Here is a 60,948-nt window from a genome sequence, read left to right as displayed (position 1 = left end):
ATCTATCAATCTATCATTTATCACATATTTATCATCTATTCCATATCTATTTATCTATCTATCTATTATCTATTCCCTATCTACTATCTAGTATTCTGCTACAGATGGATCTGGATAAGTTGGAAACTTGGGCTGAAAGGTGGCAGATGAGGTTTAACAATGATAAATGTAAGGTTATACACATGGGAAGAAGGAATCAATGTCACCATTACACACTGAATGGGAAACCACTGGGTAAATCTGACAGGGAGAAGGACTTGGGGATCCTAGTTAATGATAAACTTACCTGGAGCAGCCAGTGCCAGGCAGCAGCTGCCAAGGCAAACAGGATCATGGGGTGCATTAAAAGAGGTCTGGATACACATGATGAGAGCATTATACTGCCTCTGTACAAATCCCTAGTTAGACCGCACATGGAGTACTGTGTCCAGTTTTGGGCACCGGTGCTCAGGAAGGATATAATGGAACTAGAGAGAGTACAAAGGAGGGCAACAAAATTAATAAAGGGGATGGGAGAACTACAATACCCAGATAGATTAGCGAAATTAGGATTATTTAGTCTAGAAAAAAGACGACTGAGGGGCGATCTAATAACCATGTATAAGTATATAAGGGGACAATACAAATATCTCGCTGAGGATCTGTTTATACCAAGGAAGGTGAAGGGCACAAGGGGGCATTCTTTGCGTCTGGAGGAGAGAAGGTTTTTCCACCAACATAGAAGAGGATTCTTTACTGTTAGGGCAGTGAGAATCTGGAATTGCTTGCCTGAGGAGGTGGTGATGGCGAACTCAGTCGAGGGATTCAAGAGAGGCCTGGATGTCTTCCTGGAGCAGAACAATATTGTATCATACAATTAGGTTCTGTAGAAGGACGTAGATCTGGGGATTTATTATGATGGAATATAGGCTGAACTGGATGGACAAATGTCTTTTTTCGGCCTTACTAACTATGTTACTATGTTACTACCTATCAAAAAACCTTATATGTCTTAAAATCATGGAGGCATCAAGTCAGACATTTTCATAAAGCATTTTCTTTTATTTAACAAATAAATTAATTTACACATGAAACCCTGTGGAAAAAGTGGAGGATGAGAGCTGCACAGGAAGCATAACACTTGCTTCAGACATGCACTGTATAAGATTCTGCCACGTTAATGACCGTTATCTTCTTAGATGGACCGTAATGCTGAAGGAACACAATCCACACCGACCGTTATACTGGCTGAGGCTCATCTGCTCTCCATTCAGGTTTTTTTCTGTTGATAGGACAAGTTATAAATACTATTTATTATACATTGATCACAACATTTACCATGAGATTTTTTGCAGAGGGGATTCTCTAGAAAGACTCTCTTCAGGTCCCCACATTAATTGTTGTACACACATCACTACCGTGCCATCTTTCCTTAGGCTACTGTCACACATCAGGTTTTCGCTGTCAGGCTCAATCCGGCTAAATTTCAAAGAAACAGATCCGGCGAATGTTGCCGCTGAATCCGTTTTTTTCCCATAGACTTGTATTAGTGCTGGATTGCGTCGGATGAAAATGTGCTTCGTCCAGTTTTCACCGGATCCGGCAAATCTGCCATTTCCGGTTTCTGGAAAAAACGTCCATAGCAATGTTTTTTGTCTCCGGTGAAAAAGCCAGAAGCGCTGGATCCGGAAAATAACGGATTCCGGCTCCGGATTCCGTTTTTTTAAACTGAGCATGCACAAAAATTTTTTTTATCCAATTATCTGGATATGCTAGTCGGATCCATCGAAAAAACGGATCCGTCGCATCGCCGGATCCATTTTTTCCAACATTCGCCGGATTGTGCCTAATGCAAAAAACCTGATGTGTGAAAGCAGCCTTAATCTTTTTTGTTCTCAGACCCTCTTACCAACTATTTGAAAATTGGGCAGGGCTTGGTGAGAAAGCACACGGCCTGCGAGCCTGACAAATTTACTATACTTTATACCAGAAGTGGTCATAAATTATAGCCCAAATGTAGGCTCCCTATTGGCTGCTGTATATTTGAAAATTTTGGGCCGATGTTAAGACAAGGATGCACCTAAACTCATTAACAGGTGCATACTAGTGATGAGCGAACTGGTGATCAGCGGTTGTGCTCTGTAGTCGTGACTTCACCGCTACTACAGGATATCAACAAAGATGTGAATTGTGGCAGAGAAGTGGAGAAGCAGCACTGAACCTGTGGAAGGTGAGCATATCCAAGTTTATTTTTTGCAAGTATTTGTAAGAGACAGTGAAAAGACCGCAGCTGCATTGGGATGTGGGTTTTTTGCCCGTAAAGTGTGAACACAGCCCCTTAGAGAATATCATAATAGGCCAATCCCTGCTTTAAATAAAGACACCATTGCAATCAGCTGATCAGGCAAGTCCAGCAGTATGAGTCTCTTTAGAACGTGGACCCCTGATCTAATTCCCCTGATTAATTCTTAGGCCTCATTCAGACTTCAGTTATTTTTCATCAGTATTTGTATGCCAAAATCAGGAGTGGAACTTACAGAAAAAAACTAATTGAATGATTAACACCTGTTCTGGGTTTTGGAGATGCTCCTGGTTTGGGCATACAAATACTGATGAAAAATCACTGACGTCTGAATGAGCCCTTAGTCACATGTTATACTTATTAATCTAATATATAAAGCTGAATGTGTGTGTGTATGTGTGTATGTCCGGGATTGGCATCTGCACCGTCGCAGTGTATGTCCGGGATTAGCATCTGCACCGTCGCAGCTACAGCCACAAAATTTTGCACAGTCACACGTCTGGACCCCAAGAGCGTCATAGGCTATGTTGTGAGGTGAAATTTTAACCCCGCGCGTTCCAATTCACCAAACAATTTTGCCCCTATCTACATAATGGGGAAAAAGTGAAAGGAAAAGTGTTGGAGGCAAATTGACAGCTGCCAGATGTGAACAAAGGGGACTTAAAGAGTGAGCGCGATGGTGCCAAAGAGTATATACAGTACAGTTGCTAAGGTGGGACCCTGACATGGGATACTCACCACACACGGGGATATGAACACACACACAAAATGCGCCGCACACTACCACGTGCTTGAACACATATACCACCCTCAGCACACATTTCACCACACATACACCAACCTCGCCACATAAAACTCGAAACACAAAAGTCGACGCTCAAAACTCGCCACACGCAAACCTAGGCTGAAGCAAAACTCGCCACACGTGCAAAACTCACCTCATGGAAAACTCGCCACACGCAAAACTTGCACACGCGGAAAAATTGCCACATGCACAAAAGTTGCAACACATGCAAAAGTTGCCTCACACAAAACTTGCACATACTCAAAACGCACCACACATAAAACTCGCCACGCGCAAAACTAGCCATGAGCAAAACTTGCTGCACACAACTTGCTACACTAACCTGTGAAATGCAACGCAACACACAAAAAGTTGCTACACGCATGTTGCCACACAAAACTCATCTCACAAAAGTCGCTACATGCATGTCGCCACATGCAACTCAACACACACAACTTGACACATGAAACTGTTGTGAATTCAGCTTTTGGGCTCCCTCCGGTGGTTTTAGAGGATAATGCAGTTGTGTCTGGACTGCAGGAGTGGACAGGTGTATCTACTAATTGCAAACCTGACTGGGGTATATAGCTTTGCTGGATCCTTTAGTCAGTGCCAGTTGTCCATTGTTCTGGAAGGATTCACTTCCCTGCTGGTCTCTCCTGTTTGCTGTGCTTTTCTACAAAGATAAGTCCTGCTTGGTTTTTGCTGTCCACCTGCAGTGGACTTTATAGTTCTGTGCATTTTCATGTTTTTGTTTTGTCCAGCTTAGTCTGTGAAGGATTTTTTGCAGCCTAGATATTTCTCTGGAGATGCAGATATACCCCCCATGTCTTTAGTCAGATGTGGTGATCCGTATTTTCTGCGGTGGATATATTCTAGTGTTTTTGTACTGACCGCATGGTACTCTGTTCTATTCTTTCTTTTTAGCTAGTATGGCCTCCTATGCTAAAATCTGATTTCATATCTGCATATGTTATTTCCCTCTCCTCTCACAGTCAATATTTGTGGGGGGCTATCTATCCTTTGGGGATTTTCTCTGAGGCAAGATAGGTTTCCTGTTTCTGTCTTTAGGAGGAGGAGTGGCGACATTGGCTTGAGGGGGCCAAGCACCGTATTGTGGTCCTGACCGATCATAAGAATCTGATTTACCTCGAGTCTGCCAAACGGCTGAATCCTAGACAGGCTCGATGGTCCCTGTTTTTCTCCCGTTTTGATTTTGTGGTCTCGTACATTCCTGGTACTAAGAATGTTAAGGCGGATGCCCTCTCTAGGAGTTTTTTTCCTGATTCCCCTGGGGTTCCTGAGCTGGTCGGCATTTTGAAGGAAGGGGTGATTCTTTCTGCCATCTCCCCTGATTTGCGACGGGTTCTTCAGGAATTTCAGGCTGATAAGCCTGACCGCTGTCCTGTGGGGAAACTGTTTGTTCCTGATAGATGGACTAGTAAAGTGATTTCTGAGGTTCATTGTTCTGTGTTGGCTGGCCATCCTGGGATTTTTGGTACCAGAGATTTGGTTAGTAGGTCCTTTTGGTGGCCTTCTTTGTCACGGGATGTGCGTTCTTTTCTGCAGTCCTGTGGGATTTGTGCGCGGGCTAAGCCTTGCTGTTCCCGCACTAGTGGGTTGCTTTTGCCATTGCCGGTCCCTGAGAGACCTTGGACGCATATTTCTATGGATTTTATTTCCGATCTTCCTGTTTCCCAAAGAATGTCGGTTATCTGGGTTGTCTGTGACCGATTTTCTAAGATGGTTCATTTGGTACCTTTGCCTAAATTGCCTTCTTCTTCTGATTTGGTTTCGTTGTTTTTTCAGCATGTGGTGCGTTTGCATGATATTCCGGAGAATATTGTGTCCGACAGAGGTTCCCAGTTTGTTTCCAGGTTTTGGCGGGCCTTTTGTGCCAAGCTGGGCATTGATTTGTCTTTTTCCTCTGCATTTCATCCTCAGACAAATGGCCAGACTGAGCGAACTAATCAGACCTTGGAGACCTATTTGAGATGCTTTGTGTCTGCTGATCAGGATGATTGGGTGGCTTTTTTGCCATTGGCCGAGTTTGCCCTTAATAATCGGGCTAGTTCGGCTACTTTGGTTTCGCCTTTTTTTTGTAATTTTGGTTTTCATCCTCGTTTTTCTTCTGGGCAGGTTGAGCCTTCTGACCTTCCTGGTGTGGATTCTGTGGTCGACAGGTTGCAGCAGATTTGGGCTTATGTGGTGGACAATTTGGTGCTGTCTCAGGAGGAGGCTCAGCGTTTTGCTAACCGTCGTCGGTGTGTTGGTTCCCGGCTTCGGGTTGGTGATCTGGTTTGGTTATCTTCCCGTCATGTTCCTATGAAGGTTTCTTCCCCTAAGTTTAAGCCTCGATTTATTGGTCCTTATAGGATTTCTGAGATTATTAATCCGGTGTCCTTTCGCCTGGCGCTTCCGGCCTCTTTTGCTATTCATAATGTCTTCCATAGATCTTTGTTGCGGAAATATGTGGAGCCCGTTGTTCCCTCTGTTGATCCTCCGGCCCCTGTATTGGTCGATGGGGAGTTGGAATATGTTGTTGAGAAGATTTAGGAATCCCGTTTTTCGAGGCAGAAGCTTCAGTACCTTGTCAAGTGGAAGGGTTATGGCCAGGAGGATAATTCTTGGGTTTCTGCCTCTGATGTCCATGCCGTTGATTTGGTTCGTGCCTTTTATCGGGCTCATCCTGATCGGCCTGGGGGCTCTGGTGAGGGTTCAGTGACCCCTCCTCAAGGGGGGGGGGTACTGTTGTGAATTCAGCTTTTGGGCTCCCTCCGGTGGTTGTAGAGGATAATGCAGTTGTGCCTGGACTGCAGGAGTGGACAGGTGTATCTACTAATTGCAAAACTGACTGGGGTATATAGCTTTGCTGGATCCTTTAGTCAGTGCCAGTTGTCCATTGTTCTGGAAGTATTCACTTCCCTGCTGGTCTCTCCTGTTTGCTGTGCTTTTCTACAAAGATAAGTCCTGCTTGGTTTTTGCTGTCCACCTGCAGTGGACTTTATAGTTCTGTGCATTTTCATGTTTTTGTTTTGTCCAGTTTAGTCTGTGAAGGATTTTTTGCAGCCTAGATATTTCTCTGGAGATGCAGATATACCCCCCCATGTCTTTAGTCAGATGTGGTGATCCGTATTTTCTGCGGTGGATATTTTCTAGTGTTTTTGTACTGACCGCATAGTACTCTGTTCTATTCTTTCTTTTTAGCTAGTATGGCCTCCTATGCTAAAATCTGATTTCATATCTGCGTATGTTATTTCCCTCTCCTCTCACAGTCAATATTTGTGGGGGGCTATCTATCCTTTGGGGATTTTCTCTGAGGCAAGATAGGTTTCCTGTTTCTGTCTTTAGGGGTAGTTAGATCTTAGGCTGTGCCGAGGGGTCTAGGGAGTGTTAGGTACCCCCCACGGCTACTTCTAGTTGCGCTGCTAGTTCAGGGTTTGCGGTCAGTACAGGGACCACCTTCTCCAGAGTCCATCTCATGCTGCTCCTAGGCCACCAGATCATAACAAAACTCGCCCTAAAACACACACAAGTCTGGTATTATCCTTCAGAAATAAATATCTGATTAATAAGCAGACAAATTACAAGAGCAACAAATGTACCATATAGGAAATACGGCAGCTGTCAGTCACATGACCTGTCTATTATGTGTATGTGTGAGCTAATATATACTGCCAGGGGGGAGGGCTTCCTGTTGGCTGGAGATTTATCAGGCTGCCAATTTAGCTAACAAATACTGAGGTAAAAATACTGACCAAATAACGTGTGAACACGGTCTAATACAGGAGAAGATGACATACAGATATATACTATATACAGGGGAGATGACACACAGATATATACTATATACAGGAGAGATGACACAGGTATATACTATATACAGGAGGAGATGACACAGGTATATACTATATACAGGAGGAAATGACATACAGGTATATACTATATACAGGAGGAGATGACACACTGGTATATACTATATACAGGGGAGATGACATACAGGTACATACTATATACAGGAGAGATGACACACAGGTATATACTATACACAGGGGAGATGACACACAGGTATATACTATATACAGGGGAGATGACACAGGTATATACTATATACAGGAGGAGATGACACACAGGTATATACTATATACAGGAGGAGATGACACACTGGTATATACTATATACAGGAGAGATGACATACAGATACATACTATATACAGGAGGAGATGACACACACATATATACTATATGCAGGGGAGATGACACAGGTATACACTATATACAGGAGGCGATGAGACAGGTATATACTATATACAGGAGGAGATAAGACAGGTATATACTATATACAGGAGGAGATGAGACAGGTATATACTATATACAGGAGAGATGACACACAGGTATATACTATATACAGGAGATGACATACAGGTATATACTATATACAGGAGGAGATGACACACACATATATACTATATACAGGGGAGATGACACACAGGTATATACTATATACAGGAGGAGATGACATACAGGTACATACTATATACAGGAGGAGATGACACACAGATATATACTATATACAGGAGGAGATGACACAGGTATATACTATATACAGGGGAGATGACACACAGGTACATACTATATACAGGAGGAGATGATATACAGGTACATACTATATACAGGAGGAGATGACACACAGGTATATACTATATACAGGAGCAGATGACACACAGTTATATACTATATACAGGAGGAGATGACTTACAGGTATATACTATACACAGGAGGAGATGACACATGTATATACTATATACAGGAGGAGATGACATACAGGTATATACTATATAAAAGAGGAGATGACATACAGCAGGTATATACTATATATACAGGGGAGATGACATACAGATATATACTATATACAGGCGTTGACATACAGGTATATACTATATATAGGAGATGACATACAGGTATATAGTATATACAGAAGAGATGACATACAGGTATATACTATATACAGGAGGAGATGACATACAGCAGGTATATACTATTTACAGGGGAGATGACATACAGGTATATACTATATACAGGAGGAGTGAGGGAAAATAGTGGAGTGATCGGAAAATGACAGATGTGAGGTCGAAATGACAAGTGTTAGGGGGGAATGAGAGATGTGAGGGGGAAAATGAGAGGCGTGATGGGAAAATAAGAGAAGTGAGGTGCTATAACTAACCACAGATATTTACTATGCCCAGGCAACGCAGCCATCTTAGGCTCCACTCACATCAAGTTTGAGCCTTTCTTAAGAGGTATACATTTAATTTTACCAATTCATACAGAAAAGCTGCACCTTATGTGAAAGGGCTCCTGTTCCATAGTAATATAGATTTTTACCGTATCACTCGGCATAGATTACCATAATCTCCTACTCAATGCCATTGCATACCGATTTAGCGTATAACAAAAAAAGTGAATTGGACTCTATGGAAATGTTCAGGGCACGCATTGAACGTAGTTAATAAACAATGTGTGAACATCTACTGTATTGTCAACCTGCAACAATTTTAATGTTATTTAACACCGCTTGCTGAATCTTTGCTATAATTCATCTGTTGCATTGTACTCAATACTCACTGTTGTATATCCATGGTTGGGGTCACTGTAGATATTATCTGGTGAAAGGTGTTATAGCATAGAGATGGAGCCAGGCCGAGAGCCTTTAATCATGTATCTACCCCCTGGTGTGTTGAGCAGCTGCTAATTTATCACAAACCATCTCCCATTCTCACCTCTGTACTGTGCCCTATACATTTAGAAGCATTCTAAGAGGTGCACGCATGTGGGGTGCATGCACACATCCCAGTAGCTAAGCATCCCAGTAGCTAAGCATCTAGAGGAAGCAGTTAATCCATGGCAGTTAGTCAGGGCAGGAGACAGGTAACCCACACTTTGCTTTCCCTTCTAGCCACGTGCTTTATTTTTATCCTTCTGTGTGCCCTTGCCATCCACATTCTCCACCCTATCCCCCCTCCATCACGACTCATACACATCAGCCCCTCTATACTTCCTTCTCCCATGTACAGCTCCAATGCACTTCTCACCTTCCAGAAAAAAACTCAGTCCATCTTGCCCAAACTCATCACGGAAAAAAACTTCTTACAATTCCAATAACTACTTGCTCTTTATCTTTCTATTTCTACTCATTTCAGGGAATATCTCCCCCAACCCTGGTCCACCATCCTCCAACCTCCACCCCTACCCTACCTCACATCGAAACCTTGCTAACCTTATTAATATTAGTTGTACTCCTTCATCTCCCTCTTTTAATTGTGCCCTCTGGGATCCACGGTCTGTATGCAATAAGCTTCCTTTCCTGCCCAATTACTTTCTGAACAACTCTCTTAATCTGTTGGCCCTCACTGAAACCTGGATTCAGTATTCTGACACTGTCTCCCCTGCTGCCATTTCCCATGGTGGCCTACAATTCTCCCATTCACCCTAGACCCACAAACAGACTTGGTGGTGGAGTAAGCATACTCCTGTCCCCACAATGCACTTTCCAGATCATCCCCCCAGTTCCATCACTCTCATTCCCTTCTTTCGAGGTTCACACCATCAGGGTGTTCCGTCTCCCCTCTCTCAGAGTTGCGGTCATATACTGTTCCCCAGGCTCACCCACCCACTTCCTTGACCATTTCTCTGCCTGGCTGCCTCTCGGCCTCTCACAGCTCTCAACCTCTGAGACACACAAAGACAGTAACACCCTTGACCTGGTCTTTGTCTGGCTCTGTTCAATCTCCTACCTAGATAACTCACCCTTTCCCTTTCTGACCGCAATATCCTCTCCGTCATGTTCACAAATCCTCACCCACCCAAGCAAACTCCTACCTACCGCACTTGCAGAAGTTTACAAGCCATTAACACTCATTCACTCATAGACTCCCTACACTCATCACTGTCCCCAGTCCCCTCTTTTTCCTGTCCTCATCTGGCTGTACACCACTACAATGGCATTCTCAGAAGCACCCTTGACCAAGTAGTGCCCCTCACCCTCAGAACCTCCAAACACAAAATTAAACAGCCCTGGCTCACATTGCAAACTCGATTTCTCCAGCGATGCTCTAGGAGTGCTGAACACCTATGGAGGAAAACTCACACACCAGAAGACTTCAGATATTACAAATTTATGTTAAGGACCTATAACTTTTTGACACCTTTCACTCCTTCCTCAGTCCAAAAGCACAGGCCCCTATCACAGACATGTGTGCTGATGGTCTGGCCTTCCACGTTATAGAGAAAACTAGATTGTGGCCCGATTCTAACGCATCGGGTATTCTAGAATATGCATGTCCCCGTAGTATATGGACAATGATGATTCCAGAATTCGCGGCCTGGCGGCCTCGACCAATCAGACGCGGGATGTCTACGTCCTTTATGACATCATCGTCACTGTGCCCGTCGCTGATTGGTCGAGGCCTGGCGGCTTCGACCAATCAGAGACGCGGGATTTCTACGTCGATACCGTGCCCGTCGCTGATTGGTCGAGGCCTGGCGGCCTCGACCAATCAGAGACGCGGGATTTCCAGGACAGACAGACAGACAGACAGACGGAAAAACCCTTAGGCAATTATATATATAGATAATATCCATCAGGAAATCCACTCCCAGCCACCAAGTGCTGTGACTCCCATCCCTCCCTGCATTTCCCTTGGCTCACTCTCCACATTTGATCCCATCGCAGAAGAAGTCTCCAGACTCCACTCTTCTTCTCATCCGACTACATGCACTACCAACCCCATTCCCTCACAGCTCCTCCAGTCTCCCTCTCCAGTCGTCACTACCCACCTAACTACAATCTTTAATCTTTTCCTCTCTTCTGGAATTTTCCCCTCCTCCTTCAAATACGCTATCATTACTCAATTATTAAAAACAACTCTCTCTCGTCCCATCCTGCACAAATAACTACAGACGAATCTCCCCTTCATCTCTAAACTCTTGGAGCGCCTGGTCTACTCCTGCCTTACCTGTTACCTCTCCACTCACTCCCTCCCAGATCCTTCACAGTCCAGCTTCTATCCCCCTACATTCGACAGAAACTGCACTCATCAAAGTGACCAATGACCTTCTGACAACAAAATGTAACGGTGACCACTCTCTGCTCATTCTTCTCAACCTCTCTGCAGCTTTCAACACTGTTGACCACCATCTCCTACTCTCTATGCTCCAGTCAATAGGCATTAAGGACATTGCTCTTTCCTGGTTCTCTTCCTATCTTTCTGACCGCTCCTGTATCGTTCGCTCGCTCCACTTCATCTCCTCTTCCTCTCACTGTTGGTGTCCCTCAGGTATCAGTCCTTGGCCGCCTTCTCTTCTCTCTCTACATGGCCCCAATTGGACAGACCATCAGCAGATTTTGCTTTCACTACCATCGTTATGCTGAGCATACACAACTATACACGTCATCCCCTGACCTTATCCCTACTGTACTACAGAACGCCAGTGACTGTCTGTCCGCTGTCTCCAACATCATGTCCGCTCTATATCTGAAACTCAACCTCTTCAATACTGAACTACTTCTGCTCCCGCCGTCTACTAACCTCCCTAAATCTGACATCTCCCTCTCAGTAGGTGGCACCACAATAACGCCCCGGAAGCAGACGCGCTGTCTGGGTGTTATGTTTGATACAAATCTTTCCTTCACCTCCCATATACAATCTCTTGCCGCTTACACCTAAAGAACATCTCTAGAATCCGCCCTTTTTTCACCATGGAAACAAAAATAACCATTGTCGCCTTGATCTACACCCACCTGGACTATTGTAATGCTCTATTAATTGGCCTCCTGCCTCACTCGACTTTCCCCTCTCCAGTCCATCCTTAATGCAGCAGCCAGTGTCATCCATCTGGCTAATCGGTACTCAGACGCGTCCTCTCTTCGCCAGTCGTTGAACTGGCTGCCCATTAATTATAGGATCCAATTCAAACTGCTTGTTATCACCCACAAAGCTCTCCATAGTGCAACACCCCCTCCCATATCTCCTCCCTCATTTTTGTTTATCGGCCTACCCGATTGTTGCGGTTTGCAAACGACATTCGACTAACCTCTACTCTAATCCGTACCTCCCACTCTTGGCTCCAAGCCTTCTCCCGCGTTGCACCAATCCTCTGGAATGCTCTACCCCAAGAAATTAGGACTATCCACAACTTTCACAGTTTTAGGCACTCCCTCAAAACACATTTGTTCACAGCGGCCTATCACGTTCCCTAATCAAAGTCATTTTATGCATAAGTGTGTGTGTAGCCCATTCAGTATCTGAGAATAACCCTCCATCAAACCCAACAGCACCACAAATACTGGCTGGTGACCAGCTCATGCAGCCTTTATCTATCCCCGACTCCCTCAAGATGGCTGGACCATCATCTACTATATAATTGTCTAAGGGTCACTTCCGTCTGTCCTTCTGTCTGGCTCGGATATTCATTGGTTGCGGCCTCTGTCTGTCAGGGAAATGCAAGTCGCTAATTGGTCTCGCCAGCTGCCTGTCATGGCTGCCGCGACAATCAGCGACGGCCACAGTCCGATTTGTCCCTCCCTACTCCCCTGCAGTCAGTGGTCGGCGCCCGCTCCATACTCCCCGCAGTCAGCGCCCGCTCCATACTCCCCTCCAGTCACCGTTCACACAGGGTTAATGCCAGCGGTAACAGGCTGTGGTAACTCACTCTGTTACCGCCGCTATTAACCCTGTGTGTTAGAGGTCGAGTTCCCGCTTCTGCACAGGGGGAATCTCGAGCCATCTCCACTGCGGTCTCCCATTCTGTTCCAGCCGCAGTGGAGTCTGCTCAGCAAAGACGTCGGTCCCAGCGTCTTGCTCAATCTCACTCTGTTCTAAGAGTTACTGCTGCGTCTCCAGCTCCTGCCATTAAAGCCAGTACTGGTCAGCAGCAAGCGGACTTCTCTGGGACTAAGTCCTTGTCTGCACATACTGAGCATGCCCAGGGCAAGATCTCCCGTTGGAGATCGAGGGTCAGGTGCTCAGGCTCTGCGCCACTTTCCATTGGTCCTCTTGGCAGGTCTTGGAAGGGCAAAAGTTCTGTAGCCACTTCCTGTGCTGCAACTATATAAACTGCGCATGACCGCACGGCCATGCGCTAGTATTGTCTCATAATGATATATGTGTGTGTGTTGATGGATGTATGTCGATGGATGAAAGCTCCTAAATATCCCTCCCTAGAGTTGTTGTCTGCTCGCGGATGTTGGCAGCTATCTAGCGCCCGACTAACCATCTGCACGATACACACATTACAGCGTCCTCTTGCTGTGTTCGCCTGTACGGCGCCGTGCGCTTGCCTTGCGCTTTCCATACACAAGCCTGTGTGGTTGGTGGCGTCCAACAGTGCGGCATTGCTCGCACTCCTGTGCATTTATATATTTCTAATTAGTTTCCTTACACACCCAGTTGTGGTGTAGTGCCAGCAAGGGTCTAATCGGACTTCAATCCCTGTTGGGGTTAAGTACGCTGACTGCTTGCTCGCACTTTAGGTGCGGTACCGCGGTCCTGTGACGCAACAGGATTGCTTCCTTCACGCTGGGTGAGGTTGAACCCACGTGTGTTTACTTTAGTGTACCGCCAGATAGTCTGCAATTTACTAGCAGCGGGTTTTCACCTGCACGGTGGACCTCGGACTGCGAACGCATCTAAATCATCTTTCTGGGTGCGTTCCGCCAGTCCTAACATAATACTAGCGCCAAGGTCTGGCTAGTAAATGGCGGACGATCAGCGTTTACAGCGGTACATCCAGCAGCTGGAGGGAAGGTTGGCGGCTCTAGAGCGTTCAACTTCAGCTGTGGATGTTACTGCTGTTGCTGTTCAGGCTGCAAGTGTGGCTGCAGCTACCTTGTCCACTGCCGCCCCTGTACCGACGCTATCTCGCCTCCCGCTACCAGAGAAATTTTCTGGTGACAGTAAGTCCTGTAGGGGTTTTGTGAGTCAGTGCTCAATACATCTCGAGCTTCTGGCCTCTCGTTTCCCTACAGAGCGGGCTAAGGTGGGCTTTATCATTTCCTTATTGTCGGACAGGGCGTTGCAGTGGGCTACGCCGCTGTGGGAGCGTGACGATCTTGTGGTGCAGAGTGCTCCGTTATTCCTGAGCACTCTGAAACAGGTCTTTTTAGGACCTCGTGTCACCCATGATATGGCGCTCCAACTGTTGGCATTGACTCAGGGCTCGTCCTTGGTTAGCCTTTTTGCCGTCCACTTTCGCACTCTAGCATCTGAGCTGGAGTGGACGGATAAAGCCCTTATCCCTATATTTTGGAGGGGGCTGGCTGACCACGTTAAGGACGCCCTGGCCACTAGGGAGATTCCCGCCACACTGGAGGAATTGATAACTGTATCTACTCGTATTGACCTCCGTTTTCACGAGCGGAGGTTAGAGCGAGCCCAGTGTAGGCAGAGGTTTCGGCTGGCTCCCACCTTCGCCAAACCTTTAGAATTTCCAGTCCAGGCTCCTGAGTCCCATGAACCTAAGGTGGTGTCACGAGCGGGATCTAAGTCCCGGACCGCCCGTGCACTCCAGGTTTGCCATGTATGCCAACAGTCAGGACATCTTGCCACCAGATGTCATCAGCGGTCGAGGAAACGTCAGCGTCTAGTGGTAGTAGGTGGAGGTGCACTAGACACTGCGACGTTTGCCTCCAAATTGTCTTTCAAGGGGACAATTACTTTTGGCTCATCCACCCACTCTGTAGAGATCTGCGTGGATTCTGGGGCAGAGGGCAATTTTATGTCTTCTGCCTTCGCCCAACTTCACGCAATACCCCTGGTTATGCTATCTCAACCAGTAACGGTACGAGTGGTGAATGGGTCGACACTCCCCGCACAGATAACACATCAGACCATCCCTTTTACTCTGTCCATGTCACCATCCCATCAGGAGATTATATCTCTGCTCGTCATTCCTGAGGGGATTGATGAGGTCCTGTTGGGGATACCTTGGTTACGGTACCACTCTCCTCACATCGAGTGGTCCTCTGGCAGAATTCTGGGATGGGGTGAATCATGTGAGGGTAGGTGTCACCGAGAGTGCGTTCAGGTTGCTACTACAGAGGTACCCGCAGATCTATCCTCTCTCCCCAAGCAATATTGGTCTTATGCAGACGTGTTCTCCAAAAAGGCGACGGAGACCCTTCCGCCCCATCGCCCCTATGACTGTCCTATCGATCTCTTGCCTGGTGCGGAGCCTCCCCGGGGTCGAGTTTATCCATTATCTCTCCCGGAGACGGAGGCCATGTCTCAGTACATTCAAGAGAATCTGGCAAGAGGGTTCATCAGGAAGTCAGTGTCACCTGCTGGGGCAGGGTTCTTCTTCGTGCAGAAGAAGAAGGGGGAACTACGTCCATGCATAGACTACAGGGGTCTTAACGCTATCACCGTTAAGAACAAGTATCCTTTGCCCTTGATATCCGAGCTCTTCGATAGGCTTCGGGGAGCTAGAGTGTTTACTAAATTAGATCTGCGGGGTGCTTATAACCTGATTCGCATCCGTGAGGGGGACGAATGGAAAACGGCATTTAACACCAGAGATGGGCACTATGAGTATCTGGTGATGCCCTTCGGGCTCTGTAATGCTCCAGCCGTTTTCCAAGACTTTGTCAACGACATCTTCCGGGATATGCTTTCCACCTCAGTTGTAGTCTATCTGGATGATATTCTCATCTTTTCTCCAGATATGGACTCCCACCGGAGGGATGTTGGCAGAGTCTTCGACCTCCTACGGGCAAACTCTCTCTATGCGAAATTGGAGAAGTGTATGTTTGAGCAGGAGTCCTTACCTTTCCTGGGCTATATCATCTCCGCCCAGGGATTGGCTATGGATCCTGCCAAACTACAGGCTGTGATGGACTGGCAAGAGCCCCATTCTCTTAAAGCGGTGCAGCGCTTTATGGGGTTCATTAACTATTACCGCCAGTTCATTCCCCACTTCTCAACTCTGGTAGCTCCCTTGGTAGCCCTCACCAAGAAGGGAGCGAATCCCAAATTGTGGTCGGAAGAGGTCTCCAAGGCCTTCACTTCTATTAAGTCCCACTTTGCTAGCGCTCCCATCTTACGTCGCCCCGATGTTGATAAGCCATTCCTAATGGAGGTGGATGCCTCATCCGTTGGTGCTGGAGCAGTCCTCTATCAAAAGGATGCTCAAGGTCGGAAGCATCCATGCTTCTTTTTCTCAAAGACCTTTACATCAGCGGAGAGAAATTACTCCATCGGGGATAGGGAGTTGCTAGCGATGAAGTTGGCCTTTTCGGAGTGGAGACATCTTCTGGAGGGTGCACGGTTTCCTTTCCAGGTCTTCACGGACCACAAAAATTTGGTGTATTTACACACAGCCCAGCGGCTGAATTCTCGTCAGGCCAGATGGTCCTTATTTTTCTCCCGGTTCCATTTTACTCTTCACTATCTCGCCGGGGAGAAGAATATTCGTGCCGACGCTCTCTCTCGCTCCCTTATGTCAACTGAGGAGGAGGAAGAGGAGCCTCGGCTTATTGTCCCTGCTGAGAGCCTGAGAACCGTAGCGCCGGTTTCACTGGAGTCTGTGCCTCCGGGCAAGACTTTTGTGCCCATTAATTTGCGACCGGAGGTTCTCTCTTGGGCTCATTCGTCCAGGGTGGGTGGACACTTTGGGACAAAAAGGACATCTGAGCTACTGGCGAGGACGTACTGGTGGCCGCATATGGTCCGGGATGTCAGGGATTATATTCTGGCGTGTGTCTCCTGCGCCAAAAATAAATCTCCGCGTCAAAGGCCAGCTGGGTTGCTCTATCCCTTGCCGGTGGCAGATAGGCCCTGGGAGATGGTCGGGATGGACTTTGTCGTGGGTTTACCCAAATCTCGCGGCTGTACCATCATTTGGGTCATCACCGATCATTTCTCAAAAATGGTGCATTTGGTGCCGCTACCACGGTTACCTTCTGCACGGGCCTTGGCAGCGTTGTTCATAAAACACATTTTCCGCCTACATGGTATGCCTGACAAAATTGTCAGTGACCGAGGTCCCCAGTTTGCGTCTCGGTTCTGGAGAGAGCTTTGTCGTTTACTCAGTATTGAGTTGAATCTCTCTTCCGCTTATCATTCCGAGACGAATGGGTTGGTAGAGAGGGCCAATCAGACCTTGGTCACATACCTGCGACATTTTGTTTCAGCCAGGCAGGATGACTGGGCATCCTTGCTATCATGGGCAGAGTTTGCGCTGAACAACGCCGTAGCCGACTCCACTGGACAAACCCCATTCCTCCTCAACTATGGTCAGCATCCACGGGTGCCTGTGCCTATGCCCGTGTCCTCCGCAGACTCCAGGGTGGCAGACTGGGCTGTGGAGGCACGGGATATTTGGGACCGCACTCAGGATGCCATTCGGGCCTCTAAGGAGAGAATGAGGTCCTCCGCCGATGCTCATCGGCGCCCCGCTCCGACCTTTGCTCCTGGCGACTTGGTGTGGCTCTCCGCCCGTAACATCAGGCTGCGAGTTGAGTCCACTAAATTTGCTCCTCGCTACTTGGGTCCCTTCAAGGTCCTCGAACAGGTTAATCCTGTGGTCTACCGTCTGGCTCTTCCTCCACGCCTTGGTATCACCGACACCTTTCATGTGTCCCTCCTTAAGCCCGTATACATGTCCCGGTTTTCTGAGTCATCTGCCGAGACATCGGGTTCGTCTACGGACGATTTCGAGGTGAACGCTATCTTGGGGTGCAAGGTGGTACGTGGCAAAAAATATTTTTTGGTGGACTGGAAGGGTTACGGCCCTGAGGACAGGTCCTGGGAGCCTGCTGAGCACATTCGGGCTCCGCAGCTTATTGCTGCCTTCGAACGTAGCGAGGCCCAAGGAGGGGGGGGCCTTAGGAGGGGGGGTAATGTTAGAGGTCAAGTTCCCGCTTCTGCACAGGGGGAATCTCGAGCCATCTCCACTGCGGTCTCCCATTGTGTTCCAGCCGCAGTGGAGTCTGCTCAGCAAAGACGTCGGTCCCAGCGTCTTGCTCAATCTCACTCTGTTCTAAGAGTTACTGCTGCGTCTCCAGCTCCTGCCATTAAAGCCAGTACTGGTCAGCAGCAAGCGGACTTCTCTGGGACTAAGTCCTTGTCTGCACATACTGAGCATGCCCAGGGCAAGATCTCCCGTTGAGATCGAGGGTCAGGTGCTCAGGCTCTGCGGCACTTTCCATTGGTCCTCTTGGCAGGTCTTGGAAGGGCAAAAGTTCTGTAGCCACTTCCTGTGCTGCAACTACAGTGGGGCAAAAAAGTATTTAGTCAGTCAGCAATAGTGCAAGTTCCACCACTTAAAAAGATGAGAGGCGTCTGTAATTTACATCATAGGTAGACCTCAACTATAGGAGACAAACTGAGAAAAAAAAATTCAGAAAATCACTGTCTGTTTTTTTAACATTTTATTTGCATATTATGGTGGAAAATAAGTATTTGGTCAGAAACAAAATTTCATCTCAATACTTTGTAATATATCCTTTGTTGGCAATGACAGAGGTCAAACGTTTTCTGTAAGTCTTCACAAGGTTGCCACACACTGTTGTTGGTATGTTGGCCCATTCCTCCATGCAGATCTCCTCTAGAGCAGTGATGTTTTTGGCTTTTCGCTTGGCAACACGGACTTTCAACTCCCTCCAAAGGTTTTCTATAGGGTTGAGATCTGGAGACTGGCTAGGCCACTCCAGGACCTTGAAATGCTTCTTACGAAGCCACTCCTTCGTTGCCCTGGCGGTGTGCTTTGGATCATTGTCATGTTGAAAGACCCAGCCACGTTTCATCTTCAATGCCCTTGCTGATGGAAGGAGGTTTGCACTCAAAATCTCACGATACATGGCCCCATTCATTCTTTCATGTACCCGGATCAGTCGTCCTGGCCCCTTTGCAGAGAAACAGCCCCAAAGCATGATGTTTCCACCACCATGCTTTACAGTAGGTATGGTGTTTGATGGATGCAACTCAGTATTCTTTTTCCTCCAAACACGACAAGCTGTGTTTCTACCAAACAGTTCCAGTTTGGTTTCATCAGACCATAGGACATTCTCCCAAAACTCCTATGGATCATCCAAATGCTCTCTAGCAAACTTCAGACGGGCCCGGACATGTACTGGCTTAAGCAGTGGGAGACGTCTGGCACTGCAGGATCTGAGTCCATGGTGGCGTAGTGTGTTACTTATGGTAGGCCTTGTTACATTGGTCCCAGCTCTCTGCAGTTCATTCACTAGGTCCCCCCGCGTGGTTCTGGGATTTTTGCTCACCGTTCTTGTGATCATTCTGACCCCACGGGGTGGGATTTTGCGTGGAGCCCCAGATCGAGGGAGATTGTCAGTGGTCTTGTATGTCTTCCATTTTCTAATTATTGCTCCCACTGTTGATTTCTTCACTCCAAGCTGGTTGGCTATTGCAGATTCAGTCTTCCCAGCCTGGTTCAGGGCTACAATTTTGTTTCTGGTGTCCTTTGACAGCTCTTTGGTCTTCACCATAGTGGGGTTTGGAGTCAGACTGTTTGAGGGTGTGCACAGGTGTCTTTTTATACTGATAACAAGTTTAAACAGGTGCCATTACTACAGGTAATGAGTGGAGGAAAGAGGAGACTCTTAAAGAAGAAGTTACAGGTCTGTGAGAGCCAGAAATCTTGATTGTTTGTTTCTGACCAAATACTTATTTTCCACCATAAAATGCAAAAAAAATGATAAAAAAACAGACAATGTGATTTTCTGGATTTTTTTTTCTCAGTTTGTCTCTCATAGTTGAGGTCTACCTATGATGTAAATTACAGACGCCTCTCATCTTTTTAAGTGGTGGAACTTGCACTATTGCTGACTGACTAAATACTTTTTTGCCCCACTGTATATAAACTGCGCATGACCGCACGGCCATGCGCTAGTATTGTCTCATAATGATATATGTGTGTGTGTTGATGGATGTATGTCGATGGATGAAAGCTCCTAAATATCCCTCCCTAGAGTTGTTGTCTGCTCGCGGATGTTGGTAGCTATCTAGCGCCCGACTAACCATCTGCACGATACACACATTACAGCGTCCTCTTGCTGTGTTCGCCTGTACGGCGCCGTGCGCTTGCCTTGCGCTTTCCATACACAAGCCTGTGTGGTTGGTGGCGTCCGACAGTGCGGCATTGCTCGCACTCCTGTGCATTTATATATTTCTAATTAGTTTCCTTACACACCCAGTTGTGGTGTAGTGCCAGCAAGGGTCTAATCGGACTTCAATCCCTGTTGGGGTTAAGTACGCTGACTGCTTGCTCGCACTTTAGGTGCGGTACCGCGGTCCTGTGACGCAACAGGATTGCTTCCTTCACGCTGGGTGAGGTTGAACCCACGTGTGTTTACTTTAGTATACCGCCAGATAGTCTGCAATTTACTAGCAGCGGGTTTTCACCTGCACGGTGGACCTCGGACTGCGAACGCATCTAAATCATCTTTCTGGGTGCGTTCCGCCAGTCCTAACACTGTGTGACCAAGTTTTTACTATTGATGCTGCCTATGCAGCATCAATAGTAAAAAGATCTAATGTTAAAAATAATAAAATAAAAAAAAAACCTGCTATTCTCACCTTCCATAGTCCGACAATGCGCTTGCGCCTGCCGCTAGCTTCCGTTCCCAGAGATGCATTGCGAAATTGCCCAGAAGACTTAGCGGTCTCGCGAGACCGCTAAGTGATCTGGGTAATTTCGCAATGCATCCTGGGAATGCAAGATTGCGGCAGCTGCGTGCGCATCGCCAGAGGTTTGCTGGATCTACGCTGGATCCCGCCGGCGGGTGAGTATATAACTATTTTTTATTTTAATTATTTTTTTTTTAACAGGGATATGGTGCCTACACTGCTAAATACTATGTGGGCTGTGTTAGATACCGCGTGGCTGCTATATACTACCTGGCCGGTGTTATATACTATGTGGGCTGTGTTCTATACTGCGTGCGCTGCATCGTTATATACTACATGGCTGCTATATGCAACGTGAGCAGTGTTATATACTACGTGGCCACTGTTAGATACTATGTGGGCTGTGCTATATATTACATGGCCAGTGTTACATACTACGTGGGCTGTGTTATATACTGCGTGGCTGCTATATACTGCGTGGGCTGTGTTATATACTACGTGGGTTGTGTTATTTACTGCATGGCCTATATTAACGCATCGGGTATTCTACAATATGTATGTATGTATATAGCAGCCACATGGTATATACCACATGCCACGTAGTACTCCTATATACTACGTGGCCTGTGCTATATACTATGTGGCTGCTATATACATACATACATATTCTAGAATACCCAATGCGTTAGAATCAGGCTACCATCTAGTTGTAAATAAGCACCTGTATTTTGTATCTCCCCCACCTCATTGTAGATTGTAAGCTCTCACGAGCAGGGTCGTTTTATTTTGCTTTAATTATTGTATTATTGTTAACGTTGTGACTTATGACTGTTGTGTATGAACTGTTAAACTGTAAAGCGCTGCGGAATATGTTGGCGCTATATAAATAAAGATTATTATTATTATTATTGAACATAGCCTTTGTTGGACATGATCAGAGCAGGGTTTTATCCTGTAGATTTACACTAGAATGTTCCCTGAAAATGTGCGGATAGCAATCAGAGATCCTGAAAACAAACAATACAGTTATTCAACTTTAATCACTTATATGATTATAGATAATGCGATGGTAAGTACTTACAGGCTCGTCAGCACTGATGCAAGTGTATCCCTCAGGGTCCTCTGACCTATCTCGCTATCAGTTGAGTATAGTGCTCCTACGTCATCCGGTCTATAGATTGGGAAGAATATTAGAAATCCTTGCCATTGAACAGATATTCTGAATTTCTAGCCTATTATACCTACCCTAGTCGCTTTCCCATCATGTTCTGTAGGTATCTCCTGGCTGAAATCTGTCCCAGGAATTTTCTGTAGGTGTTAGTGAATATAGCATCTACGTGTCTCTCCATTCTATGGGTGGAACACCAAAGTACATATATAAAGTGCATGAGATGTAGCACATACATTCACATTGTCCGTGGCTCAATTAATTCACCTTTTCTCTGAAAGACCTCGAACAAATCCTTGCGCCTCATTCAGGGACCAGTCTTGCATGGGGCTTCTCTTCAGTACTGGGAGATTTACATTTCTGCTGGATTTAGATGTCTGCTCATAACTGCAGAGCGAATATAAAAGGGTTATTGTTGTGTAGAGTAAGGTCATTAGTAAAAGATTATCAACTTTCATTAATGGGAGGACCTTTACTACTGAAACCACATATTTTTTCCCATGTACAATATTATCAACCTTCCAGGAAAATTTACTTACATACGGCATGAAATATAATAGCTTCTATTATAAGTTATTCTTTATTTGATTTGCATTTAATTATTAACATTTAATTTTCAAGAATATTATATTGTTTGTTACATTTTATTTACATTCTATCCTTTTATCTCATTTATAGTTAATGCTTTTCTACCATCACACAGGGGTTAATAGAGAAGGGGCAGCTCTCTGGACTCATTCAGATGTCCGTGATTTTTCCCGTATGCAAAAAATGGTCATCAGTGTCTGGTCTGTGTGTCAGGTTTTACCATGAGCGATGTTCACGTATGGATAAATAAAATAATTCCAACACTCCTCCTATTCATTACAGTGTTACTCTCATTTAGACATCTAAATCAGGCTTTAGGCAGCTGGAATACACCATTACTTCCATCATAAGCATTTTGCAATGGAAGAACCTGTTCGCTTCATTGTCCTGTTTTCGTAGTGTTCTTCAAAAACTGCTTTGTTTCTGAACTCTGTTCATTACCGATACATTTCCAGATATGCGCAGAGTCAGGTGTTCTTCATAGTGGAGATAAAAGAAGAGCGAACGGGCTCCTGGTCCTAGTGTATATACATCAAAGTACTACAGATACCAAGCTACACCAGAGAGATACCTTTACCTACTGCCCGGGTTGAGCCACATATATATTTCCTATTTCTGCTCTATGGAAATGCTTCTGAGTTCAGTGATATGATGAGTAAGTAGCCAGAACTTAACATAATAATATTTGATTGGTTTGCCCTTTCTGGAGTTCAGCACATATGATGAAAGGAGAGGAGTAGACAATGGTCAGAAAAGAATAAAGGGACCAGGTGAGGACACTTTGACCTGTGTCATGAGGATGCACTTATCTCAAAGTGCCATCAAAGACAGATCCTGGAGAATTGAACAATTGCAATAAAATAATCCTGGTTCACCTTTGCCCCATATGTTCTGATATCATCGTAAGGGCTCATTCCCACTTGTGATGAAATCGAATGAATGTTTTCTATCATTGTGTTTTCATCTGTGTTTTTTTTCCAGGTCAGATTGGATCACAATCGGACTGGAAAAAAGTCGCAGCATGCTGTGATTGTAATTGGAAATCAGATCACATCCCACAATAGAAGCACGATCTCCTTGGAAAAGCCGGTAATTCATTAGAATGGGTGTGCCCCTTTCTTCATTTGAATCCCTATATATGGCTCCCACTAATCCTGCGCATGCAGTCTCCGGTATCTATAAGCTTCTATTAGATAGTGATCCGGGTACGCTCCACCCTTATCGTAAGGCGTGGGAAAGTAGGCTCCATCAATCCTTTACAAGAGAATAATGGTATAAATGTTTCCATCTCTCTCATAAACCTAATCTAGCCACTAAAGCTTAGGAAACTAGTTATAAAATAGTATCTAGATGGTATCGTGTTCCCTCGGTCTTACATAAATGGTTCTCGTGAGTATCCAACTTGTGTTGGTGATGCCGGGCTCATGTGAGTTCGATGTCGCACGTATGGTGGGCGTGCCCAGCCTTAGCGGCCTTTTGGGAAGGTGTTCTTATAGAGATTAAAGAAATGACAGGGGTGTTGATTCCTAGAAGCCCAGAAGCAATTCTATTATTTATGTTTCCCATGCCTAAGAATGCTTTCAAGAAATCGTTATGGAGGCACCTTCTTCAGGCCGCTGAGGTGGTAGACCCGCCTTCGCTAGAGGAATGGTTTGGGGAGGTGGAGAGAGTTCACCGGATGGAATCCCTGATAGCCCATACGCATGAGGCAACTAACAAAGTGGCTGCGAAATTGTTTCACTGGGAGTCCTTCTTATCCTCATCGATGTGCCAAAATATGCTACGATAATTTCTATTTTATCCGTCTATGATATTTGATATGCCGGTATCATAATACATACTCCATCTGCCTTAGTGATTTATCCTCGTGGTCTCTATAAACATTTCTTCTCTTTTCTCTTCTCCTTCTTGTTATTTAGTTTAAACAGGTTGCCAATCGTCTTTTACAATCTACTGCTATTATGGTATGGAGTTGTTTGTTTTATGTAACTAAATAATTCTCTATATCAGTAGCTGCTTTGCCATATGGTGTGTTCCTTTGAACCTGTTAATATTTTTTTGCCATATCCATAAAAAATGGAAAAATATGTTGATAACGTTTTCAGCTTTCACTTAAAGTCTCTAATTATTTTATTAAAACATTTAGGATCATAGGTCCCGATTAATCAAGATTGACGATCTTCACACTGGTCTTGATGAAGTGAAAAAGCGCCTTTTAATGAATTAGGAGCATCTGACCTTGCCACAAATCTTATTATTTTAGCTGCAGGAGTAAGATTTGTGATATAACGAATGCCACTATGCCACAAGATGGCCAAAATAATGGGATGACAGATGAGACAATCAAAAAATTGCTAATAATATAAATCTCTCACTACCCGATGAATATCAAGGCATTACATGATGTTAATAATAAGAATATCTCTAATATTCCCTATCTGATTACGTGACCTGATCCTACTTGGCTGCGGAGGTTGGCACCCTAGAATGGCACCCCCTCTCGTCGGCGGCTCTTCCTCCCTTTCCTTGTTTTTTCCCTTATGCCACGATAGACAGGTAAGTATGGGAAAAAGATATAAGATAAAGATTATAGATAATTATGTAGCATCCAAAATAGTCCCCAGCTAAATAATAATGTATAACCGATGAATATAGAGATAGCAAAAAATATAGTAATATGCCCTAAATTGTATAGATAAACAATCCTCTATATAGCTGAATAACCAAAACAGCCCAAATTATTTCAATAATTGCTAATAATAAAATAGGGAACTTAACATAAGTTGATAGTGACTCTGTCTCAACACATTTCCCCATCGTTCGGTTCCTCAGGGGGCCAAATATGTGGATAGTTCTATGATCCATGGATAATTCATAATGGTCCCAGGATGGTTCTGGCATACACTGTATATGACTAAGGGTGTGTGTTACGAACTGCAGGGATTTTCTTAACCAAAATCTGTTTCAGTCAGTCAGAGATTTGAGGCTGAGACGAAGGTTCACCTTCCAACAAGACAATGACAATACAACATACTGCTAAAGCAACACTTGAGTAGTATAAGTGGAAACGAGTAAATGCTTTGGAGTGGCCTAGTCAAAGCCCAGACTTTAGTCCAATTAAGAATCTGTGGAAAGACTTGAAGATTGCTGTTCAGCAGAAGAAACCATCTAACTTGAAGGAGCTGGAGCAGTTTTGCCTTGAGGAATGGGCAAAAATTCCAGTGGCAAGATGTGAAAAGTTCATAGAGACTCATCTAAAAAGACTTGCAGCCATAATTGCAGAAAAGGGAGGCTCTACAAAGTACTGACTTTAGGGCGGTGAATAGTTATTTTTTCCTATTTGTGGTTTGATCACAATAAAAAGAAAACCAAATGTTCGCAGTTATAGTCATGTTATTTACATGAACTGATGAAAACTCTAAAAAAAAAAAAAAAATATGAAATTCCAGATTGTGAGATAGCAGAATACAAAAAATGCCAAGGTGGTGTGGATACATGTGCAAGCCACTTTATAACACGCAGGAGCCAGAAACACTGCCAGGGTCCACATAAATGTTCCACTCCAAATTCAGATAAATCACGGCAACTTAAAAATTTCTCATCCCCGTAACACGATGATATTTTGCCTCCGTAATGGTCTATGGAGATTAAAGGTGGTGACTGCACTATGAGTAACATAGTAACATAGTTAGTAAGGCCGAAAAAAGACATTTGTCCATCCAGTTCAGCCTATATTCCATTATAATAAATACCCAGATCTACGTCCTTCTACAGAACCTAATAATTGTATGATACAATATTGTTCTGCTCCAGGAAGACATCCAGGCCTCTCTTGAACCCCTCGACTGAGTTCGCCATCACCACCTCCTCAGGCAAGCAATTCCAGATTCTCACTGCCCTAACAGTAAAGAATCCTCTTCTATGTTGGTGGAAAAACCTTCTCTCCTCCAGACGCAAAGAATGCCCTCTTGTGCCCGTCACCTTCCTTGGTATAAACAGATCCTCAGCGAGATATTTGTATTGTCCCCTTATATACTTATACATGGTTATTAGATCGCCCCTCAGTCGTCTTTTTTCTAGACTAAATAATCCTAATTTCGCTAATCTATCTGGGTATTGTAGTTCTCCCATCCCCTTTATTAATTTTGTTGCCCTCCTTTGTACTCTCTCTAGTTCCATTATATCCTTCCTGAGCACCGGTGCCCAAAACTGGACACAGTACTCCATGTGCGGTCTAACTAGGGATTTGTACAGAGGCAGTATAATGCTCTCATCATGTGTATCCAGACCTCTTTTAATGCACCCCATGATCCTGTTTGCCTTGGCAGCTGCTGCCTGGCACTGGCTGCTCCAGGTAAGTTTATCATTAACTAGGATCCCCAAGTCCTTCTCCCTGTCAGATTTACCCAGTGGTTTCCCATTCAGTGTGTAATGGTGATATTGATTCCTTCTTCCCATGTGTATAACCTTACATTTATCATTGTTAAACCTCATCTGCCACCTTTCAGCCCAAGTTTCCAACTTATCCAGATCCATCTGTAGCAGAATACTATCTTCTCTTGTATTAACTGCTTTACATAGTTTTGTATCATCTGCAAATATCGATATTTTACTGTGTAAACCTTCTACCAGATCATTAATGAATATGTTGAAGAGAACAGGTCCCAATACTGACCCCTGCGGTACCCCACTGGTCACAGCGACCCAGTTAGATACTATACCATTTATAACCACCCTCTGCTTTCTCTCACTAAGCCAGTTACTAACCCATTTACACACATTTTCCCCCAGACCAAGCATTCTCATTTTGTGTACCAACCTCTTGTGCGGCACGGTATCAAACGCTTTGGAAAGATCGAGATATACCACGTCCAATGACTCACCGTGGTCCAGCCTATAGCTTACCTCTTCATAAAAACTGATTAGATTGGTTTGACAGGAGCGATTTCTCATAAACCCATGCTGATATGGAGTTAAACAGTTATTCTCATTGAGATAATCCAGAATAACATCCCTCAGAAACCCTTCAAATATTTTACCAACAATAGAGGTTAGACTTACTGGCCTATAATTTCCAGGTTCACTTTTAGAGCCCTTTTTGAATATTGGCACCACATTTGCTATGCGCCAGTCCTGCGGAACAGACCCTGTCGCTATAGAGTCACTAAAAATAAGAAATAATGGTTTATCTATTACATTACTTAGTTCTCTTAGTACTCGTGGGTGTATGCCATCCGGACCCGGAGTGATGACAGAAGTGAAGGTATTAGGAGTGACAAGGGTCAGCTGACACCGACAAAGATAAAAGCAATAGTAGAGCAGGACATCATGGGTTCTCCCCAGCCGTAACACACTCAGGGTCCCTCTCAGTGCCCCTCGGAAGCAGCTGTTTTGCAGGTTGCATTCTTAAGTGACCTATGGAGTACAGATCTGTGGAAACACACACAGGACTTCAGTATTCTGAGGCAGGTAGCGCTGCCCTTCTCCACCTGTGCTTAGGAATTAGCTGTGAAGGAGGGAACTTGGCTGGTCGGCTAGTAGGGATTGTTAGTTAAGTAAAAAATATTCCTGGTACAACAATAATCCTTATGAAGCAGCAGTTTGTGGCATTATTCCTTTTTGAGGAAGGAAGCACTCAGAATGCATTATTATATGACAAAGGGGCACTTAGGGTATTAATATTTGGGGGTCAGTAACAGGACAACTTTACTCGTTATGGGAAGCTTAAGTGCCATAACAGCTCTCAAGAGTCATTACTACTTTAAAAGGGGCACTTGGGGAATTTTATCTTTACTTTATAAGGGAAAATTTGGGCATTGTTACTTTCTAAGGGGACAAAAATAGATGAATTATTACTTTCTTGGATGCACATAGGGGTCATTAATACTTTGTAAGGGGTTCAATGGCAATTATTCTTACTATGTGGGGCACTAAGGCTTTATTCACACAACAGTATTTTTTATCAGTATTACATCAGAATTTGTATGTCAAAACCAGGAGTGTCTCCAAAGCACAGAATAGGTGTCAAATTTTCAATTATAGTTTCTCTGTAAGTTCTACTTCTGACTTTAGCTTACAAACACTGCTGCAAAATAATGATGTGTGAATGAGGCCTAAAACTGTTTGGAGCACTAAGAAGACTACTTTTATTTCATACTTATTTTTTTGTGCACTATTACTGTCTGGGGCACAATATATTTGCCACTATTTCTGACATTATTGTGCTGAACTGCTGTCTACGTAGCATTTTTTTAGGCTAGGTATTCGTAATGATGTATGGTATTTAGGGTACTTCATAAAACAGCTTATGCCGTAATAGGCAGAAGGCACAATATTGGAGTGGCATTAGCAGACTAGCAAGCAAGTTTGCATAAGTTGGAACTGGAGGAAAGGGTGCTGAAAATGTGAGAAGTCAAATGTGTATATATTACAAGCTGTGCAGACAAGTTGTAGCTGGAAGAAGTTGCCATAGTGGTCTGGGCCAGATGGAAACAATGAGAAAGGTGAAAAGTCAACTGAGAGTCAGTGAATTTAACTGTACTGTAACGTTTTACACTGATGAACAAAAGGGTAACAATATTTTGAACTTTTGACTCTCAGGCTCCATATCTCACCATCCACTACTGTTTCAAACGTTAAAAACCATAAGTTTATAGACAATTATCTTGTCTATATCATACATAAATTTGACTTGCAACTATTTAGCATATGATTAATTATGCAGAGTCTTGTCACGTCACAGTATGGTTACTGTTTTGCTCCTAAAAATCTACATTTTTATTTGTATTATTTTGTTAGTATTTTGTAAGTCCACCTTTGGCTTTCAATATTGACCGAATCCTTCTAGGCATGATCTCGATCAGATTCATACATGTGTCAACCGAAATTTGATCCCAAATCTTTTCCATACATTGTTAAAGTTGGTGCATACTGGTCGACTCATTTGGGTATGTTTACAGCTTTTTCTTTAATTCTAACCACAAGTGTTTGATTGTGTTAAGTTTTGGGGTCTGTGGGAGCCACTCCAGCACCTCTACTGCATTGTCACTGAACAATTTCTTTACTAATCTCGATGAATGCTTCGGGTCGTTGTCCTGCTGGAACACTATGTCGTCCATTTCGTACCCATAGTACTTGAGTGTACAAAGTAATCATTCTTGTAGGATACTCACATATAGCTCAGCGTTGAGATCACCATCAATCCTGGTATAGTATCCAATGCTTTTGGCCATGAAACAACCCCATAGCATTAGGCTTCTCACTCCAGACTTAACAGTTCCTACATTTTTGATCTGTTGGCTCCTTTTTCCCTTGTTTCTTCTAGACCCATTTGCACCCATTAGAGCCTGGTCTATTGACTTTTGTCTCATCACTCAAAATCACTGTTTTCCAATCTTCTACTGTCCACTTTTCGTACTTATTTGCAAACCCGAGCAGACGCTTATGACAATATTGAAGTTGAGGCTCCTTCACCTTTTTTCATTCTGCCATTCTAGACTTGTGTAATGTGCATTGCACGGTCCTTGCATGGATATCTGTGATCTCACTATTGCGTAGCATTCGAGCCACCTCCACTGCTGTGTTTGTCACGCCAGAACTGGTAGACCTTATGATGAGCTGATCTGTTGACTCCAATATTTTGCCTGGACGTCCACCTTTTGGCCTCTGAATGGATGGACAGACTTAATTTCATATTCTTCCAACTGTCATGGCACTCACATGATGCAGTTTGACAATTTTCTTAGCAAAGAGACCGCTGTCGATGAGATGGATGATGCCGTTTCTCTTTTCTTGGGAAATCTTCATGGCTGTTCCTCGATTTGAACCAATGACCTTATGCTTAGGAAACAACTTAATAACATACTGAGCTATTAGGGAATGTGGGAACAGGTTGTATTTTATAGTATACTGGAAGAAAAATATTTTTCTACCACCAAGAGCAAAACCGTAACAATCCAGTGACATGACAAGAATCTGAATAACTAATTATATGCAAGTCAGATTTGTGTATGATATAGCCAAGATGATTGTCTATAAAATAACGTAATGGTAGTCTCATGATCAAAGCAGTAGTGGATGGAGAGATGGAGACTGATAATCAAAAGTTCAAAATATTGTTACCCTTCTGCTCGTTAGTGTATGTGGTCTGCAGAACTAGTATCTACCACTATATAGGTGTAAAATTGGTGTTTAGTATAGTGTTTTTTTATTTATTATCAGCATGGTCATTGCTCTATGGGTTTGTGTTTCTTCTTTAGGATTAAATGCTTTTTGTGCACTGTGAAGTGAATTGACAATTTTGCAGGCGTGCCAACAACTGTGTGTAAGCCAGGTATTTAGTAATGAGGAATAAGGCAGTAACTGAACTTTTGTCACAGGTGAGGATAAGACTAGCCATGAATAAACGTAGTCTGTAAATACCTATTATACGCCTTGTCAATCAGAACTAGCAGTTAAGCAGATAATTATGGTTTTCTCCTACAACACCACGGGCAGTGAAACATCTGATCCAGCCTTAAAATTTCATGATCTCAGACACACGCTTGAGAAGATATATCCATTTGGAGAAAGTCACGGCAGTGATATCAGTACCCAATGACTGGTAATTACCTACCTGTAGTTTGGATGCATCAAATAGCAGTGAACGTAAAACCCAAATTGCAGCAACACAAGATACAGGAATCTGTGCATCACCCTGAGAAACAAAAGCACATGTGTGGGAGACTCTCGAAGAGATTGTTGGAATAATTACCAAATAATTGTAAAAGCTCCGATCTAGTGACTAATATTGTGTGAGTGATATAAACAAGCTATGTGTTCGTGGAATTGGAACGATAAAGTGAAATGCTATAGCCTGTTGGCACAAACTTGAGGGAGAAATGGTCTCAAAATTAGCAGCATTGTTAACCCCTGTCTTGCCATTATTCATATCTGAAGACACCGGGGTATTATCTGTAACCATGGATGTCAGGTTCACACTGAAATCTCCATATGCGCACTCTTTCTTTCCCGGATGGTTACAATTCTGTCTGAAACCTGAAATTGTCAGCATTCGGATATATGACTGTTAATATCATCAGGGGGATCTCAGGGTTGGAGATATGTGAGATAAAGTTGTATTCGTGAGAAATGACAGTGTTTCTGGATTTTCTAGTAATAAACTGACATATAAATATGTGTAAGACAATTGGGAGACAATTGCTTTACATGACACTAAAATACAGAGATATGATGAAAAATAGATTTAATGATCCTTTAAGAGTAGCTCATCAGGTATAGCTGATGTGAGAGGGTCAGGAATTTAATGGATGACAACGGAGATAAAAGTAAAGCTTCACTGGACTTAAAATTAAATGCCACCCTTTAGAAGCATTTATGGTGGTGATCCTGAATTAGTACAGATTCATTAATCTGGATCGAAAATGACATGTTTAATGTTCTTCATCATATCCCTACAATGCATTCACATTTGAGCCAAAAGTGATACTTTCTTTCATTCCCCAGAACTCCCATATCTGATAAGGATTATGGAGTCCTAATTTAGTTTTCAAATATAATCTAGATAACCAGACTTTAGGTAAGTGATGTATGCCATGTATCGTTAGGTTGGAGCTTCAAATAATGCCATAGTAAGTGACATCTGAAATGCTACTTACATTCTCAGCAGCAGTGATTTCCTCTTCTTCTTATTTTCTCGGTACTTTGGCTGCTTAGTTATTCACCGCAGCAGATGTGCTTGACTATATCTACTGTAAGTTAAATACACATTCTTATATACCCAGAGACCCCCGGTAGGAGGAGAATGGGGTGCTTAGAAGAAGAATATCAAAGAGAGGGGATGACGTCTATAGGGTTATTATCCACTTGCACAAACCTCGGTCACATGAGACGTTACTGTAAAAGGTGAGGATGCAGTTTATCGTGATCAATACCCAGAGACAGAGACTCATCGTCATTATATCATATGTTACATTTGCGAACAAGGTAAAAATACTTTTCCCTTTACTTTGCACAATTGCATTAAGTATAGCTTTGCCAATGTAAAATCTCTGAGTACAATACACATATGGTGTGAGCCCTTACATTTATCCATAGCAGTGATATGGAGAAATGCAACACATTCATTTCCAATCTATGGACAGTAAGTGCAGTGAACTTCCTCTCAGCTTTAACTACAGTAAAGTGCTATAGAGAAGGCAGTGTCTGTCCTCAGGATAGGTCAATATCTCATCAGAGGGGGTCTGACACCTGGAACTCCCACCAAGTTGTTACCAGCTGCTGTTCTGTTTCAATAGCCATGTATAGTCATGGCCGAAAGCATTGGCACCCTTGAAAATGTTCAAAAAAAATGAAGTATTACTCACAGAAAAATATTACAATTACACGTTACAATTACACATGCAAATTGAGATTCTGATTTGGCTTTTATCCTAAGTCATATTGCAAGACTTGTTAAAAGCAACACCTTGTAGGATCGCTGCTAACACCAGGTGGCGCTATAAAGTTCAAGTCCTTTTTCTCTCTGAAGAGGCAATTTGCATACTTTTTTTATACACGTTTATTTCCTTTGTGGGAACAACACAAAAAAAAAAACAGAGGAAAAAAGGAAAATTTAACATAATTTCACGCAAAACCCCCAAAATTGGCCAACAAAATTGTTGGCGCCTTTTCAACAATGTGGGTGAACAACTTTGTTTCAAGCATGGGATGCTCGTTTAAACTCACCTTTAGCAAGTAACAGGCATGGGCAATATGAAAATCACACCTGAAACCAGATAGAAATGGGAGAAGTTGATTCAATCTTTGCATTGTGTGTCTGTGTGTGCCACACTAAGCATGGAGAACAGAAAGAGGAATAGAGAAGTGACTGAAGACTTGGGAACCAAAATTGTTGAACAATATTAACAATCTCAAGGTTACAAGTCCATCTCCAGAAATCTTGATGTTCCATTGCTCTATGGTGCACAACATAATCAAGAAGTTTACAACGCATACCACTGTAGCTAATCTCTCTGGATGTGGATGGCAGAGAAAAATTGATGAAAGGTTGCAATGCAGGATAGTCTAAATGGTGGATAAGCAGCCCCTATCAGATTCCAAAGAAATTCAAGCCTGTCCTGCAGGCTCAGGGTGTATCAGTGTCAGCGCGAACTATTAGTTGATATGTGAATGAAATGAAATGTTGTGAAAGGAGACCCAGTAGGACCCCACTGCTGACACAGAGACAGAAAAGAACTAGACTGCAGTTTTCCAAAATGTATGTGAGAAAGCCAAAATCCTTCTGGGAAAGCGTCTTGTGAACTGAAAAGACCAATATACAGATTTTTGGTAAAGCACATCATTCTGCTGTTTACCAAAAACGGAATGAAGTCTACAAAGAAAAGAACACAGCACTTACAGCCAAATATGGTGGAAGCTCAAAGATGTTTTTTGGGGTTTTTTTTTTTGCTGCCTCTGGCACTGGTTACCTTGACTGTGTGCAAGGCATCATGAAATCTGAAGACTACCAAAAGACTTTGGGTCGAAATGTAGTGTCAGAAAGCTGGGATAATGACCCCAAGCACACTTCAGGAATCACCCAGAAATGGATGGAAACAAAGCACTAAAGTGGACAGCAATGAGCCCGGATCTAAATTCCATTGAACACCTGTGGAAACATCTTAAAGTTGCTTTCGGGAGAAGGCACTCTTCAAATATGAGAAATCTAGAGTAGTTTGCAAAAGAACAGTGGTCACAAATTTCAGTTGAGAGGTGTAAGAAGCTTGCTGATGGTTATAGGAAGCGATTGAATGCAGTTATTTACTCCAAAGCATGTCCAACCAAATATTGAGTTGATGGTGCAAACACTGTTGTCCAGCCCATTTTTGGGACTTTGTGTGAAATTAGGTCCAATTTACCTTTTTTTCCTCTGCTTTCTTTGTGTTGTTTCAATACACAAAGGAAATAAAACATGTATAACAAAACATGTAATTGCAATAATTTTCTGTAAGAAATTCATCATTTTCTGGAACAATTTCAAGGAAGCCAACACTTTTAGCCATGACTGTATATGGGCATTGAGAACAATAGTTACCTGCAATATTAACCCCTTAGTGACCGACTCAATTCTTACAATTCTGACCACTGTCACTTTATGAGGTTATAGCTCTGGAACACTTCAATGGAATCCACCGATTCTAAGAATGTTTTTTCGTGACATATTGTACTTCATGTTAGTGGTAAAATTTCCTTGATATGACTTGCGCTTATTTATGAGAAAATCTGAAATTTGGCAAACATTTTCAAAATTTTAATTTGTGCCCTTAAAATCAGAGAGTCATGTCCACCATTCTAAAAACTCCACTCATCAAGGTGCGCTAAACCACATTCAAGTTTCTTAACCCTTCAGGTGCTTCACAAGAACTAAAGCAATGTGGAAGGAAAAAATTAACATTTAACTTTTTTCAGAAAAAATGTACTTTAGACCCAAACTTTTTGTTATATTCACAAGGGTATCAGGAGCAAATGGACACAAAATGTGTTATGCAATTTCGCCTGAGTCCGCCGATACCCCGTACATGGGGAAAACCACTGTGGGCGCACGGCAGGGCTCAGAAGGGAGAGAACATGTTTGACGTTTTGAACGCAAAATTGGCTGGAATCAATGGCAGGCACTATGTCACGTTTGGAGACCCCATGAAGTGCCTAAACAGTGGAAACCCCCAATTCTATCTCCAACCCTAACACAGCCCTAATCCCAACACACCCCTAATCCCAATCCTAACCACAACAATAACCCCAACACAACCCTAACCCTAGCCCCACATCTAACCCCAACCCTAACCATAGCCCCAGTGGGGTGACAAAGGGGAGTTTGATTTACTATTTTTTTATTTTGATCACTGTGATAGGGTCTATCAATATGAACCAATAGGAAAAATCTCCTATTGTTGCCGGGTACTGGCCGGTAGATCTCTGTCTAGAACAGCTACTGTTCTAGAAACTCCGGTGGTGCCTAATCCATATACTCTTGTCCCAGATATCTCAGGATGCTGCTTGGTTCACAGTCATCGACCTCGCCAATGCCTTCTTCATCATTCCATTACACCCAGATTGCCAGTTTCTGTTTGCATTCACTTATCAGGGACGACAATTGATTGTTAGCCTCCTCAAGTATCTGGCAGATCTGAACTGTCGGGTTTCGGCCTCGAAACTTCGGTTCTGCCTTGGTCAAGTGATATTTTTGGGTCACTGTCTCCTTCAGGGTGCCAGACACCTCACAGAAGAAAGAAAAATAGCCGTCAGCTCCCTTCCTTTCCCAAAAGATGAGACTGAACTCCAGCGTTTTCTTGGACTATGTACTTATTGTGTCAGTAAATACCGGACGCATCCCGCATAATGCTACCTCTCTACAAGGCCCTGAAAGACTGTTCAAGATATGATGATGATTTTGGCAGACTCCACACCGGATACGCTGTTACTATGGAAGACACTGTAGTGCACGCAGCTGCACTCCCTCCCACCCTGTCAGGACAAGAAGCAGAATTTCAGGCTCTGTCTACTGCATGTGTTCTGGCCAAAGACAGGCGGGCTAATATATACACGGACTCACAGTATGCATTTGGTATTGCTCATGATTTCGGAGCCCTATGGGCCAATCGAGGATTTGTTACTACCGCCGGGACTCAGTGAAGAATGCTGAAGCTGTTAAAACCCTCATGGACTCAATCAAATTATCTACCCAGGTGGCCATTATCAAAGTAAAGGAGCACGGTCCTAGGAACAGTCCACAGACTGTTGGTAATGCCTCTGCAGATATGCAAGCAAAAGCTGCTGCTTTCCTACCCGTTGAACCGCCCATACCAACTATGGTGACCACACGCTCTCAGCATAAACAGTTACAAGAAACACTGACTCTACAGGAACCTGATGATCTACGCCAGACTGAAATTTTCTGCCGTAACCCGCGAGACCGCTTAATGACGATGCAGAGAATGTCTCCAAAGGAAGAAGTGAAGCAGTGGAAAGCTGATGGAGCACGTATGGACAATGGTCTCTGGAAAAAGGACCAACTTGTGTGTTTCCCTAAGCGGATGTACCCTGTTATTGCCGTGTGGGCACATGGGCCCACACATCGAGGAAAAAAAAAACAGGCCCTTGCCCTGGTACAAAAATTCTACTGGACTCCAGGTATTTCTACAGTCCTGACAGCACTCAACCGTGCATGTAATATCTGTCAGACCTGCAATCCCGGTCAACTTCAACGTGTACCCCCGAAGCACCTTGCTAAGCCCGACTATCCTTTCCAAAAGCTGATAGGGTCTATCAATATGAACCAATAGGAAAAATCTCCTATTGTTGCCGGGTACTGGCCGGTAGATCTCTGTCAACGCACTGCGCATGCGCCTGTCATTTTCATCCAAAAAGATGACGCAGAGGGCCGGGGGACAGAGCAGGAGAGTCAGGAGATGGCGAAGGTACCAGGGAAACTTGGGGGATGCCATTTCTCTCTCATCTGGTATGCTAGATCAATGGAGAGAGAAATTAATTGAAAATCAGACTTTTTTTTTGATCGCCATTATTTGGTGAATAATGGCAATCACAAGTCTGGAAATGGTAAAAACAGACCCGAATCATGTTCCGACGCTGGGGGGGCGCTATACACTTATTTCTCAGCGCCATTAAAAAGCGGCTCTGAGGAATAAGTGCCCTTAACTGCCACAGTTAAAAGGCGTAATGGTGGTCATTAAGGCTACTTTCACACTAGCGTTGTTTGCTGTACGTCGCAATGCGTCATTTTGGAGAAAAACGCATCCTGCAAATGTGCCCGCAGGATGCGTTTTTTCCCCATAGACTTGCATTAGTGACGCATTGCGACATATTGCCACACGACGCATCCGTCGTGCGTCGGATGTGTCGTCTTTTTGGCGGCCGCGACGCACAAAAAAGTTCCATGTAACAGTTTTTTGTGCGTCGACTCCGCCCCCTCCTCCCCGGACCTTATAATGGGGCAGCGGATGCGTTGTAAAACTGCATCCGCTGCCCCCGTTCTTTTTGTTCGCAGTTTGCGTCGGGCCGACGCATGGCGATGGCCCCGTACCGACGCTAGTGTGAAAGTAGCCTAAGGGGTTAACAGGCCACAGGGTGTCACTGTTTTCCCTGTAACTCCTCTATGACTTTTGCTGGAACTTGTGTACAGGACAAAGATACATATATAGATATGTGAAACGGACTCTATTCTACAGGTTTGAACTGCATTTTAACAGCAGCAAATGAAGCCCCAGACTGGGGGGCGGTGAAAGCAACTAAGAGGAGGTGCATCACAGGAAGGTGCTGATTGGCAGCCATCTTGAGAGAGAAGAGGGTGGGAGCTGGAAGAGGGAAGACGTGTTGCATCTCCATCCAACACTATCCGTGGAGCCGTGTGTCATAGTGACTGCACCGGATAACAGAGGATATCGTCCCGTTCCAGCCGCAGAGAAGAAGTTTGCAGTGACGATGTTGACAGGAGGAATTGAAGCCGAAATCCCCAGGAGCCGGTATCGGCGATGCAGTCATAGGGCCCTCCAGTAAGCCAGCAGGGTTACCATGCTGCGGTTGAAGACTCGCCATCCCTTGTTCACGAAGCCGTCATCTGGGCAGACGCAATTCTGCAGTGTTACAGTGACCAGACACAGGTCAATAAGTTCTGGGCTCAGGCCAACTACAGTGATCATGGTAGAAACATGTACATGCACACAGTTAGTTTGGGGCTAAACTCAGAAAGGCAGATATAGGCACTTGATAGCACTCCATACGTTCTGGCTGCTGCTTCTAAAATTTGATTGGTCGGTGTGTTGGGGGTGAGACGATCTTTGATTTGATATTAATTACAAATTCTAAAGCTAGGTCATCAATATTCTAGAAGTATTTTAATAAAATACATGGAGCAGAAGCAGACCTCAAATTAGTTGTGCTAAAAAGTTACACATTAAAAGCGGATTAACCCTTTGCTGACATACGATGTACAGTTATGTCATATGCCGACTCCTTGACTTTGAGGCGAGCTCTGGAATTGAACGCCAAAAAGACCGAAAACGAACGGCACTGTCTGTGAAACAGGGTTATCCAAAATTTCGGGCCCAGGTGTTAATAAATAATTATCCTGGCATCAGCCGCACATCAAGTTCACAGGTGCTCTTCTAAAAATACACGAAATTCCATGACCATATGCGAGAAGAAAGAGAAGGCACTCACCGATCCAAAATTCCCAACTTTATTTCGTCTTCATATTAAAATTCCATGGTCGGGGGAGTGAGGAGAGGAGCTCTTGCGAGCAGGAGTAGACGACGGCCGTTTTGCGCTGTGCTTGCGCTTCCACGGGTCAGTATGTGCAAGGACGTGACGAAGGAAGAGATATGCCGGCTCAAGGACGTGACGAAGGAAGAGATATGCCGGCTCAAGGACGTGACGAAGTGTTGAGGGAGGATCTAAAGTGATCCTTCACGGTTGACTCAGTGATTTCCAGATTAATCTACAGGGCGTTGCCGGCAACTGAAAATGACCAGACGGAGACTCGTGCCTCTGTGTGGGGGATCGAGCAGATCTCTGGGCCCTGTTTATTGTCTGACTTTTCATAGTCATAGAAATTATACTTCAACCAATCAGCATAAGAACACGTTCACAGTTCTTAACCTATAAGAATACAGGAAAAACTTAACCCATGAGGATACAGGAAAAATGGGAACTACAGATATGGTCATGTCTTTTTGGCATAGAAAAACATATTAACAGATGCCTCAGATACCCCCACGAGTCTCTTATCTGGCTCACTTGAGTTAGAATACTCAAGGTCTTTATACCAATTATAAACCATAGACTAGCTGAATAACACAATATTATCTTCGCGAGAAACAGGACAGTTATTTCATAGCAGCTGTAACCTTCTACCTAAGTAAATAACAGAATTTATCTTTAACCAAAAACAAAATGGAGTCAAAGCACAAAATGGAGAATCTTTCATAATTTGTTCCTTCACATTCCCCCCTAGATAAATTTTGTTAATTAATGTCCAGCATCAGAGGTACTATCCCAAGCTATAAGCTCGAGGGGTACTGGTCTTCACATGACAGGTGCCATGTTACCAGCCATGGCTGTTGCGGCATACCCGTCCCCCCTGTATACTGGAATTTACGAATAACAATTATTGATAACGGTGGTGGGGATCTTTTGAAGATAGCCATGCGCTTGGCTTCAACATCTTCATCAGGTAACTTTGTGAAATCGGTGTAGAGAAGAGCAGGGGTGGCAACGCTTTTGGTTTCATCATTAGTTGTCTTAGTGCAGAATTTCCTAATAGATACAGAAATATACCAAAGAACAAGTTTTAGTATTACATACATGACAAGGATAAAGGCAGCGATGTGTAACAAACTTTGCAAGATTCCAGCTATCCAGCCGCAAGTCCCTCAAACCAATTGGCTGGATTAAGAAAGGAGAAGGTGTCTGCCCACTAACTGTCCCTATTACGGTCATTGATTGATCTCTAAGTCTTTGAATGTCCTCTAACTTTAACTTTATTGTACTATTGGGTTCTATATAATGACAGCATGCAGGTCCAATAATCTGACACATACCACCCTGTGCTCCTGTTAAGTAATCCAGTACTACAGTATATTGATTAGTGACTATGATAAGTTAGTTTTGGACAGCAACAGTAGTATTAAGTATATCCAATATATCCCAAATTTGATCATCTGGATAATCTGTGGCCCTAAGCAATTTATCCCACATTTGTGTAATCATAGGGTAAATGGAAATAGAACTGACTATTTTATTGGCTATACCCATCTGTATTATTAATCTTTCATGATATTGTACAAATTTATTATTCAAGGGTATTGGAGAATTTAGGCTGTCCCATTCGATTATCAATATTATTATATGGAAATACGAAAAATTAAAACATCATGTCCCCTTATTTGCCACTAGTCTATTTGACCAGCTTGCAGTGCGATACGTGGATCCACGTCGGCCTTCCTTCCAGCTTTACTGACATAGGAGTAATGAGGAGAACTTGGTAGGGACCGTCATACAAGGGTTCTAGTCCGTGTTTTCTGACATAGCTTTTTCACGACCATAAAACCACCAGACTTCAAATTGTGACAAGTGTCGGTTTCTGCTGAATCTGGAAGGGAAGAAGAAACTAAAACATGGGTGCTAGCAACATTTTTACTAAGCTGAATAACATATTGAACAGCACGGACAGTTTCTTCTGATAACTACTGAGACTGAAAATTTGCAACTGAGAACCTAGCACCAAACAATATCTCATATGGGGACAGGCCATGTTTTGCAATAGGGGTAGTACGAATGTGTAAGAGCCCTGGCCATGGAGCCGTAGTCTCCTGCATCATTTTGGTCAATTGTCCCTTCAGTGTGCCGTTCAGCCTCTTAACTTTCCCACTGGATTGTGGATGGTACGGAGTATGGAGGGCTACAGTGGATCCAAGCATTGTCAGAACCTCCTGATACACATGAGAAGAAAAGACTGGGCCTTGGTCACTTTCAACAACTTCTGGAACACCATATCTGCATATAACTTCCATCACCAGTTTCTTTGCTGTGATCTTCTTGCAGTCATGTTGGTAACGGGGAATGCTTCCGGCCAATTGGAGAACATGTCGACAACCACCAGACAATATTCATACCTTCCAGACTTAGGCAACGTGAGGTGGTCCACCTGGAGCTTTTGGAAAGGATAGTCGGGCTTAGCAAGGTGCTTCGGGGGTACACGTTGAAGTTGACCGGGATTGCAGGTCTGACAGATATTACATGCACGGTTGAGTGCTGTCAGGACTGTAGAAATACCTGGAGTCCAGTAGAATTTTTGTACCAGGGCAAGGGCCTGTTTTTTTTTTCCTCGATGTGTGGGCCCATGTGCCCACACGGCAATAACAGGGTACATCCGCTTAGGGAAACACACAAGTTGGTCCTTTTTCCAGAGACCATTGTCCATACGTGCTCCATCAGCTTTCCACTGCTTCACTTCTTCCTTTGGAGACATTCTCTGCATCGTCATTAAGCGGTCTCGCGGGTTCCGGCAGAAAATTTCAGTCTGGCGTAGATCATCAGGTTCCTGTAGAGTCAGTGTTTCTTGTAACTGTTTATGCTGAGAGCGTGTGGTCACCATAGTTGGTATGGGCGGTTCAACGGGTAGGAAAGCAGCAGCTTTTGCTTGCATATCTGCAGAGGCATTACCAACAGTCTGTGGACTGTTCCTAGGACCGTGCTCCTTTACTTTGATAATGGCCACCTGGGTAGATAATTTGATTGAGTCCATGAGGGTTTTAACAGCTTCAGCATTCTTCACTGAGTCCCGGCGGTAGTAACAAATCCTCGATTGGCCCATAGGGCTCCGAAATCATGAGCAATACCAAATGCATACTGTGAGTCCGTGTATATATTAGCCCGCCTGTCTTTGGCCAGAACACATGCAGTAGACAGAGCCTGAAATTCTGCTTCTTGTCCTGACAGGGTGGGAGGGAGTGCAGCTGCGTGCACTACAGTGTCTTCCATAGTAACAGCGTATCCGGTGTGGAGTCTGCCAAAATCATCATCATATCTTGAACAGTCTTTCAGGGCCTTGTAGAGAGGTAGCATTATGCGGGATGCGTCCGGTATTTACTGACACAATAAGTACATAGTCCAAGAAAACGCTGGAGTTCAGTCTCATCTTTTGGGAAAGGAAGGGAGCTGACGGCTATTTTTCTTTCTTCTGTGAGGTGTCTGGCACCCTGAAGGAGACAGTGACCCAAAAATATCACTTGACCAAGGCAGAACCGAAGTTTCGAGGCCGAAACCCGACAGTTCAGATCTGCCAGATACTTGAGGAGGCTAACAATGGCAACAATGGCTTCCTGCTCTGTTCGTGCACACAAGAAAAGATTACCCACATACTGAAGCAACGTGACATAGGGATATTCTAACTGCCAGGGTAAGAGACACTCGCCCATATTTTTTTGCAAACTGATTGGGACTGTTTTGGGCCCCTTGTGACATAACTGTCCACATCAATTGTCGTCCCTGATAAGTGAATGCAAACAGAAACTGGCAATCTGGGTGTAATGGAATGATGAAGAAGGCATTGGCGAGGTCGATGACTGTGAACCAAGCAGCATCCTGAGATATCTGGGACAAGAGTATATGGATTAGGCACCACCGGAGTTTCTAGAACAGTAGCTGCATTAACTGCCCGTAGGTCTGTGTACCGGCAGGGGGTTGGCCGGGTGGGGTCTTTTTCTTAATGGGAAACAAGGGCGAGTTACATGGGGAAACACAGGGTACCAGGGCACCATTATCGAGTAACGTTTGTATTTGCCCCTTGAGGCCCCGCTCCTGATCATGTTTCAAAGGGTACTGATGGACTTTGGGAAAAGGGGCACCAGGTTTGAGAAACACTTTTACTGGTTTTACAGGCATTATTGGGGGTGGATCTGGGCCTATCAGGGCCATCATAACCGTGGGAAGGGCATGTAAGATATACATCTCATTATGTTCATCTGCATAGGGGTTATATAACGTAAATACCATTTGACCATCATCTTGGAATTATATTCTGGAGCGGAACTGTGATAATAAAATCTGTCCCCAGTAAATTTACCGGACATGAGGGAGAGATTACGAACTGAGCAGTGACTTCAGGGAAAGGTCCCACAGGGATGGGTTTTGTAAGAGTATATTTATTGGGTCTGCCATCTACTCTAATTAAAACAAGCTCTTGATCTGAGAATTAACATAGCAAGGGAGATTTCCAGACACAGGGTTAAAATAGATATTGGAGTATGAGACTGGATTTGTGTAAGGGAGGGGGGCTGGAGCTAAAGTCTGGGTCACTGATAAGGAAGGGAGCTGTGTCCTTGAAGCTGCAGGGGGCTAGAGAGCGAGTAAAAAATCACTGCAGCTGCTGATTTAACCCTTGATATCACTGCTGATACAGAGCAGGTTAAGTTCTTCTGGAAACTTTGTACTACTTTTAATGCATCGTCCGGAGTGGAATTCTCGATGTCGGATCTAACTGACATTATTGCCTCTTTCAATTCAGATTTAAGGCCGGACATCAAAGCTACTGCAAAAAGGTGTGAATGGGCTTTATTATACAGTGAAAACCCCAAATCTTTAAGTACTACCATAAGACGCCCATAGAACTTCTCGGCAGTCTCCCCCTTGTCCTGTGTGACATCTGTGAGGGGGGTAGCTTGGTCCGCTAGTCTATCTTGTGCCCAAACCCTTAAAGCATTACAGAAATCAACATCACTCTCATAGGTTCCCCATTCACATTATACATTATGCCACTCTCAATAATTGGAAAATACCCCTCTCCAGCCTTCACCTGGAGTAAGTGTAACAGATCTCTCCGGGGAGTGGAATAAATCTCTCGATTTGCTGCTATTTGTCTATAGTCTGGTGCTGGCGGTGGCTGATAATAAGTGCCGTCAGCGTTTAGCAAGGGAAAGGTGGGGGCTACAACTCCGGGTCTTCTTGCTTCACAATTGTAACAGACGTCTCTCCACTGAGAATTAGTAACTCTGCACACATCACAAATCCACCCGGCAGGATCATAGTTTTGGCAACCCAGGATATATTGGAGCTTTGGGGTTGAGGGGCATAGGGCTTACAGTCAGGAGAAAAGCCTTAATTTCCTGGGGAGGGACCATATTACCTAACAGGGGATCCCCCTGCTTCAGATTATTATTGTTTGCTTTCCCAACACATTAATCTCAGTCACTTTCTCAGTTCCTTCCTGCACCACAAACATCCAGTTTTTCTGTCATAGTAATACACAACTTTCCTTTTTTTTTTTTCAACGTAACAAAAACAGATCCGAATTCACTTTCTCTGTTAATCCTTAATTAGCTATATATCAACCATTCAACTTGAAACAGATGAATCTTTTACCAATCTTTCAATTACTTACAAGTTTCCTCTAAAATAGGCACAATTCTTTCACTTTCAAATTCCAACTTGAACTTACGATATTTCTTTCTAATTCAATACAATATTGTACTATTGCTTTAAATAAAGCACAGATCTTCCAGTACGTATTACAGAAGGATAGAAAATTCAGGGAGGACGCAGCATTGTGCCCCCTCCATACCAGAAACACAGATAAGAACATCACAGCATTCCTCAACACAAAAGAAACCAATAGCGCAGCTATTTGACCCCTCCCATCGGATATTTTGGAAATCTATACACAGAAACAGAATGCAGCAGTTCTCAGACTTAATTAATTTCTACAAAACCTTCATCGCACAATTCATATGCCAGAACACCTTAGAAAAACCAATCATTGAGAATATTTTCCTCATCTTTGGGCTAACAGTATCAGATTCAACACACAAATTCAAAGTCTTCTCTTACTTCCATGGAAACGTGATTCTCCTTTAGAGCGAAATATCCTTACTTTGTCGTGCATAGTACCAGAGCGGCCGTAAATAGTCTATTCCACTAGGTTTACCTGTCCCCCACTGGGACAACCCAAAAACGCGGTACTCAGTGAAAGGAGGAGGGCGTCTTAGACATCCCTCCGAATACCTCTGGATATATATACTGTATACTTCTATATATTCCTGAGTTACGTATCCTACCCAATCTTCGATCACCTCACCGCGCCTGATTCTAACAATGATCAGGAATTCAGGATATTTTGACTATAAAGAGAATTACATCACTGGTCAATCCGGGGTGTCCGTCCCTTATGAGGTACGGTTCGAGCACTGGGCTCCCAACGGAACTACACCTCTATACGATTCCACCCAAAAATCACCCCACCATCGGGGACAAACCTCAGATCCTCTTTGCAGCAACAAACACAGGAAAACCACACCAAACGGTCAGTCTGGACAGTATAACTGCCAACTTACCGTGGTTGTTGTGGGGGATGATCAGTCCCAATTTTCCAGTTCCTGTGTCCGCTCCGAGGGTCCTTTGTCTGGTTGTCCTCCGGGGGGCAGAGGCGTTCCTGGTTGGGGCCCCACGTTGGGCGCCAAGCTGTTGAGGGAGGATCTAAAGTGATCCTTCACGGTTGACTCAGTGATTTCCAGATTAATCTACAGGGCGTTGCCGGCAACTGAAAATGACCAGACGGAGACTCGTGCCTCTGTGTGGGGGATCGAGCAGATCTCTGGGCCCCGTTTATTGTCTGACTTTTCATAGTCATAGAAATTATACTTCAACCAATCAGCATAAGAACACGTTCACAGTTCTTAACCTATAAGAATACAGGAAAAACTTAACCCATGAGGATACAGGAAAAATGGGAACTACAGATATGGTCATGTCTTTTTGGCATAGAAAAAAAAATTAACAGATGCCTCAGTCTTGTATAGCGATACCCCCACGAGTCTCTTATCTGGCTCACTTGAGTTAGAATACTCAAGGTCTTTATACCAATTATAAACCATAGACTAGCTGAATAACAAAATATTATCTTCGTGAGAAACAGGACAGTTATTTCATAGCAGCTGTAACCTTCTACCTAAGTAAATAACAGAATTTATCTTTAACCAAAAACAAAATGGAGTCAAAGCACAAAATGGAGAATCTTTCATAATTTGTTCCTTCACAGAAGGAAGAGATATGCCGCCATATGCAGATGCTGAGTTATTAATGGGGATAGCAGGTGTTGCAGTTGGTCATGGTAACACTAGTGTTGAGACCGTGCCCCCCTTTTTGGGAGGTGTAGCATCTAATTATATGCCACCTACATCCCCTGGCAATTTGATTGATTTATTTGAAGCGCAAGTGATTAGGGATGTGGAAGCCCTTGTGTATCCTAAAGCTCCATCTAACCTTACTGTCGCAGAGAATAAAGCGATGCAGGAAATAAGTGCATGGGAAGATACTGTGGTCAGATCGGCCGATAAAGGGGGAAAAGTGGTATTGCTCCCTAGATCTCTATACGTATCGGAGGCTTTGAGACAGCTGACAAATGTCGATCTGTACAAACCGCTACAGCGGGATCCGTTATTTAAGTATAAAAACAAATTGAGGACATACTTGAGAAAATATGTTGATTTGGGGGTTATCTCTCAGAATAAAGCGGAAAAGCTGCTGCCGGAGTTCCCAACCAGACCCCTTTGGTACCATATCCCTAAAGTGCACAAATCCATAGATTGTCCCCCAGGGGAACCACATCGTATCTGAGATAGGATCACTCACCGAGCCCCTATCCCAGTATATTGATTGGCTTTTACGCCCTTTGGTTAAAGATATTCCCCCTTATTTAAAAGACACAAATGCATTTTTGAAAAGTATACAGAATTTTGAGTGGCAACAGAATTTTTCTTTAGCATCTATTGATGTGGAAAGTCTTTACACGAGAATCCCCCAGAAAATGGGAATGGAGGCCATTGAGCAAATATTGGGCACTACAGAAAGAAGCCAGAATTTTATTGATTTTGTATGTGAGGGTTTAAATTTTATTTTGACCCATAACGCATTCATGTTTTTGGATACATGGTATGTACAATTGGTAGGTACTGCGATGGGAACTCCGGCAGCTTGTACCTTCGCAAATTTGTTTTTGGGGCTTTTCGAGGAGAGGTATGTGTACTCTGCCAGTAATGATTATCTAACGCAGATCAAATTTTACCAAAAGTATGTCGACGACATAGTCATCATTTGGGACTGATCAGTGGATACATTTAATGAATGTGGATTATATCTTAATCAGAACAACAGGATGAATATGTTGTTTACATCTGTATTTGGTGGTCAGCATTTGGAATTTCTCGATGTGTTAGCAGATATCAAAAGGGGCACTGTATGCACCTCATTATATCGTATACCAGTAGCGACCAATGCTATGATGCACTTTAATATCTTTCACCCCAGTCACGTGAAGCAAGCATTACCATACGGTCAATTCCTGAGGGTAAGGAGAGTGAATAACACAGAGGAGGGCTTTGCAAGGCAGTCGGCAGAGATGAAAGAAAGATTCAGACAAAGAGGGTATCCTGAGGTGGTGTTACAGTCAGCTTTGGAAAGAGTTAGAGAAGATGAAGTAACTGGCAAAAAGGGCTCCTGGGAAGGGGGTTAGCAAAAAAAGGGAGAAGAGATTTACCTTTTGCTTTAGATAGAGCGCTATGGACCAACATATACGTGCAGCAATAAGGAGGAATTGGCATATTTTAGAACGGAACAAAGACACGGTGGATGTTATAGCGAGAGGTCCTTTGATTGACTATAAACGCAGTATGAGATTGAGGGACAGATTGGTGAAGAATCGCGTGGTCAAACAGGATAAGAATTGGTTGAGTGCAGGTATTCCCAAGGGGAATTACAAATGTGGTCATTGCCCTTTTTGCGATCAACATATCACAGAGCGGGTGTTACGTTTGGGAGCAATAGACCATTTGGTTACTGGGTTTATAACATGCAAGACGGATCATGTAGTGTACGTCATCTTCTGCCCGTGCAGGTATTTCTATAAAGGGAAAACGATACGCCCTTTGTACGTTAGGTTCCAGGAACATTTTAAATCCATTTATTCTGGTAAGGGGGTTCCTAGATTGATTTCCCATATTAGAGATAAACACAACAGGAATCCCAGGGTGCTGACATTTGCGGGGGTGGAAAAGGTCAGCCTACCTGCGCAGGGAGGTAATCTAGGTAACCTGTTACTCAGGCGTGAAGTGGAATGGATCATGCGCACTGGCGCTGTGGGTTCTTTGGGCTTCAACGACAGGGTGGATATGTCGGTGTTCTTGTAAGTGATTAAGATTGTTCCTGTTGGGTGTGGGTAATTGCCAGAATGGAAGGATCAGTTTGAGATTCGGGACTACTGATGAGCATTGGTACGTATAGAGGTTGATACCTTTCAATTTGGGGAATTTGGTGCATATGTGATGCTCTTACCGAAAAAGTATTCTGTATATTCAGGATTATGTGTAATTTATTTTAATTTGTGCTGTTTTTAATGTTTGTATTTCCTGGTAAGTGGGAGGAGTTTGGCAGGGGGGAGTGTGTTGTGGCCGACATATCTTTTCCTTCGTCAAGTCCTTGCACATACTGACCCGTGGAAGCGCAAGCACAGTGCGAAACGGCCGTCGTCTACTCCTGCTCACAAGAGCGCCGCTCCTCACTCCCCCGACCATGGAATTTTAATATGAAGACGAAATTAAGTTGGGAATTTTGGATCGGTGAGCGCCTTCTCTTTCTTCTCGCTCAGGAATTGAGCCTACATCTTTCCTAGCAGATGAATGTTGTGATATTCAACCATAATCTGCCTGGTAAATGCAACTGTCAATCTCTGACATAGTGCGCTGTTAAAACAGGTGGGCGCGTTATTCCATGTGCCCATCAGTGCCCTGTGATGCAATCGTGGGGCACCAATGAGTTGTCATGACAGCCACGGGTCTGATGAAGACTCCCTTTTGCCTATCATGACTCCTGTTAATGCCAGCTTCTGACTGGTGGTCATAGGAGATTGTGATTTTTGCTATATACATATCAAAAAACTAAAGAAAACTGTTGCAAATAAGGTAAAAAAAAAAAACAACATAAGTAACCTCATATCCTAATGATGTTGCAGATAAAATAATCCTTTTATTTATAATGTCCAATAAGAAAAAGAAAAAAATACCCGCACTGCTGCCCTTCGGGATCATCTATCAGCGTGTCCTATGGTGCTATGCCAGTGACAATACCATCTACTCCACATACGGGCGCTCAGGGTGCATAACCAGAAAAGTGCATGAAATCCAGAAAAAAAGAAAAAAGAAGGTTTGCACTCACCCAGCCCGGTAAAACAATGAAGTCTTTATTAGGACATGTGCCAAATGGACAAGGAGATCATGATGACCACAGGATGACAGCTGTTTCGCGCACACAGCGCTTCCACAGATCCCTATGTCAGTACGGGAAATGAGGCAACAATATATACAAATGCAACCCCTCCCCCGAAATGACATCATATCAAAAAACTCCCTCTACCCCAAAATGTGAAACATAAAAAAAGAGAAGAACAACATTAACCCCTTTACCCCCAAGGGTGGTTTGCACGTTATGGACCGGGCCAATTTTTACAATTCTGACCACTGTCCCTTTATGAGGTTATAACTCTGGAACGCTTCAACGGATCCTGGTGATTCTGACATTGTTTTCTCGAGACATATTGTCCTTCATGATAGTGGTAAAATTTCTTTGATATTACCTGCGTTTATTTGTGAAAAAAATGGAAATTTGGCGAAAATTTTGAAAATTTCGCAATTTTCCAACTTTGAATTTTTATGCAATTAAATCACAGAGATATGTTACACAAAATACTTAATAAGTAACATTTCCCACATGTCTACTTTACATCAGTGCAATTTTGGAACCAAAAATTTTTTTTCGTTAGGGAGTTAAGGGTTAAAAGTTGACCAGCAATTTCTCATTTTTACAACACCATTTTTTTTAGGGACCACATCTCATTTGAAGTCATTTTGAGGTGTCTATATGATAGAAAATACCCAAGTGTGACACCATTCTAAAAACTGCACCCCTCAAGGTGCTCAAAACCACATTCAAGAAGTTTATTAACCCTTCAGGTGTTTCACAGGAATTTTTGGAATGTTTAAATAAAAATGAACATTTAACTTTTTTTCACAAAAAATTTACTTCAGCTCCAATTTGTTTTATTTTACCAAGGGTAACAGGAGAAAATGGACCCCAAACGTTGTTGTACAATTTGTCCTGAGTACGCCGATACCTGACATGTGGGGGTAAAGCACTGTTTGGGCGCATGACAGAGCTCGGAAGGGAAGGAGCGCCATTTGACTTTTCAATGCAAAATTGACTGGAATTGAGATGGGACGCCATGTTGCATTTGGAGAGCCACTGATGTGCCTAAACATTGAAACCCCCCACAAGTGACACCATTTTGGAAAGTAGACCCCCTAAGGCAGGGGTCCCCAACTCCAGTCCTCAAGGCCCACCAACATGTCATGTTTTCAGGATTTCCTTAGTCATGCCCAGGTAATAATTGCATCACCTGTGCAATGCAAAGGAAATCCTGAAAACATGACCTGTTGGTGGGCCTTGAGGACTGGAGTTGGGGACCCCTGCCCTAAGGAACTTATCTATAGGTGTGGTGAGCACTTTGACCCACCAAGTGCTTCACAGAAGTTTATAATGCAGAAACCGTAAAAACAAAAAATCATTTTTTTCACAAAAAATTATCTTTTCGCCCTCAGTTTTGTATTTTTCCAAGGGTAACAGGAGAAATTGGACCCTAAATATTGTTGTCCAATTTGTCCTGAGTACGCTGATACCCGATATGTGGGGGGGAACCACCGTTTGAGCGCATGGCAGAGCTCGGAAGGGAAGGAGCATCATTTAGAATGCAGACTTAGATGGATTGGTCTGCAGGCGTCACATTGCGTTTGCAGAGCCCCATATGTACCTAAACAGTAGAAACCTCCCACAAGTGACCCCATATTGGAAACTAGACCCCCCAAGGAACTTATCTAGATGTGTTGTGAGAACTTTGAACCCCCAAGTGTTTCACTAAAGTTTAGATCGCAGAGCCGTGAAAATAAAAAATCCTTTTTTCCCACAAAAATTATTTTTTAGCCCCCAGTTTTGTATTTTTCCAAGGGTAACAGGAGAAATTGGACCCCAAAAGTTGTTGTCCAATTTGTCCTGAGTACGCTGATACCCCATATGTTGGGGTAAACCCCTGTTTGGGCACACGGGAGAGCTCGGAAGGGAAGGAGCACCAATTTACTTTTTCAACGCAGAATTGGCTGGAATTGAGATCGGACGCCATGTCGCGTTTGGAGAGCTCCTGATGTGCCTAAACAGTGGAAACCCCCCAATTATAACTGAAACCCTAATCCAAACACACCAGTAACCCTAATCCCAACAGTAACCCTAACCACACCTCTAACCCAGACACACCCCTAACCCTAATCCCAACCCTATTCCCAACCGTAAATGTAATCGAAACCCTAACCCTAACTTTAGCCCCAACCCTAACCCTAGCCCTAATGGGAGAATGGAAATAAATACATTTTTTAAATTTTTTAATTTTTCCCTAACTAAGGGGGTGATGAAGGGGGGTTTGATTTACTCTTATAGCGGGTTTTTTAGCGGATTTTTATGATTGGCAGCCGTCACACACTAAAAGACGCTTTTTATTGCAAAAAATATTTTTTGATTTACCACATTTTGAGAGCTATAATTTTTCCATATTTTGGTCCGCAGAGTCATATGAGGTCTTGTTTTTTGCGGGACGAGTTGACGTTTTTATTGGTAACATGTTCAGGCACGTGACATTTTTTGATCGCTTTTTATTCCGATTTTTGTGAGGCAGAATGACCAAAAACCAGCTATTCATGAATTTCTTTTGGGGGAGGCGTTTGTACCGTTCCGCGTTTGGTAAAATGGATAAAGCAGTTTTATTCTTCGGGTCAGTATGATTACAGCGATACCTCATTTATATCATTTTTTTATGTTTTGGCGCTTTTATACGATAAAAACTATTTTATAGAAAAAATAATTATTTTTGCATCGCTTTATTCTGAGGACTATAACTTTTTTATTTTTTTGCTGATGATGCTGTATTGTGGCTCGTTTTTTTACGGGACAAGATGACGCTTTCAGCGGTACCATGGTTATTTATATCTGTCTTTTTGATCGTGTGTTATTCCACTTTTTGTTCGGCGGTATGATAATAAAGCGTTGTTTTTTGCCTCTTTTTTTTTTTTCTTACGGTGTTTACTGAAGGGGTTAACTAGTGATAGTTTTATAGGTCGGGTCGTTACGGACGCGGCGATACTAAATATGTGTACTTTTATTGTTTGTTTTTTTTATTTAGATAAAGAAATTAATTTATGGGAATAATACATATATATTTTTTTCATTATTTAGGAATTTTTTTTTTTTTTTACACGTGTGGAAATTTTTTTTTTTAACTTTTTCACTTTGTCCCAGGTGGGGACATCACAGATCGGTGATCTGACAGTGTGCACAGCACTCTGTCAGATCACCGATCTGACTTGCAGCACTGCAGGCTTCACAGTGCCTGCTCTGAGCAGGCTCTGTGAAGCCACCTCCCTCCCTGCAGGACCCGGATGCCACTGCCCTCTTGGATCCGGGTCTGGAGCAGGGAGGGAGGTGAGGAGACCCTCGCAGCAACGCGATCACATCGCGTTGCTGCGGGGGTCTCAGGGAAGCCCGCAGGGAGCCCCCTCCCTGCGGGAAGCTTCCCTATACCGCCGGCACATCGCGATCATGTTTGATCGCGGTGTGCCGGGGGTTAATGTGTCTGTGACCACACATAGTGCTGGATTTCAGCTGCGATAGGCAGCCGACACCCGGCCGCGATCGGCTGCGCTCCCCCCGTGAGCGTGGCCGATCGCGCTGGACGTACTATTCCGTCCTTGGGAAGTAGGGCCCACTCCACATGGACGGAATAGTACGTCCATTATCAGAAAGGGGTTAATCAATCATATAAAACATTAGTGCTCACAAATAAAAAGAAACAAGCAATTTTAACCAAAGAAAACGAAAAGCAAAAAATAAAAAAAAATAACAAAAAAACATCAAATAATGACAAAACTTACAGAAAGACCGACATATCAATTTTCTCATTAAGGCCCATTGGGCCCAATGCGTTAGTACGTAATATCCATGTCGCCTCCCTTCTTACATAGTAACATAGTAACATAGTTAGTAAGGCCGAAAAAAGACATTTGTCCATCCAGTTCAGCCTATATTCCATCATAATAAATCCCCAGATCTACGTCCTTCTACAGAACCTAATAATTGTATGATACAATATTGTTCTGCTCCAGGAAGACATCCAGGCCTCTCTTGAACCCCTCGACTGAGTTCGCCATCACCACCTCCTCAGGCAAGCAATTCCAGATTCTCACTGCCCTAACAGTAAAGAATCCTCTTCTATGTTGGTGGAAAAACCTTCTCTCCTCCAGACGCAAAGAATGCCCCCTTGTGCCCGTCACCTTCCTTGGTATAAACAGATCCTCAGCGAGATATTTGTATTGTCCCCTTATATACTTATACATGGTTATTAGATCGCCCCTCAGTCGTCTTTTTTCTAGACTAAATAATCCTAATTTCGCTAATCTATCTGGGTATTGTAGTTCTCCCATCCCCTTTATTAATTTTGTTGCCCTCCTTTGTACTCTCTCTAGTTCCATTATATCCTTCCTGAGCACCGGTGCCCAAAACTGGACACAGTACTCCATGTGCGGTCTAACTAGGGATTTGTACAGAGGCAGTATAATGCTCTCATCATGTGTATCCAGACCTCTTTTAATGCACCCCATGATCCTGTTTGCCTTGGCAGCTGCTGCCTGGCACTGGCTGCTCCAGGTAAGTTTATCATTAACTAGGATCCCCAAGTCCTTCTCCCTGTCAGATTTACCCAGTGGTTTCCCATTCAGTGTGTAATGGTGATATTGATTCCTTCTTCCCATGTGTATAACCTTACATTTATCATTGTTAAACCTCATCTGCCACCTTTCAGCCCAAGTTTCCAACTTATCCAGATCCATCTGTAGCAGAATACTATTTTCTCTTGTATTAACTGCTTTACATAGTTTTGTATCATCTGCAAATATCGATATTTTACTGTGTAAACCTTCTACCAGATCATTAATGAATATGTTGAAGAGAACAGGTCCCAATACTGACCCCTGCGGTACCCCACTGGTCACAGCGACCCAGTTAGAGACTATACCATTTATAACCACCCTCTGCTTTCTATCACTTAGCCAGTTACTAACCCATTTACACACATTTTCCCCCAGACCAAGCATTCTCATTTTGTGTACCAACCTCTTGTGCGGCACGGTATCAAACGCTTTGGAAAAATCGAGATATACCACGTCCAATGACTCACCGTGGTCCAGCCTATAGCTTACCTCTTCATAAAAACTGATTAGATTGGTTTGACAGGAGCGATTTCTCATAAACCCATGCTGATATGGAGTTAAACAGTTATTCTCATTGAGATAATCCAGAATAATATCCCTCAGAAACCCTTCAAATATTTTACCATATAGAAGGAGCCTATTCAGATCCCCGCCCCGTTGCGGTAAAAAAACTCTTTCTAAACCAAGAAATACAAGTGACTTAATATCCCCATTATGCATATGTCTCACATGGCTGATAAGACGGGGGACACCCTTTCCTGTGCGGACAGAACTGAAGTGCTCTCTTATGCGAACAAAAAGCGGACGAAAAGTCTTGCCGATATAATAAAAACCGCAATGGCAAACAATGGCATACAGAACATGCGTGGTTTTACAAGAAATGAAATCCCGCACCACATGATCTATGGGGCCAATTTTACAAGTCCTACCAGTCTGGTGAAAGGAACAAAAAGGTCACTATCCCTGCACAAAATATCCCAATTTATTCTTTACTTCATTATGAGAGCGCACATCCACAATACACTAAACGTTCCTTACCTTACAGTCAGTTTCTTAGAGTAAGAAGGATAAATAGTACATTGTCCGGTTTTAAAGAGCAGTCTTTGGCGCTGCATAAGCGGTTTCAGAACCGGTGTTACCCACCTTCCATCCTGATTGCGGCTTTGGCTAGAGTGGAGAATGATGGGGTTAATCTCTCTTCTAATAGATTGAAGAACAGGGAGGGTGATGGGCAATTTATTTTCTCTTTTAAATTTGGCCCCATGGATAATGTGATCAGGACAGTCATTAGAAAAAATTGGGATATTTTGTTCAGGGATAGTGACCTTAAAGATAGAACTGATAATAGTCCTCTTTTTGCCAGCCGCCGTGGAAAAAATATAAAAGACCTATTGGTGCACAATCAAGTTCGGCCTAAGGGCAGGAATTGGTTAACAGAATGTGTCCCTAGAGGTAACTTCAAGTGCGGGCAGTGTAATTTTTGTTCCTTTCACCTGACTGGTAGGACTTGTAAAATTGGCCCCATAGATCATGTGGTGCAGGATTTCATTTCTTGTAAAACCACGCATGTTGTGTATGCCATTGTTTGCCAGTGCTGTTTTTATTATATCGGCAAGACTTTTCGTCCGCTTTTTGTTCGCATAAGGGAATAGTAGATGACTGGAAAATATGAGGAAATATTATTTGCATAATAATTTGGAACACCGTGTACAGTAATCCACAAAAGGCATAGATACAAAGGGAAGAAAAAAATAATTAAAAAAACATCACTAGGAGGCATGTCCATGCACCCCCCATGTTAAAGATAGGGGCGCATGACGCATGCGTCGGTTATCCGTCGACGACGCTGCGCCCAACAACGCAAATGTAAACGTAGCATTATTGTTCGGTTCGGCTGCCAGAACAAAGTTTGTTGGAAAACTGAAGAGCAGCCAATCAACAAGCTTTGACTGTATAGGCACTTCCGGCCCCATCACAGCCTGGTTATCAAAAGTACAGGGGTCCTAACTTTGTTTCTTTTTAATTATTTTAAAAACGCATGAGGTCCCCCTCATTTTTGATAACCAGCCAGGTAAACCAGACAGCTGGGGGCTGGAATTCTCAGACTTGGAAAAGGTCATGGATGTTGGCTTTCCCCAGCTTAAAGGGAACCTGTCACCTGAATTTGGCGGGACTGGCTTTGGGTCATATGGGCGGAGTTTTCGGGTGTTTGATTCACCCTTTCCTTACCCGCTGGCTGCATGCTGGCTGCAATATTGGATTGAAGTTCATTCTCTGTCCTCCATAGTACACACCTGCACAAAGCAATCTTGCCTTGTGCAGGCGTGTACTATGGAGGACAGAGAATGAACTTCAATCCAATATTGCAGCCAGCATGCAGCCAGCGGGTAAGGAAAGGGTGAATCAAACACCCGAAAACTCCGCCCATATGACCCAAAACCAGTCCCGCCAAATTCAGGTGACAGAGTCCCTTTAAAAGTAGCAGCCCACAGTCGCCCCAGAAAAGGTGCATCCATTAGAAGTGCCATTCTGGCACTTTGCATGACTCTTCCCACTTGCCCTGTTGCGGTGGCAAGTGGGGTTATAGGTTTTGGGGTTGATGTCAGCTGTTTTATGGGCATTGACATCAAGCCCATGGGTTAGTAATGGAGAGGGATCTATAAGACACCCCCATTACTAATCCCGTAAGTTTAAGTTAAGAAACACACACAGAGTTATGTCCTTTATTTAAAATAAAAACTCCCTGACCCTCTTTTACCAATTTATTATTTTCAATTAAAAAAAGCCCAGTATTCCTCACCTGTCCGCAGATAGTCCATTTGTCCCACAAAGAGCCCAACTCAGCTACATCTTGATGCACTGCTGAGCGGTGGCATGACGTCAACGTGCCATGCCTCATGCCACCACTCAGCAGTGCATCCATACAATTGTGTTCAACATAATAGCAGTCCAATATGACTAACCAGATTAATCACTGTTTTTGGTATAAATTATATTACCACATGTCAAACAATTTACCAGTTGGTGTAGTGGATTCTAAGAAAACCAACGGACTCGGGATTCATGATCTGCATGTTTTTTATTCTGTGTATTAGAATAAGTAATTAAAAGAGGGTGGGTTCAATATAATAGCAGTATGGAGTTCAATTAGTGAAGTCAATCATTCTGCGAAGAAACAGGTGTGAATCGCTGTCCGTATCTACTCTCCCTCTAATCTCCAAATGGCTGTCATATACTGACCACCGAGCTCAGCCACTGCCTTCATTGACCAATACTCCACCTGGGTTCTTTACTTTCTCTCTGCTGACATCTGCACCATCATAATGGGTGACTTTAATATCCCTACTGACACCTGCCAGCCAGCAGCCTCCAAGCTCCTTGCCCTTCCCTCATCCTTTGGACTTACTCAGTGGTTCTCCACAGCCACCCACGCAGACGGACATTCACTAGACCTCATCTTCACCCGCCTCTGTTCCTTACTAATCTCACCTCTCCCTAACCCCTATCTGATCACCATCTACTCACCTTCTCATCCTTGTCCTCCTCACCCGCCCTCCATGTCCAGCCACTACCACATCCTGGCAGAAACCTCGCACACCTAGACATTCACAGACTCTCTTATACCCCTGTCCTCCATATCTTCACTCCACGACACAGACAGCGCCACCGCTTTCTATAACTCCACCCTCACATCAGCCATAGACTCAGTCGCTCCTCTCATGAATGGCAAAGTGCGATAAATCAATAGGCAATCCTGGCATAACAACCTCACCAAAAAATTCCAACCAGCATCCAGGGTCGCGGAGCGGCGTTGGAAGAATTCACGCCTGCCAGACGACTTTGCTGCTTTCAAACAAGCTACACTTGCCTTCAAACTAGCCCTCACTTCTGCTAAACAGACCTATTTCACTAACCTTGTACCCTCACTATCCTACAACCCAAAACAACTGTTCAGCACATTTAACTCTCTCCTCCGCCCACCACTGCCACCTCCAACTCCCCTCATCTCTTCTGAGGACTTTACCACCTACTTCAAAAACAAGGTCGACCAAACAAGGCAAACTTTTAATGTTCCATCACCCCAACCACTCCATATACTAGACCTCTGCCCTTCCCGAATAACTTCCCTCTCCAACATCACTGAAGGAGAACTTACTCGCCTCCTTTCCAAATCACACCTCACCACCTGTGCACTTGACCCCATCCCTTCCCACTTGCTCCCCAACCTCACTAACATGCTCATTCCAGCCCTAACCCATCTCTTCAACGTATCGTTATCTTCTGGTACCTTCCCCTCTGCCTTCAAACATGCCACCATCACACCCATCCTGAAAAAATATAACCTTGACCCAACTGCTATGCCCAGCTATCGCCCCATATCACTGTTCCCGTTTGCTTCCAAACTCCTTGAGCAGCATGTCCATGCTCAACTTTCCTCCCACCTCTCATCTAACTCTCTCCTTGACAACCTCCAATCTGGCTTCTGCCCCCACCACTCCACCGAAACTGCTCTGACCACAATTACTAATGACTTACTCTCAGAAAAAGCTAACAGACAGTTCTCCATCCTCCTTCTCGACCTGTCCTCTGCTTTCGACACAGTCGACCACTGCCTACTGCTACAGATTCTTTCTTCTCTTGGCATCAAAGGCCTTGCCCTGTCCTGGATTGCCTCATACCTTTCCGACCGCACATTTAGCATTTCCCACTCCCACACTACCTCCTCATCCCGCCCTCTCTCTGTTGGAGTCCCTCAAGGCTCTGTCCTAGGGTCCCTACTTTTTTCCATCTATACCCTTGGCCTAGGAGAACTCAAAGTCCCATGGCTTCCAGTACCAACTGTATGCGGACGACACTCAGATCTACCTCTCTGGCCCAGATGTCACCTCTCTGCTGTCCAGAATCCCGGAGTGTCTAGCAGCCATATCCTCCTTCTTCAACTCTCACTTCCTAAAACTCAATATAGACAAAACCAAACTCATCATCTTTCCAACATCTCGCGTATCCCCCCTACCTGATCTATCTATTATGGTAAATGGCATCACGCGCTCTCCCGCACCTGAAATCCGCTGCCTCGGGGTAACTCCCGACTCTGCCCTGTCCTTCAAACCGCACGTCCAAACTCTTGTCATCTCCAACTCAAAGATATTGCCAGAATCCGTCCCTTCCTCAGCCCACAATCTACTAAAACTCTTGTGCATGCCCTCATTTCCCGCCTTGATTACTGCAACACCCTCCTCTGTGGCCTCCCCGCTAACTCCCTTCCACCACTCCAGTCTGTCCTCAACTCTGTTGCCCGGCTAATCCACCTCTCTCCTCGCTACTCCCCTGCTTCTCCTCTCTGCAAATCCCTCCACTGGCTCCCAATTCCCCAAGGAATCCAGTTCAAACTACTAACACTGATCTACAAAGCCATCCACAACCTGTCCCCTCCCTATATCTCTGAACTAATCTCCCACTCTCTTCCCTCACGTAATCTTCGATCCTTCCAAGATCTCCTACTCTCCTCCACACTTATTCGTTCCTCACACAACCTCCTCCAAGATTTCCCCTGAATATCCCCCATCCTCTGGAATTCTACGACTCAACACATCCGATTATCCACCACCCTTGGATCCTTCAGACGGAACCTGAAAACCCATCTCTTCAGAAAGACCTACAGCCTGCAATAACCATTCTGCCGTCTCACCAACCACCCGAGCTGCCGCCTCACCACCACCAGAGCTGCCGCACCCCCGACCTTCTGCCTCTTACCAAGTATCCCGTAGAATGTAAGTTCACAAAGACAGGGTCCTCTCCCATCTGTACCAGTCTGTCATCGTAAATTTGTGTACTGTAAGTGATATCTATAACCCTGTATGCAACCCCCTTTCTCATGTACAGCACCATGGAATTAATGGTGCTATATAAATAAATTAATAATAATAATAATAATCATAATTATCAGGTGGCCTTTAGTTAAGGGTAAAGCCAAAACATGTTGAACATGCATTTCTCCTTGAAAGCCTGAGAAATATGGGTTGTTCGAGACATTGTTCAGAAGAACAGCGTACTTTGATTAAAAAGTTGATTGTTGAGGGTAAAACTTATTTTTAAAAAATGCAGCCAATGATAGGCTGTTCAGCTAAAATGATCTCCAAGCCAAACCAGAGAGACGTGGAAGAAAATGGAAGACTACCATTCGAATGGATGGAAGAATAGCCAGAATGGGAAAGGCTCAACCAATGATCGGCTCCAGGATGATTAAAGACAGTCTCATGCTACCTGTGAGTACTGTGACAATTAGAAGATGCCTGTGTTAAGCTAATCTCTTAGCAAGAAGTCCCCGCAAAGTCCCACTGTAAAAAAAACAAAATACAAAAAAAAACAAAAAAGAAAACCATGTACTGACGCGGATATATTTTGCCAAAGAACACATCAACTGGCCAAAAGAGAAATTGAGAAACATTTTGAGGACTGATGAAAGTAAAATTGTTCTTTTTGGGTCCAAGGGCCGCAGACAGTTTGTAAGATGACCCCAAAACTCTGTATTCAAGCCACAGTACACTCTAAAGACAGTGAAGCATGGTGGTGCAAGCATCATGATATGGGAATATTTATCTTACTATTGCGCCAGACCTATTTACCGCAGACCAGGGATCATGGACCAGTTTGTATATATTAAAATACTTGAAGAGGTCATGTTGCTATACGCTCAAGAGGATATGTGAGTCGCCCGCCAGGGCCGTGGGGTACCGAGTCCGGTGTTCACAGGGGGATGCCACGGTGGCGACTCGGTCTATGGCCCTGGACGCCCAGGTAAAAGGGAAATTGAATAAAGTTTATGCTCGTGACGCCACCTGTGGTATTCGGTCAGTGGGGACCGACGCTGCTTTAAGGGGTCCTCTGGGGTGATGTTATGGCAGCTAGATGGTATAACTTCCCACAGGTGAAGTATATCCCCTAGGCTCCCGGTGTGTAGATGGAAGATGGTGAATGGTGCAGCAAAGAACGAGGACACAGGTTTGCAGTCTCTTTACTTGGTTTACTGAAGACTTCAGGCAGCCACAGTCTAGGGTACTAGATCACAGGTACATGCA

At 44.0% G+C, this 60,948-nt stretch overlaps 1 protein-coding gene across 1 annotated transcript; it reads right to left on the bottom strand.

Moving 5' to 3' along the window:
- Nucleotides 1–1,020: 1,020 nt before the first annotated feature.
- Nucleotides 1,021–31,171, bottom strand: GHRH (growth hormone releasing hormone). Its single transcript, XM_069755745.1, has 5 exons — nt 31,081–31,171; nt 22,146–22,265; nt 21,956–22,060; nt 21,792–21,881; nt 1,021–1,261 (listed from the first exon to the last, which is right to left on the bottom strand). The coding sequence occupies exons 1-5, from the start codon at nt 31,155–31,157 to the stop codon at nt 1,219–1,221; spliced, it is 435 nt and encodes a 144-aa protein (XP_069611846.1). The 5' UTR covers nt 31,158–31,171; the 3' UTR covers nt 1,021–1,218.
- Between the last annotated feature and the right edge of the window lie 29,777 nt (nt 31,172–60,948).

Source organism: Ranitomeya imitator, chromosome 2 (genome assembly GCF_032444005.1).
Source record: "Ranitomeya imitator isolate aRanImi1 chromosome 2, aRanImi1.pri, whole genome shotgun sequence".
Classification (NCBI taxonomy): Eukaryota; Metazoa; Chordata; class Amphibia; order Anura; family Dendrobatidae; genus Ranitomeya; species Ranitomeya imitator.
Note: the sequence above shows the minus strand (reverse complement) of the source record. Positions and strands in the feature narration are given on the sequence as shown.

Coding starts and splice junctions, on each gene's coding strand:
- GHRH (XM_069755745.1), bottom strand. CDS start 31,157: ATGCACAGATTCCTGTATCTTGTGTTGCTGCAATTTGGGTTTTACGTT. Junction 22,266..31,080: donor TTGATGCATCCAAACTACAG/GTAGGTAATTAC, acceptor TTCGCTCTGCAG/TTATGAGCAGACATCTAAAT. Junction 22,061..22,145: donor CGAGGTCTTTCAGAGAAAAG/GTGAATTAATTG, acceptor TTCCACCCATAG/AATGGAGAGACACGTAGATG.